The sequence below is a fragment of the Camellia sinensis genome, chromosome 7 (genome assembly GCF_055761805.1).
Source record: "Camellia sinensis isolate YWXY chromosome 7, ASM5576180v1, whole genome shotgun sequence".
NCBI lineage: Eukaryota > Viridiplantae > Streptophyta > Magnoliopsida > Ericales > Theaceae > Camellia > Camellia sinensis.
The window spans coordinates 104,845,880-104,917,968 of record NC_138967.1 but is presented as its reverse complement, the minus strand read 5'-3'; the positions used below and the strand labels follow the sequence as shown (position 1 = coordinate 104,917,968).

The 72,089-nt window shown below is 36.5% G+C and overlaps 2 protein-coding genes and 1 long non-coding RNA gene across 4 annotated transcripts; 2 read left to right on the top strand and 1 right to left on the bottom strand.

Annotated features, from left to right (window-relative positions):
* Nucleotides 1-20,345: 20,345 nt before the first annotated feature.
* Nucleotides 20,346-22,176, bottom strand: LOC145794722 (uncharacterized). 2 transcript variants are annotated; one of them, XR_014334653.1, is made up of 3 exons: nt 21,956-22,176; nt 21,713-21,782; nt 20,346-21,428 (listed from the first exon to the last, which is right to left on the bottom strand). It is a non-coding gene; the product is annotated as an uncharacterized LOC145794722 (long non-coding RNA). The 2 variants fall into 2 exon arrangements; XR_014334651.1 differs by having other exon boundaries at nt 20,346-21,425.
* Nucleotides 22,177-45,002: 22,826 nt separating this feature from the next.
* Nucleotides 45,003-45,398, top strand: LOC145796004 (uncharacterized). The gene has a single exon (XM_082880971.1). It carries the CDS (start codon nt 45,003-45,005, stop codon nt 45,396-45,398), a length of 396 nt encoding a protein of 131 aa, XP_082737097.1.
* Nucleotides 45,399-51,487: 6,089 nt separating this feature from the next.
* On the top strand, nt 51,488-52,276 carry LOC145796003 (uncharacterized). The gene is made up of 2 exons (XM_082880970.1): nt 51,488-51,580; nt 51,719-52,276. Exons 1-2 carry the CDS (start codon nt 51,488-51,490, stop codon nt 52,274-52,276), a joined length of 651 nt encoding a protein of 216 aa, XP_082737096.1.
* The last annotated feature ends 19,813 nt before the right edge of the window (nt 52,277-72,089 follow it).

The window sequence follows — 72,089 nt, the reverse complement described above, 5'->3', positions numbered from 1 at the left end:
AATTGACCTATACTAGCACATCATGGGTGATGTTAAGTCTCTTAAACCACCTTCCATCTTTTTGCATCTCCACGGCTTTCCCCTCAATTCTTGTAGTTAAGGCATGAGGAAAAGGCTACCTCAGAGTCACCAACCAGGCTATCCTTATTGTCTCCATGCTTATCTGGTTCGGTTTTCATACTCATGAGCGTGTCAGCTGCCAATGAGTGTGCAAAAGAAAGAGGAAAAAAAAAATGCACAAACGAAAGAAAAGAAAAAAATGTAAAAAAAAAAGATTCATTGATTGAGGGGGAACTTCCGCTTTTACTCAACAAATTCCCCTTAATTCCTAGTGGTTTGACTTTCCTTAGTTGTGCTTAGATTCTCTTGCCTGAGGTCTAGCTATCTTATCACTACTAGGATTTGAATCTAGTGTTTGTCGAACTCCAAGAGTCACACACATACTTTTATCATGAGATCTATGCTTTTCACATAATGCATCACTTTCTTTCATGAGGAATCTTCTACAAGCTGTGCACATTGTGTTTTCAAGTAATTGTGTTTCTTGGATAATCTTGTGTGTTTTTAAGATACAAATCTGAAATTCCTTACTTGCTTCACCATATCTTGTTTTTGTCTTTTTCTTCTTGTTCATTGTTTTCAGTGTTTGTGGTTGCTTTAGTGAGGGGGAGTTGGGTTCATCTTGGATTGGTTTGGTAAGGAAGTTTGGCATTAGTTGGTTTGTGTGTTGATATCCATTACTTGTTTATTGCTTACTTCTCGTAGGTTATTAATTTTTCCATCATCTTGTTCCTGCTTTTGTGGTTTTTGATCTTGCTTTTGTTGTTTGAGCTTCATTTGTCAATTCGTGACAAAAAATAGGAGAAATGTTGTCGGGTGCATGTGTCTTAGGATTTCATGTATTCATGCCATGTGTTGGGTGCATGTGTCTTAATTTTTATGTTTTCATACTACGTGTTCTTAAAATTTTCAATTTATATCTAATCCATATTTCCATCTCATGCTTCAAGATAATCTTGCTATATGTCTATTGGCTTTTCATATACTTTTGTAGCACTAATAGTTGTTTTGGAGATTGTGGCACTAATAGCTATTTTGTAGATCATGATCTTGAGAAAGAAGTTTGTTTTGTTGGCTGTAACGAATTGGGGTGATTAGGATTTTATTTGTTAAGTGTGTTTTGTCACAGCATTGCCAAAGGGGGAGATTGTTAGGTTTTTATTCTTGACAATCCCGTTTAACAAAACTCTTTTCAGTTATAATTGTATTCGATCTTTTATTTAATTGAGGCTATGAGTTTTAGATGTGAATCCAACTCGAATTGCGCCTTGCAGAGATGTTTCAGAAGTTTATTCTTTCATGTTTGCCATTTCGCTGACTATGTCGGGGATCGAGCTGTGTGCTCGAGCAGAGAATCTTTGGTTCCAGAAATTTGATCGCCTGCAAAAGTACTGGGAGTTGTATTTTTCTACTCGAGCGGCCTTTCTTGTGCTCGAGGGGCCATTCTTGCGCTCAAACAGAGATTGTGGATCAGTTTTCTATAAATATGTGGTTTCATCCATTTTTAGGGTTACAACTTCCAGATCTTCTTGGATATTAGGGTTTATGTCTGGAGCTTCTTTGCTAGTTTCTTTGATGTTTGTTTGAGTTTAATTCATGGTTTGAAAAGTATACATCAAAGGATTGTTTGTTTTGTTCAATACAAAAGAGAGTGTTGTTCTTCAGGGGATTCCGAAGAATTTGGGTCAGAAGCTTTGGTGGATTCTAGAGTGGCTCATCGTCGTGGATTCGACATCGACGTTGTGGATTCAACGTTGGACAAAACAATTCTGAGTTGAAGATGGAGTTGTAAGAGGCACATTGGGGTCGGTTCGATTTGGGCATGGATTTGCTAGGTAATTGAGAGTACACTTGTGTAATTCCTTTATATCTTTTTAGTGGATTGTTTTGTGGTTGTTGCTCGTAGTTTTTTTTTTTATCACAATTGGAGGCGCTCCAATTGTGTTTTTTCCACGTTAAAATCGTTGTGTTGATTTGTTTTAATTGTTTGATTGAAATTGTTATGTACTGCTTAAAATTGATACATAATCACAAATCAATATTTAGGAGATTTCTAGTTTTTCAAAATGCAAAAGAGAAAAATGGACTAGAATTGCATAAAGATACACAAAATTCAATATCACATAAAAATATATAAATCACAAAATTATGTAAATCCATCACCAAAATATCCTCGAAAGATAAATTTTATACAAAAATATCCAAGTTAAATTACTCTGAAATTCTATAATAGGAAAGAGTTTTTTAGTTTGGTTGGAAATTCTTTAGAATGATACACACAAATAATTTTCTTACACATTTTTTTTTGGGTGTAATTTTGGTACATAATATCCAACATTGATGCAATAAAAAGAAATTCAAAAACTCTCTAGCCATCAAGCTTGGTATTATATTTATGATGTCACCTGGAAAAAATAAAATAAAATTTAGAAAACTATTGCAAATGTGTGAAGCATTTCAACCATACGTATAACAATATAAAAATTGTATATATAGAGAAAGAGATAGGAGGAAAGAGAAAGAGCAACATGGAACACCAAGACCATTGAGTTTGAGTTCAAAAAGTAATAAACAATTAATAATTTAGTATTCATGTTGGTGGCCAAACCTTTAGATTTGAATACAAATGGCCTGTTTGATTTCATTAATAATTTTATGTGTTTATAATCAATTGAAATATAAGTGTTTGTTTATATAGGAGGAGAGAGATGTGAAATTGGATAGATAAATATTGATTTTCTTTATGATATATTAGAATTTAAATTTAAGTTGTCTTTATTTTGAATTTTATTGATAGATATAGATTATCTTTATATAAATTTTCAATTCAATTATTTTTAAATTTTCTGATAACTTTGTGTGTGTTTGTGTGTGTGTTTTTTTTTTTTTTTGGTTGATAAGTTTGTATTCGGATAACTATTGTTCTAAGAGCATATTATTGTTAGCTTCCCCTATCTTAAAAAAAGAGAGCATATTATTGTTATTAAATTATTAAAGAAATAATATATATATATATATATATATATATATATATATATATATATATATATGTTAAATGGAAGTGATGGGAGAGGAGTGAGTTTGAAATTAAGTACCATATAATTTTTCAAAATTTTACATTTTATATGAACCCAAATATTCACAAATTTTGCATCTTGAATTTTGCATTTCACCATGTATTTTCTAGTTTTTATTTTATTTATTTTATTTTTTTTAAATCTTACTTTAATCTTACAGAACTTATTTAAAAACCATTATAATGAATAAGAATTTTGCAACATGGAAGCACTGACCCTGGGGATCAAGCGATATAGGCACTACAGGAAATACAGGCTTTGGTGGCATTTTTTTAACAGCACTTTTTTTAAATGCCACTTTTCTTAACATTTAGCGGTGTTTTAAAAACGTCGCATATTTCTTTAATTAAAACGGCACAGTTCTGTAATAGAAGCCGTTTAGAAACACCTCCAAATGCGTTAGGCCTTACGCACCTATTTTGAATTTGTGAATAATTGTTAAAGCCTTTTAAACCCTTTTCATTCTCATGCCTTCAAATCTGGCCTCTCTCTCAACCCTCCCTAAACCCTTATCATTCTCACAAATTCATCTTTGAGATTCAGAATGATTTTGATTTCGAAGCTCCACAGCCACCACTGGCAAGGTAGCAAGCACCATCATCTACTAAGGTGAGCTCCACCGTCTCTCTCTGTCTCTCTCTCTCTCTATCTCTCTCTCGATATCTTTCTCTCTCTGTCAACCTTCTCTAAAACCCTTATCATTCTCACAAATTCATCTTTGAGATTCAGAGATTCAGATCGGTCTTAGTGATTTAATCTTAGAGTGATTTCGATTTTGAAGTTCTCTCTCTCGATTTCGAAGCTCTACCGCCACCCCCATCTGCACTGTCACCTCTACTACCATTTGCACAATTTTTCTCTCTCTCTCTCAAGCTCTTCCTTCCCGCTTCTCTCGATTTGGTTATTGAAATTGAAATTGTAAGCAAGAAACCACGAGTTTAGTTAGGATTTGAACTTGTTATGATTTTTTATTTTATTTTATGACTGTTTTTGAGTGAGTTCTCTGTAAAGATGAGCTTTAGGCTTTTTTTGATTCCATTTAGTTAATTTGTTGTGCCTGTTTTTTGTTACTTGGGGCTTTACAGAGCACAATATTTACATATTTATATTTGACATGTTTTAAGTTTTTCTTCTTGTGCTTGTTTTCTTTGATTATTGTTGTAGACCGCCCGAATTTCCTCCGCGCGCCCCCCTTTCGGAGAGGGCGCGAATTGGGTTCTTGCTACTACAATTTGGACTCTTATTACGATTCTAAATCTAATCTCACAAAGTGCAATGTAAGACTGATAAATCACCAAAGAGTCCAAATCCGGCAAATCGTTTTGGAAAACTAATTTTAATCAAAAAGCACCAAACATGGACTGCTTTGCCAGATTACAGAGTCGCCACCTAAATATTTTATTTTAGAAAATTTAGGAAATCCTGACTCGTGCCATAGGCCATGTGTCTGTCATCACCAAAGTTGCCTCGGCTCGAAAACTTGGGTACAAGAGGGGAAGGTCCTAAAATGAGCATCTCCGTTCTCCCGATCAAAAATCGGCCTCTACTAAACATGATATGTTGTTTTGAAAACACATGTGTTCTTGTTCTAGTTATTAGCTAACTTACTACGTGATGCGTACAACATACAAGTATAGACTATATCGTCTACATTGGAACAAAACAATTCAATGTTTGCTTTCGAAAATGGTTTGAATTTGCCACCCTCAAGTGGGCTTAAAACTCACACTTGATGAATTGTTCCAATTCAAGTAATAAAGCCTTCATCCACAGGCATTCACGTAGTTATAGCAATTAAGCAGATAGCCTCATGGCAAACATGCTATCATGGCAGTCACTTACACACATGCATGGATGCTAAAGCGAAAACACTTACAGTGTACTCTGAGCCAAAACAGAAAACTAGTTAGAAATCAATGCATGATCTTAACTATGTTAAGATGCCTAATGCAACACATGCAAAATGCAACTAAGTAGGCTCAGCTACCTAATCATGACATATGAATGCGACGTTTGATACATGTATTCAAATAGGTATTGAAATACAATGCAGTTTGAATGATGCGCCGAGCCCGGTGCATGCAATATAAATGAATGATGCACGTATGCAAGCATAAGGTATGCTAATCGAAAATATGCCCTAATCTAACCACTGAAAGCGGATAAATAAAAGGGAGAAAGACGTGGGATTGGAAGACATTCACACACATACGCACACTTATTACAACATTTGCCCTCTCAACGGAGGATCCGAATGAAAGCTAAGCTAACCTAAGCTAAGCTACTTATTACAAACCAACTAATTAGCTATTCTAACTACAAATTGAAATAGCTAGAAACAACTAACTAATAAAGCAATAAAGAGAAGATGGCCTCGTAGGCGAGGGAAGCATGCATGCTCGATTGCCGTCCACTCGGAAATCCGTTGCTATGCCATCAATTGTCTCTGTTTTCACTTGTCTTGATCTCTGAAAATTGTGCCAATCTCCAGAATGCCTCTACTTCAACACAGGAAACTGTTGGTGAGCTGCCAGCCAGAAAAAGTGGCTGCCAGCCACTAAAACTAGCTGGTCGGCTAGTTGCTTCTGCAGGTTGTTGGTTTTGTTGCAACAGAGAACAATAGAGGCACAACAATGTGTTTCTAAGACAATGTATGTACTACCACACTTCTTATCATGTCTCAAGCTCAAAGGAGCGTGGCGCTCTGCTCTCAAGCCACCAGCCAAGCACCTCAATGCATGATGGCCGAGGACCAAGCTTACACTATGTTGATGAATGCACATACAACACACAAGAGAGCCTCCACCCTATCATGCTTGATCAAGAGTGTTAGCGACCAAGAAACGCAACACGTTTCATTACTTTGAGTATGAAACGTGCCACATTCCTTGTGTTTGGATTAATGTCCGATCCAAACACATGCAATGCAACACACATATACTTAACTTTCAATGCTAAAGTGGCATGCACAAGACTCTATTATGTAATGCATGCAAGACATGTTAAGGGGTCAAGAGCACTAAAGCAAGTGAAGAACATTACATGTGAGGCATGCACTATCGATCTCAAATGGTCAAACCAACTATGGACAGACCTAATATGCTCCAAAATAGTGGCCAAAACACACTAAAACTTAAGCACAAAAAGCAAGAAATGCATGCTCATGTATTGGTCCATAAACAATGCATAAAGGCACAACTCTCAAAGCCATAAAGGAGTGGAATATGTGAGAGTGTGACTACACTATATGCTCTGAGATTATGTATAAAATGATGCCAACACATGCAAACATCGCATGCACAACATGTTAAAGGCCCCAAAACTCAAAGCTAGTCAAGGGCTTTACACAAGAGGCATGCAATACAATGCACAAATAACCAAACCAGCCCAAAACAGAGCTATATCATGCCAAAAAAATAGCCTAAATATGCTGAAATTAAGGCATAGAACACAAGGAAAGCATGCTCATTTGATGGCCCGCAAACAAGGCATGAAGACTCAACTCTCAAACACAATGAAAGAGTGATATATGTGAGAGTGAGACAATGATATATGCTCTGAATTTACATGCCAAATGATGCCATATCATGCAAATATCACAAATAAGGCATGTTAGGGGCTTCAAAATACAAGACTAGCAAAGCTAACTATACTATAGCTATACAAAGCATGAACCATATGGTCAAAACCATTCAAAATAGCCCTAAAGCATGCTAAATCAAAGCCAAAAACATGTTGGAGTGGAGCATACACATGCTAGAATGAGAGGCATGAAGCATGTTAGGCCGACAAATAGGATTGCACTACAAGTGTAAGATGCAAGAAACCAATGACCAAACCAACCAAAACAGAGTTATGGTAGGTCCAAAAAGTCACAAAAACATGCTTGGACTAAGCTTCAAAAAGGGAGAAAAACATGCTCATGTATTAGGCCACCAATACTAGCAAACAAGAATACAAGGAGAGGGGATCACCCTCTCCTATTTTGGACCACAAGAACAACTTTTTACCACTGAAATTCCTCTGAGTTTTAGTGGTTAAAAGGCCAAGCAAAGAGTGATTCAAAAGCTTAGAGGGGTGGCTCAAAAGGCTTAACAAGCCAAAGAGCAAAAGAGAGGAACCACCCCCTTAACCACACAAGGCTCAAATCGATATTTTAAAGCCTTAAAAACAGAGTTATTAAGAGGCTAAAACCAACCTTAAAGTAGCATGCAAAGGTAACAAAGCTCTTAATCAAAACAAAGCTTAAAAAGGACAAGTGTCTTACCCTTGAAGAACAACAACAAGACAGTAACTTCAGCAACAATTTTGAGCCAAAACCAAGTCTTAGACCTGAAAACAAGCTCCAAGGGACCTCAGCTCCAAAATGAAGGTGTTTGAGTAGGTGTTTGTGTGCAAAAGTGTGAAGAAACAACACTTTAAGGCTCAATATAGCATAATATAGAGAGAGAGGAAGAATTCTAGTGAGAAAGAGGGAGATTTTTTGCTCTGAAAAATATGAACCCTCAAATAGGGGGAGGAAGCTCCCCTTATATAGGCAATGCAAGCCAAAAGGCTTGCTCAAAGGATGAATTCAGTGAGCCACAACTGGCTCAAAAGATCTAAGAATATCTAAAAAGGAGAAAAATTGGCTGCCAGCCAGTTAAATGGCCGGCCGACCACTTCAACTAGCTAACTGACCACTCTAACTAGTTGGCAAGGAGAAAAAGTGGCTGGCAACTGCCAAAAGTGGCCAGCAAGGCCACACTCTCCTTCAGCCAAGAGGCACCAAAGTTTGGCCTAAACACAAGGCCAAAACACAGAGGGTTTAGAGGCTCAAAGACAGGGCATTCAGCCGAGACCTTCGGGTTCTCGAAACAAGTACAAACATGCGCAATCATCGTGTGCACAAACGATGATGTTTGAGTCTTAAGGTCGGTCAAAAATGGCGTGTCTACAATTGTAATTTTACATTATCTCACTACAGGAAATACGGGTTTTGACATGTTTTAGTATTGTTTTCACCTGTTTCTGAGCTTTGTATGTATGACCTGTGAACCTGCTATTGGTATTTATTTGCTTGGAAACCTGTTCAATTTCTTCTTTTGTTTGCTTTGTCATTCTTTCTTAATATGTTGTTTTTTGTTTTGAGAAAATGCTAAATGTGCTTGTGATTATGAAATTTGTTGGATTTATGATCATTTACACTCATGTATGGTTAAAATCTGGCCGATAGCTTAAGCAGACTGTGGGAATTTGTTGCGGAAAGATTAGGGTTGCGTTTGGTAAAGTTTTAGAATTATGATTTGAGAATAAAATTGTATTTTGAGTTTGTAAGTTTGAAATTATGATTTGAGTGTGGAAAATTTGTTTGGTTATGAGTTTTGAAAAGAGTTTTGAATTGAGTTTGGAATAATTTATGTGACATATGATATTTGATTCAAAAACTTACAACTCATAACCAAACACACAATCCAAAATTCTATTCAAAACTCATAAAAAATTTAAAAAAATTCATAAAATATTTTTTATTTAATATATAAAAAAATAATAGGTGCCAATTGCCAAAAAAAAAATTACACTGTTCCGATCAATCAACCGGACGTCTGGGAGGACGACCAAGTAGGCCAAATTTCAAAATTCAAATCTCGCCTGAAACGAGTTTTCAAAAGTAGTGTGGAATTATTTTTTGAAAGTTATGACCAAACATCATACTCAAATGTGGGTGTGGAGTCATGATTTGAACTCCATACCAAACATAACCTAGATTTCTAATAACTAGTTGAATTTCAGTTGTGCAGTTAGCATTATTAAACTGAATTTATCCACTTACTAAGTTAGCATTCTAGAATGGACTTTTTTCTTTTCTTTTTTCAACCCAACAAACATAAGGATGCAAAAAGAAAAAAGAAAAAAGAAAAAAAGGAGATACAATTATTGTTGTACATCATATAATATGGAATGTGGGTCCCATATTCATATAAAACATTTAATAAAAATTTTCATAAATCTTTTGGGGTTTCTAATATTATTCTTGCAATTACCAGATGTGTTACATAAATGTGACCATTGTAACATTATTATTTAGACTAAGTGTTGTGTGGGCCATCCAAAACAAATGTAATTCACAAACTTCATTTGTTAGATTTTTGTAGTACTTAAATTTTCACAATTTTAGATCTATAATTGCACCTGACACGACAAGTTAGGCCATATATAATTGAATATGTGACAAATTAAAAATTAACATCTATCATGTTTTATCACTGTGAGTCTAATGAAAGAAAATGCCACATACACACAATTTCCACCCCCTCCCCCAACCCTTCTAATGATATGTAGGAATGGCAATGGCACAGATAGAGTGGGTTTTACCCTTCCCTTCTCCATCCCCCCTTCCCTCCCAAACCCTTCGAATGACATGTAGTCAATAGGACAGATAGAGTGGGTTTTACCCTTTCCTTCTCCATCCCCAATCCCTAATTTTTATTTTTTTTCCATTCCCATCCCTAACCCCCAAGGGAGACCAATTACATAATAGCACCCCTGCTAATGGGGGTTGGTTTTTCCCACCCGCCACCCCATTTGCTTTGTTTCATTGCTTTGCTTTAGGTATATCTCCATAATGAATAAACAAAACAAAAATAAAAAATTAAGAATAAAAAAAAGTGAGTGAAAAGGACAAATTAATTAAAATTGTGTTTGGTTTATGGATTTAAGGATAGATTTAGACATTTTTTTATACATTTTTTTTTCTCTCTCTAAATCTCTCTTCAAATTCATAAGCCAAACACGATCTAAAAAAATAAAATTTAAAAAAAATCTACCCTGCTTCAGTTTTTTCTTTTTTTCCTGTAGATCAAGTACTGCTTCAGTTTAACAAAAACAAAAATAAAAAAAACAAAATTAACAAGAAGAAAAAAGTAAGAGGAAAGGAAAAATCAATTAAAAGAAAGCAATAACTTTCAAATTATTCAAAGAATTCACACCAAGAAAATATTAAATAAAATTAAGAAAAAATTGTGTAGATCCTATCGGATGATTTTTCTACCTTTACATTGAGAATAAGTTGATTTAGGTTCCATTTGTTTCGATATAAAATATTTTTACACAAAAATATATATCTTTTTTATTTTATTTTTCACCATAGTTCACAATTGAAATGGAAAATTTATATTGCATGAAAGAGTTGGGATACTTATTTGAAAAGTCAAATGCGAGTCTGATGACATAATTTTTAATGTCAAGTTGTTTTTGGGACTATAATGAAAAACATTTGTACTTATATTTTGTTCAAGCAAACCCAAAAAAAAAAAAAAAAAAAATGAATAGAATATTTTTTAAAAAATATTCTACGTCAAAACAAAAAGTAAAATAAAAATAGTTAATAATAATAATAATAATAATAATAATTTACCATGAATGGGTAAAAATTTCACATGAAATTGTTCGTGATTTTCTATATTTATATTTTTAATTTTAAAATTTAATGAATTGGGAAGTGCTTAACATAAAAGAATTATTATTTTTCTATATTTAGTTATAAAATGGATTACATTTTAATTATAAAAGTTGAAAGACATAAATAAAAAAATTAAAAGTATGCCTCCGTTTGGGAAGTGGGTTGGCTTTTTGGCTTTTTGGCTTTTTTGGCTATTTTAGCCTAAAAAGTTTGGTTTGGGAAGGGCTTTTTGGCTTTTTGACTTTTTTTACTTTTTTTGTGAGAGAAGAATATAATGATTATGGGTTGGATAAGATGTTTTGTTTTTTGTGGCTAAAATAGTCTATTTTGTCTTTTGTGGCTAAAATAGTCAAAAAAGTCCCATTTAACTCTTGCCAAACGGAGCCTATGAGATTTACACTTAAAAGTTCGAAAATTAAAAGTTTAATAATCACATTGAAAATATAATTAACTTTAGAAGTATTAATTGATAATTTGTCCCATATATATGTGTGGAGTATGTAGATAACGATAATATATAAAAATTATTTTAGAATAAATTATTAGTAGATAGTTGGTTAGCAGCTTCATCATAAATCCGTTAGGTACGGTGTTGGAGTAACTTAGGTATGGTGTTGGAGCCACCTCGGCGGCGGGGCACAGGATTTACATTGGGTCCATGTCAAATTGTCATCTCTAATGACGTGCCAAAAAAAAGAAAAAAAAGACAAACAAATAAATGATTCACATTTGAGAAATTATTCAATATTAACAAGTTTAAGTGGTGGTCTAAATAAGATGTTATTGGTCTTGTATGGGTTAAAAGTCAATCTCTAAATTGAATAAAGCATTATTTTAGGTGTATTGAATAATTTCTTCCTATACTCCTCTCTTCTTTCAAAAACCTTCCCGTGAGTTATTAGTTTAAATCATGGCATCTACCACTTTTGTATTATAGTTTTAGGGGACAAATGGTTAAGTATCAACTAGCGGTAATCCGTGCTTTGCACGGATAAGTAACAAAAAATAGTAAATAATATTAAACATGTTAAAAATTAACAATTAAATATTATGATATTTATTTAGATGGGTATTGAAATAATATATTTAGTGATCTTACTATATTTAATTAAATAAATTTTAGAAGAAAAAAAAGTTGAACTGAAAATTAAGCGTAAGAGTGGATTTTGTAAATATAAGACATAGATAAAAACAAATTAAGTTTAAATTTGAAGATAAACTATAAATATATATATATATATATATATATATATATATATAAGAAAATTAGACAAATCCTAGAAAAATGAGGTAGAGAGAAATTTAGTAATTGAAAAAAAAAAAAAACAAAGTTGAAATTTAAAATTAAAAAATAAGATAAGACAAACTTGAAAAGAAAAATAAAATCTAATATAACTCTAATAACAGAAGAAATGGAGAGGGTAATAATTAAAAAATTAGATAAGAGTGAAATGCCACTTATAATTTTTTAAAATTTGTAAAAAAAAAACTAAAATAAAATCGAGGTAGTATGTTAAAAATCAGATAAGATTAAAGTGCCAATTATAATTTTTTAAAATTTAAATATTGTGTAGTTAAAAAATAAGCAATTATGTTATCTTATTATACAAATTTTAACTCTATTTTGTGTCTACTACCTATAATTTAATCAAATTTTGTCTTCTAAAGCTACTTAATTGAAATAAGAAAGAATAAAAAATTATAAGAATATAGAAAGTGAAAATCAGATAAAAATAGAATAAACTTAATTAAAAATCAAAAGTAAAAATCGATCCTGTAAATATAAGATAAAAATTTTTAAAAAAAATCAAATGCAAATTTGAAGATAAATTATACGAATATAGAAAGAGAAACTTAGATAAATTGCAAAAGTAAAAGAGAGCAAAAAACACAATATGAGATTTAAAACATGTGCTTCTTTTCACATAAGATGCTAAAAATCTTGCATAATTGGTTAAATTACCCGTTTAATTTCTTTAGAACGTTATTTTTGTTCTCCAATCTTTTTGCCTAATTTCATGTTGTCATAGAAGTTAGGTTTTGAGATTTATAAATTTATTTATTTCAAATATCCTTGGGTAAGAGATAAATTGATGAAGAAATTTGAATTAGAGTCAAACTCATCTTTTATTTTTAAATATTTTGAAAATCTTTTTTCTTTAAATATTTTGAAAATATTTTATATCCATGCCATAAGTAATTAAAAAGTGAAATAAAAAATATAAAAAAGATAAGAAAAAATAGGAAAATAGAATAAGAGAAGAATAAATGTGCCACGTAGGAAAGAGGTTCATGAGATGTTAGGATTGAGAGTTTTGATGAAGAAATTTGAATTAGAGTCAAACTCATCTTCTATTTTTAAATATTTTGAAAATCTTTTATCTTTAAATATTTTGAAAATCTTTTATATCCATGCCATAAGTATTTAAAAAGTGAAATAAAAAATATAAAAAAAGATAAGAAAAAATAGGAAAATAGAATGAGAGAAGAATGGATGTGCCACATAGGAAAGAGGTTCATGAGATGTTAGGATTGAAAGTTTTGAATTTTTTAAGAGATTACTACATTTGCTTATATATATAGTATAGATATGTCGATGAAATAGAGCATTATTCTGAGAGTATTGAATAATTTGTCCCTACACTCCTTTCCTTTTTCAAAATCTTCCATGAAAGAAATTGTATGAATGTAACACTGCTGAATTAAAAATAAATAAAAAATTTATAACTTTCAAACATTTTTCAAAAGAAAATAGTTGAGGAAGTAAATTTGGGAGGATACAAACTGCAAAATGAGGAGCCCAAACATATGGCCAGTGGGCTGGCCCAGAATGAAAAACAACTGACAAAAAATAAAATTCCAAAAGGAATTGCCCTTCATTGCTATTTCATGTGACACATCAATTAATTTCCTTATCTGATTTTTGCAATTTTCTTATTATTATTATTATTATTTTTTTTTTTTGAGAGGTTTAAATTTCCAAAGAGATCAATATATTCTTTGGCATTCTTGGAGCACCAAAAGGCCCAAAACAGTGAGCATATATAAGTTGAGTTCAAGTTGAGAGGTTCTCTAGTTTCAATCTGAATTGTGTCCAGAGTTATCCAAGGCCACCCAAGCCAAACTCTCAGCCAAAATTTGTCTATCCCTGACCAATAAATTAAAATTGGGCTAGATCTTGCCCATAAATTTGAGTTAATTTTTTTATTTTTAATTTTTTCAAACTAGATTGGCTAATTTTTCTAAGTTGGACCTTTTAACATTTAAAAAAAAAAAATTAAAATCACAAGTAGCATAAAGATGTGAGCAAAATTCAATTTATCCTCTTGTAGTTAAGGGCAGGAATACTTTGCCCCATTATGATTCAAATATAGGCAAAATCTCCTTTGTGATTTTGTACCAAAATGCAAATTAACGGAAATTATGTCACACACTCGAGTTTAGAGAGCTGGACCACAAAAAAGTTGAAGTAAAAGTCAATTTTGTAGGTAAATAGACAATCCTACCTTGGAGTTCATCTTCTTCCTTCAACTTAAACACGCTTTAAGGGGCAATTTGGGAAGGTAGTTAAAAACGAGCTCTTAATTCATTTTGGATCACATCACCTCATATTTTTTATACATAGAAGGATAAGAAAGTCAAAAAAAAAAAATCAAAAAATTAGCTTTTAACTAACTTTTCAAATCACTCCTAAATATATACAAATCTAGAGAAGTTGTTCCCCAATCTATTTTGACATCGACGAGATGATGCGTTTGAAGACAACACTCACTAAGTCACCGACACATCACGCTTTACGGCAACGAAATCAATAGAGATCAAAAAAAGAAAAATAACGTAATTATTAATGTGGATATTAAAATTGAGCATAAAGTCTTTCCAAACAAAGAATGGAGTTGGGGCTCCACCAAAATTAAGTTGAAAAATGTTAGATATCTCAACATTTTTACCAAATTGTTTATTAATATGTGTTTGATAAATTTTTTGATAAACTTCTTGGAGTCCTTAACATTGCTCAATTAAGTTTAAGAGTCAAATAAATGATTTTTAATTAATTAAGTAAAGAAGTTAATGAATTTATAAATTCAGTTACGAGGAAGGAAATCAATTTTTCTTCATCAAGTAAAACAAAATTGATTCTAAGACTATGGAAACAAGAATTGAAGGCAAGAATCTGAAAAAAAGAGATAGAAAACAGAAACAAGAACATGATTCAGACTCAAGAAGACAAACAAGAAATCAAAGAACACTGAATAAATCTTGTGCAGGTGTGTAAGGCCAAGAACAATGGCAAAATCAACAAATATGTAAGCAGTTAGTGTGTACTTTGGAAGAGATTGGGCAAAAGTAGAGTCATGAAACAAACATGCTCAATACATGGTGGAATTCAAGTTACAAATTAACAATCAAGGACATGAGCAAGTTCGCAATGGCAGCAAATAAAGCAGTGAAATTTTTTGAAGTAAAACAAGAAATTGAAACAAGGGGAAACAGTGACTTACCGTGGAAAAGTAATGTCGATATGATATACGTCGGAGTCAGACGGTGGCAGTGAGCGGAGAAGAGCAGCAAGAGCTTCGCCGGAGGAACGGTGTAGTTGCAGATAGCTTCGAAAGGACAACAATGGAGGATTTGAGAGGAAAAGTTAGAGAGAGAGAGAGAGAGAGCTTGAGCGAAAATGGTGATGTGAAAGTGAAGCGGCGAAGAGAAGAGAGAAGCGTTTTTGTCAAAACGTGAAAAGGCGGCAAAACACAATTAGTGTGCCTAGGATGACGTGTTTGTCAGGCGGCGCGTGTAGACACGATGCAACTTGATGGCGCGTACTAGGTACGGTCCAATGAGGGATGGACGCGTGGCAGAAACGGTTGAGAAACCGTGCATAACAACTCATACGCGTGAGGAACTCTTGGGGTTCTTGATTTAATGAAACAAAGACCTCGGCAAGGAGGATGATCTTGGTTAAAGAACTTGAAGAACTTGGTTCTTGATTTTGGGCGTTGGTAAAGCAGATTGTAGTCTGGACACATGGAGCCGATGTGATATGACCTCGGTAAAGAATGATAGAACAAGTTTGGCCGACGTTCTATGTGAACGAATGACGTAGGTTCCATCACCTCAGAATGCCGAGGTAATGGAACCTAGGGGGCAGTAGTGGGGACATATTTTTTGAATGACAACACATGACTAAGGTGGCACCAAAGTGCCAGCCGAGGTGCCACGTGTCCTGGTCATGACGCTGAGGTTATCTCGGCTAGGCCGAGGTTACTTGCGAAGATACCGGAATCCAGGATGAACGGATAAGTTATAAGAGTTCTGGAATAAGGAAGGACCTCAGCCTGGATAAGGATAAAACTCTTAGGGAGTTTATCATTATCTATTGAAGAGTCCAGGATAGGCATTAAGCCAGAGTCCAAGAGAAGTTAGGCTTCTACAAGGATCAGGTTAGTGTTGACTACAAAAGTAAAGCACCTTCATGGGTCTAAGGTACGCTTTTTGTATTCTGAATAGTGAGTTAAGCACTTTTGCTATCTTTGAGAGGTAACTGACTTGATCGTCGGAGTGCCCCCCGGGTGGACGAACCACCGCCGGAATCTCATTTTTTTTGTTACAGGTCGTTCGGGCGCAATCTATTCTGCCGGTGTTCTCCAGCTGAGTACCTGTTTGGCACTGTGGTTAGAAATCAACACACACACACATTGCATTTCAAGAAACCACATCCCTCTTCGACATCGACTCAAAAATGTAACAAGCGTCTTCCAATTTCCCGCACTTGGAATGCAAATAAACCAATGCACTCGGCACAAACAAGTTCTTCACAAGCCTACTCTTCTAAATACATCCTTGAATTTGCTTCCCTCTGTCCAAACATGTCATACTCGTACATGCCCTCAAAGCGCTCCCATAAGTGAACTGTTTAGCCTTAACACCAATCCTATGCATTGTTGAAAACACCACAAGAGCTTCCTCTGAGTACCCATTTTGAGAATACCCAGATACCAACGCTGTCCAAGTGACCAAACTCCATGTCACCGAGCTTCGAATAGAATATAACTAAATTTGTGTTTAAATATGCATTTGAATGAAACCCATTGGTTAAAAGATGATCGTGAATCAAACGGCCTTCCATTTTTGCTTTTCTTTGGATGTAGAGCTGCAGAATTTTTGAATGCAGAGAATAATCCGAGTGAGTTGGGTTAGAGAAGATGAGTTTTAGAGCATCTTGTAATCTTCCCATGTGGCAAAGTAAATGGATAGTTAATTTTACGGATGTGGGTTCTAGTATTTTGCCTAGGGGTGTGTATTGTCCGAATTGGTCTGGATTTGATTAAAATTAGGATCAATTTGTTATTTATAAATTCTAGTATTTCGTTATAGTTTTTAAAATTAGGACTAATCCAGACTTACTGAATTAGACTGGATTGAATCGAATTACGAATTCCTTATTCAGTTCTAATTTTGTTGAGATTGTTAATCTTTTCTTGGCAGGTTCTCTTCATGTTTGGACTTCAGTTCTCTTCATGCTCATGTTCAAAGAGTTTTGAAGATGAACTACACATATTAAATTCACCAAATTTTTTTAAAAGATAAAATTCCAATTTAGTGTAATTTTTTTAAAAACAATTTTAAATAAGTAATAAATTTTATGAATATTAATAATAAAAGTTATAATTTTTTTTTATAAATCTATAATTATTTTGTAAAAAAATACTAAAATGTAATTTTCTTATTTTTTAATTTATTACAGTCGCACTGTATTAATTAGGAAATATTAAATTGACGTTACTTGAGGTTGAAAGAAAATATAATATGTTCAATAATTTTGGTATAATTATTCCTATTTTTATTTGGGTTATTTATATCTCCTAAATTATTAAGAAATATCATTTTGATCTCCTAAATTCACTACAACAAAAAACACTATTGGCGACTAAAATGGGAATTTTCGTCGTTGAAAGTCATAGAATTGGCGACTAAAATGGAATTAGTCGCCAAAATTGGTCACTTTTGCCGACTAAAAGAGTTTAGTCGCCGAATGCAATGGTTTTAGCGACTAAAAGGCAGTTTAGTCGCCAAAGGGGGGGTTTTAGCGACTAAAAAATTTTTAGTAGCCAAAGGTTAGGGTTTTTGGCGACTAAAACCATTTGGTAGCCAAAAATTAAGGTTTTGGCGACTAAAAACCACTTTGGTCGTTGATTGTACCTGTTTTGGCGACTAAAAACAGTTTGGTCGCTGAAGGTCAAGCTTTTTAGCTACTAAAAAAAAATTAGTAGCTAAAAACAGGTTTATGGCGACTAAAATTCACTTTAGTAGCCAAAGGGGGAGGTTTTTGGCGACTAAAAACAGGTTTAGTCGCCAAAAGGGTAGGTTTTTAGGCGGAATAGCTTTCTTTAGCGACGGAAAATTAATTAGTAGCCCAAAAATAATAGAATTGGCGACTAAATAATTTTTTTAGTCGCCAAAAGTGATCTAAAATTTTTTTAATAAATAATTTATTTTTTACATAAATCATATTGAATATATATAAATACATTTATATATATAGTTTTGTATTAATACTAGTGAAAGTAATATATAAATAATATAAGTTGCAACTATAATCATGAGATGGTTTAGTGGCATAGTGGGTTGGAGTGTGTGGATAAGGTTTGGAAACTTGGACGTCTCAGGTTCGAAGCGTGTCTGAGGCACAAAGGGAATTTTTTTTTTTTTTTTCAAAAATGCTTTTGGCGACTAAACACTGTGGTCGCCAAAAGATTGAGCATTGCCGACGGAAAAAATAGTCACCAAATGTATAAATAATAAAAAAATTAATTAACTATTGGTGACTAATAGTTTAGTCGCCAAAGGTATAATTTCTAAAAATGGAATTGACTATTGGCGACTAAAATCTTAGTCGCAGAAGACCTGTGTATTGCCGACTAAATGTTTTTTAGTCGCCAAAGGTATTGCCGACTGTCTGTTCACGACAAACCCGGCGACTAAAAGATTTTGTCGGGAAAAGTGGAAATTTGACATTTGGCTACTAAAAAGGGACTTTTGGCGACTAAAAATTTAGTCGCCAAAGGTGTATTTTCTTGTAGTGATTATAAAAGTGTATAAATAGACCATTAAATTATTAAAAAGTATCACTTTATTTTCTAAATTATAAAAAGCATACAAATTAGACCCCCTAATGGAAGGGGTCAAAGTGAAATACGCCAATAATTTAAGAGTCTATTTGTACGGTTTTATATTTTAAGTAATAACGTGATACTTTTCAATAGTTTAAGAATCTATTTGTATGTTTTTATGATTTACGGGGTTCAAGTGATACTTTTTAATAATTTAAGGGGCCGTTGTGCAAAAAATTCTTTTTATTTTAGTAATGTTAAAGGAAAAAATATATATAAATGGTGTGAAAATAAAAGAATAATATATATATATATATATACATTTTAGTCTACAAAGATGACATATATTATTTTTTGAAAAATTAAAAATTAAAAATAAAAAATAAAAAAAGAATTAGGATTTGAATTTTGTAACAAAATAAATCCTGAATTTTTAATTTTATCAATTGAAAAAAAAATCAAAAAATTAGAATTTAAATTGATCAAATTAAATACTTAAGATTTATTTTATTCTAAGACTCAAGCTTTGGGAATTTTTTTTTGTAATTATTTCTATTTTTTTTATCCATATAAAAGTGTTTTATCAATTAAATTTTTATAGATATATAAATAATTATGTTAAAATTGTAAAATTTATTCTAGGAAATTTTTTTATTGTCCATGATATTAAGATTTTATGAAAAAAAGAACATACAATATTTTTATAACAATTGAGGTCCAACATTTTCATAGAGAAAATACAACACAGAGAAATTTCACCCTGATACAAATAAAAATTTCAATTTTTACAAAAAAATTTATCTAGTATAATCATAGAGCAATTTCATTGAAGAGATCTTAACTAATAAAAAAAATATACTTACAGAAAATCACGACACAACAGTTCTTTCTTCAAATTATTACATACTTATGAAAAAGTTTATAAGATTATTTATTAAAGTTAATAAAATTTACAATCCATCTAAAATTGTTTTTCTAACTAAACATTGATTTATTATTCTATCTTTTTTATATTAAGTAGATAAATATATAAAGCAAAAAAAATCATAATATAGGGTAACAAATGAAAAGTGCAATATACAAACAATCAAGATAAAGACAACAAGAAAAAGACCAAGTAAACCATAAGACGCTAGGGGCAATAATGGAAGAAAGTTGTAAAAAACAACTCATGGCACAGTTTTTAAAACAAAAAGTGTTTCTTACTAGGATTTGACATCTTTTCAATTAAACATTCAATTAGATCCAACAATTGAAATTTCTTACTAATAAAAATCATTAAACAATGTTTGTTACTAATAAGAATTTATAAAAATTTGATCTAATTAAATTTTTTCAAAAATTCTTACCGATAAAAGTTTGTTTAATAACTCTTACCAATCAAAATCTTCCATTTAATGACTCTTATGGGTTAAAATCTTCCGTTTAATGATTCTTACCGATTAGAGACCTCAATGATCTGATCTAATTAAAATTTCAACCGGAGACAAGCTATATCCTTCTTATTATATATAGATACTAGTGCATAACCTGTGCTGATGGCACTCCTAACCTACTTGAACAAAATCAAAAAAAATTCCAAGAAAATCTAGAGTAAGCATGAGAGGCTGCCAATTAAAAATTTATTCAAGCCTGATCATGCATATGCGCAAAAAAAAAAAAAAAAAAAAAATGCCCATCATACTGCAAGGCTTTGTGCAGTGGTTGAATGTTTCTAAATTAGAAATGGTTGGTCTTGACTAACTGTTAATAAAGAAGCACAACATTAGAGTATGTTCTTCACCACTCTATATAAATGAGGAAAGGCCACCGCAAAAGAACAGTCACTTGCCCAAATATCCTCCCCAATGCTAACTTTTTCCCCTTACGCATCCTCAAGGAAAGAAACCTACACCAAAGTGGAAAAATATGAGAGAGATTTTCAAGGAGAGCAACTAAATACCACCTCATCAAAGTATCCTCAACTCCCTAAATCTGTAATCACCCCTTCACGATGGCATGCCACCAAATTATGGTTGTCATCTCTTTGCTGTTGCTTCCATTGGACTTCTGGCCAACTCTCTAAATCTCTAGTCACTACAGGACATGGTCACTGTCCGAGGCAGACCGCATTCTTGTAGCTAGAGTAATCATTATCTACAAAGACCATAGATAAAGTTAGTATTATCTATCCAACAACCTGCTTTGGCATGTTCGTACAACTATAGCATGCTCCAATTAATAAATTGGAGTTTGTACCTTTTACTACCAGTCTATAAGTTCATCAACTAAGCAGACTCGTGTAATTTACAGTGAGACATGATTTTTGTTTCTATATATACAAAATCTCAAAAGAAGAAGAGACCAAAAAATAAAAATAAAAATCCGAGGCAAAAATACCTGAAGCAACAAGAAGACAAACTATCTCCAAAAAAAATTTCATTAAAGAGGTTCATTCATATAAATCAAAGCAGCATTATTACAAAGAGAATACAGAATTGAGTACACCAACCCACATCCTCTGAAACATTGCTAACATCCCAAAAGTTGATTAAATAAAATTAACTGCCAAAATATTTTTTTAAACAAAGATTACGACCAAATGCTTGATTAAACATCAAAATAGAACATAAAGATATTTTCTAATTCAACCCATAGATTAGAGAGCGACATAGCAAAAGGCAGAATAAAGGGACAAGAGACATACCATAGTAGATGCAGCCCACCTCTTCCGCAGGCAATTTGTGGTTCAGGCCACTGCTGGCAAAAATCAAAAAACCAAAAGAAAGATAATGAAATTGAATTAAATATAATTAAGTAGAGAAACTGATAGTTAAATAAAGAGTGGGAAAAACAAAATGAAGATGGGATTTTAAAATCATTACATGAAGATTGGCTTTAGAAACAAACCCATTTCATTATAGAAATTTAATAGTTCATACAGAAACCCATGTTAATATTTTTTAAATAAAAAACATTCAAAAACACATTTAAATCTAATCATTTCAGAAAATATTTATATGAAAATCACGGCATTTCCTCACCTTCCACCCAACACTACCTTTGCCTTTGCCAATGGAAGCTCGCCTTCCTCCAACCAATCAGTTGACTCTTCTAGGATTTTTAAAATAAAAAAAAGGCATCAGTTGGTTTGTGCGCTTTGTAATTGATGGATAACATGCTGATTTATTAAATGCAGATAAAAACGTGAAAAATGCAAGGAATAAAAAATGCACGCATGATATCTTGCTATTAGAGAGAAAGGATGTTAACCAAAGAAATATCACCTCTCTTTTGCATTAAGAAAGAGAGAGAGTGGTGAGGCAGGTGAGGCCCTTTTTGCCGGCTGGTGTGGTGGCTGGCAGTGGTGAGGTCAGGACATAGAAGTGACCTCTAATGGTATCACTTTTGATCTGTTGGTTTTCTGCTAAGAGATTTGATTCATTAACATCTATAACTAAACTTGAAATGGTAGCTAAGTCATGCAACCTGAAGAATAATCAGGCCAAGCAACCCTACGAATTTCAAAATGTATCAATCCATTGAGAAAATAAAGAAATGAGAACGTAACTATTACAAATAAATGACTTGATTTGCGGTTTTTTAAAAAGAGAATTAAATGTTCTATAATATATAAGAAATAAGTGGATCTGTTTTCATCAGTTATGATTTTGAATAACTAAGAAACAACATTAAACCTAAAAAAAATCATGCACCTAATTGCTACGGAATGTGTTTCACAATGGATGCCAAACACCTTATTAGAGAAAGAAGGTGATGGAGATTACCAAAAGAAATTGCAAAAAATAAAAAACTAAAAAATTAATCTAAGAAAACATCAAATAGCTTCAACTATTAATAGGTACCAAAAGTATAGTTCAAATCATCACAAATCTAATTAATCAACCTTTCCAGCAACTTTTCCCATGGTTTCAACATCTCTATCATAATTTGATTAACAAAACTAACTAATTAAAATACCTATTTGGGATCTCCTTCAATATTGATGATGACCGAGTACTGATCTTCTATGGTAACTGTGACGTCCAGGTCTTTCCTTTCTTTCTTTTCTTCTCTTTTCTTTCTTTCTTTTCCCCGTCTTTCTTTTATTTTCATTGGGCTTGAAACGTCCGGAAATAATTCTCTATGTAAAGTTCCTGTTTTTATTTTGTTCGGTATTGAATTTCACCTGTTCCGGGGAGTGCAAGGTTATGTCCGGAGTGCTGAGTTTTGGACTAGGAATTTTCTGGGCTGTCTGGGCTTGGCCGCACGTGCGGGGGCCATTGGCTGCACGTGCGGGAGAGGGTCGTACGTGCCGGAGGCCAGGCCGCACGCGCGGAATGCAGGGGAAATTTTTGGAGACAATGAAATAAATGCACGTGCATGGATCAGTGCCGCACGTGTGGGAAGAAGGCTCCGCACATGAGGGACAGGCACAGTTCGAATCTCTACTTTTTTTTGCTCTTTTGGCCGAGTTGTATCTCACTTTGGGGCTCATTTCTCTCACTCTAAAGGTTATATTTGCTCTCCCTCTTCTCTAGAAAACCTCCTCAAACTCTAAAAACCCTTTGATCTTTGCAATCTCTTGGATCAAAACTCATCACCATCATCTCTCCCTCTCAAGCTTTGGAGATCAAAAGCTAGGGTTTCACTTGGTGTGGTAGGAATCAAGCCCTCTTCCACCCTTGAAGTTAGGGTTTCATCTTCATCTCTTCATCAAACATTGAGGTAGGGACTTCTTGAGTCATATATATATGTTTTTCTATATAAATGTTGATTTAAAGAGTCTTCTTGAAGTCCTCATGTTCATCTTTGTTTTGAGATGTAAAATTCTAGAGAGTTTGAAAATGGGTTTAAATCTCAACTCTTTGTTAATCCTAGAGGGCTTTCCTTTCATTTGGATTAAGAAATGTGATTTTGGGTTGGGTTTCACCGTAATGTGGAGAAATGTTGGGTCCTTGATGAAAACCCTAAAATTTTGGGGATTTTGGGAAGGTATGGAAATGTCTTTGGTGTTCTTATTCATCTTGTGATTTAAAAGGAATGGATGAGTGTAGGCTTCATGGTTAGTTTGACAAAATGCCCATCTTATTATATATCCATATATATACATAAATAGAGAATTGTTTTAAAAATTATTGTTAAATACATGATGATATATTGTTGTGAGAATTATGAATGTTGGAGATTAATGTATGAAAAACATCACATGTGACCTTGAAAGGATTAAATTGAGTAGAATTGTACATGAATGAGGAATTGTTGTTGTGTATTGAAGACACATGGTTATTTGCGAAAATAACTTTGAAGGGAGGACATGAGAAATGTTTTTGTTTGTTATTGTTGTTAAGACACTTTGAAAATGGACAAAGTGTTATGAGTTATGGAAAATCATTGCATTGCAAATTCATTCATATTATTATTATTATGCATTGTAAGTATAGATTGAAGATAATTATTTCATGAAAGGAAGTGGCTTGTAACAAGAATATGGAAATGTGGTATGGGGTAAATACGTTGGTAAGTCCAGATAGGGGGTGTAGTTGAACTTGATAAGTTGGCTTGAGTGTCCTTGGTGAAAGACCCGAAACCCGCGCGGATAGGTGTCGAGCCTTCCGGTTAATACCGGTAAAAATGACAATTTGGTAGTACTTGTAGAGTCTACTTGCAGACACCAGCTTAGGGATTACCAGTATCGTATTTACTGCCCTTAATTATGTAAAATTGAAAGTTTTGAAATGTGTTGAGATTGCAAGTTTTTATTGAAAAATGAAATTTCCTTAAAAGAGCATGGCATGGCATTAGCATTTGCATTTGTTTGGGAGTTTGCATAACTGTATATACTTTGTGAGAATTCTCTACTGGGCTTTATGCTCACCCCTATGGAATTTGGTGCAGGTAAAGATGTGATGATCCCGCCGAACTGAGGGCATGGATAATTCTTGTGAAGAGTAAATAGCTCTCTTATTTTTGTTTTAAATTTTGTAAAGCCAAGGACTAAATGTGTATGGGTCCGAAAGACCATTTTGTGTAACCAGGCTATTGCTTGGAAGATGTAAGCCCTTAAGGGCATTTTATTGTTTTGAGACTAGATGTCTCACATGCTATAGATTTATGTGATTCTTTTATCGTTGAATGTATAGCCGCATGTGAAACTTTTGTATAAACTCATTTATTAACTAAGTAAAGATGTAAGGATTATTGTGACTGATGAGTGATTGTTAATTAATGTGGGTAGTTCATGTTGATTTGTTTTGGGGGCATTACAGTAACTCTCCTCCGCCTTTTACAAAACACTGAATAGCCAAACAGGGTCAGCAAGACAAAGACGAATGAATACCCACAACCTTATGTTGCTCTATTGCTGCCGTCGAAGTCCATATAAAGCAAAAACATAATGGTGCTTAAAGATAGAGTAGATAACATATAAAGAGAGTAAAATATGACCAATTGATCAAATAAAATAGTACTCAAGGCCTAAAAAAGGAAAAACATAATAATTGCTCCAATTGATGTGCACATAGTAGCAAATAGAGAAGCTACATTTTGAAAAAACAAAATTACATGAAGATGAGGTTTCTAGGTGCCTTATGCTAGTGAATGTCAAACACAAATGAACAACCAACACCCTCACTGTATTCCCCTCCCCCATCACACAGTCACACACAACTCTCTGTTTTTTCCCTCCCCCATCACACAGTCACACACAACTCTCTGTTTTTTCCCTCCCCCACCACACAATCACACTGTCACATACCAATGGCATAAAAATAAAAATTCAACGAAAGCAAAGCAAAGCACACCAACTAATGTAATTCAAAAAGAGTGCACCAACTTATAAAAACCCAAAAAAATCAAAATTAACAACCAACATAAACAATTAGTCTTAAATGAACTACATTTGAGAAAAAATTAAACCAAAGAACAATTATTATGTTTGACAACTAATATTGAAGCATATGATTCTATTGTTTAGCAAACAAACAAATAAATAAGCAATTTTCAAATTAGTGAATAACCTAAAAAGATTCAACATTAGATGGATCCACTGCCATTGTCACCTTGTTATAAATAAATAAATAAAAAGTTCAAAAATTAGGTTTGGGAATGAAACACCCTACGATGTGAATTGTTTACATGTGATAGAATAAGCTAGAATAAGCAGAGAGAGAAGAAGGGCCAATCCACCTGATTGTGCCACAGCAACCTAAAAAAAGTTAAATCAAAATCACATCAAACCCATCACAACATACAGCAGTGAAATCAAAAAAGGGCAAAAAAATAAAAATAAACATGAGACCAAAATAAAATCAAATTGAAGAAACTTATCTTGATTTGTAAAACTAATGATGCCTAAGCTCATCTTAATGCCAGACCAGAGCCATTAAAAGTCTTTCTAAAACTAATGATGCCTAAGCTCTCCTACAATTACCAAATCATTTAATAATAGTGTTTAGACGAAAATTGGAATAAAAAAGACCCAATATGAAACAAATTGCTAAGAAAATAAAGCTAAACAAATTGCTCAAAAGAAAGAAGGTTTGAAATATATAAAGCTAAACAAATTGCTTAATGTCTGTTATGGAATCCAATTGTTATGGAATTCAATTGTGACAAATCAATTCAAAATGATAATATTATTTCAATTTATAACTTCACACATAAGAAGCTGAAATTGTTTCTACACATTTAACTAATAAAAATATTCATAAATCTCAAATAGCAAACTTCAAAAATAATGTCCAAATAATGAATTTTATATTTCAATGTAGCATAAGCAAAGAATATTATAAAAAGATTTGCTAAAATGTAAGTCCAAATAGCAAATTTTATAATTTGATCCATGTTAAAATGACACATGTATAACAAACCTTCAGAAAAAGAATATTACTGAATTAGTATCATAACTAGTAACCGTTTTGCCTTATCAGATTTCAATACCGTTTTTGAGTGAGAGACAACCAACGATACACATAGAGTGTATTAACATCTCATATGTTCTTAAACTCATTGTCAAATAAAATCAAATAATAAAAGGATCTCTACTGAATCACAAAAAAAAAAAAAAGAGACCTCATGTCTTGAACAATTTGATTACATGCCTAATACTTATTTTCTATATTTAAGCAAGCATTGCAAAAAATTAAAATAATAATAATAATAATAATAAAAGTGGCACAATAAAAGTTAAAATTTGAACTTGATGACAAAATAGTGCCGCATTAGATAACATTTAACCAACAATTCTTTTTTTTTTTTTTCAAATAAAATGTTAGAGATGAGTCAAACAACTCTGACATGTCACCAAAATGTTTTACAAAATTGACTCAACTTGAGAGATTGTAGGTTGCAACACTTAATTGAACAGTGCTAGCAAAACTAATTAATGGTGCCTACTTAATTAATAGCACAGCTAAATATGCCATAAATAATTTCTTGCAATACATCCAAACTCTCTAATAAAACTATGTGAACAAAGTTGAGAACTGCCTAAAACTGCCAAGTGAACCTTGAAAGATAAATAACTCAAGTACTGAAATAACCTATTATCTCATACTCTTAGCACTTGTAGCATATTCAAGCTCACTGTGTCAAAATAGAGATCTCATGTCGCGAGCAATTTGATTACATGGTTGACCCTTATTTTCTATATTTAAGCAAGCACCTCAAAAAATAAATGAAAAAAAAGGCAAAATAAAAGCAAAAATTTAAAAATTTGAACTTCATCACAAAATAGTGCTGCATTAGATAACATTTACTTAACTATTCCCTTTATTCAAATAAATGTTAGAGAGGAGTCAAAGAAACAATTCATTCTTTTTGAATAAAATGTTAGAGAGGAGTCAAACAACTCAGACATGTCACCAAAATATTTTACAAAATTGACTAAACTTGAGAGATTGTAGGTTGCAAAACTTGCTCTCTAATCTTACCCTTCTAGCGGACGACTCGTGCCTAAAAATACTTGCATACATTTTGATTTCTTCCAAAACCAACTATCTTTCCAATAACATATAAACAATCCAATGATTTAGTAATTCTATATATTTCAATATTCTAATATGAAGTTTATAACCATAAAAATTACCACCTAGTGAAATTGTCCATGCACAATAGTGATCTAGAGTAAAAAAATTCCTTTAGCCTTCTAACAATTTGACAAATTAAAATGACAAAATCAAAGTCCAAAAATCTAAAGTACCACACAACAATTAAAATAGAAAATTACTCATGCCTACGATACTCTTAAATTGAACATTGCTAGCAAAACTAACTAACAGTGCCTACTTAGTTAATAGCACAGCTAAATACGCCATAAATAACTTCTTGTAATACATCCAAGCTCTCTAATAAAACTTTGTGAACAAAGTGGAGAACTGTCTGAAACTATCGAGTGAACCTTGAAAGACAAATAACTCAAGCACTGAAATAACACATTATCTCATTCTCTTAACACTTGTAGCACATTCAAACTCATTATGTTATAAAAGAAAGGGCACAAAGTAAGACAAAAAATAAACCCAACAAAAAGTAACATAATAACCAAATTTTTTAGATTGATGTAATTGAGAGTTAATTAACATTGAAAAGAGACAACCAATTCAAAACCATATTCTATATGCGACCAATAGACATTTTAGCTTAAGTGACATTGTCATATAAAGCTCCCTTGTTTTAAAACTATGTTCACCAACACTCCCTCCGTGGACTTGACGCATACTCCATCTTAGTTATGTCCATTGTCATGTGAGAAAACAAACAATAAGCTCCACTACTCTAACTGCAAAAAGGCCAACAAATTAGATTGAAATAAATTTTCTAGTAATTAAGAAATCACCAAACAATAAATTATATAATCTAGTGTGTTTCTTAACAAAAACAAACCCATAGAATAAACCAATCCAAACAAAACCAAGGATAAAGTAATGCAAAATTTCTTTCATGAATGGTCAAGAACAAATAAATAAAAAATCTATACCTCCCAACTTGCATTATTAGAGGAAAAAACAAAAGGTCTAATTTAATTTTTGAATAGGAATATCTCCAAGAAAACATCACAACCATAGATAATTAATGAAATTATAATTATCTAAAAAAAAAAATCTTCGGTGTCTCATCTTTTTTTCCAGCTTTGCAAAATGCATGAAACTCAGTAAGTCATTTTGTTGGTGGCAATTAAGAGCTGAAATGGGTCTAAACTCATCTCATATGAAACTCGCCTTTTACTCGTCTCATCGCATTACGGTTTCGTTTGCTCTCCAAGCAAAATTTTTATTCTATCTGAACAACCTTCCACTCCATTTTCAATCCTGAAATAATTCTCAAAGATTCTATTTTTTCAAGAAAATCAAAATTAGGGTGCATGCTAATCTAAGCAGCAAACATTTGTTGATGTTTCGAAATCAAATTCGAAGTTACATATAAATAACCCACACAATGTGTAGGAGCTGTAAGTTTAAACATTGCAAATTTCAAATCAAATTGTATTCTCCTAGAAGATTAATTAATGCCTTTTGTCACTGATACACAACATAGACCGTATAGTGATAACCCATGCCTAAAGACACTCCTCAACAAAACCTAAGCATTCGGTAGTATATACAACTCAACATTAAATGAGGAAACTTAAAAAATATAGACTAACCAAGAATAAGACAATTGGTGAATGAAATATATTTTCAAAACTTAGTAGTGTATATGTAAAAATTTTAAAAACTTAAAACTCCGTAGATTAAAAAATATACTCATTCTTTCAACACCAAAAAAATTCAAAACCTTTAAGAGTAATTCAGCCATAAATATTCCATTAGCATCATTCTTTTAACACCAAAAAAATTTAAATCAATCCATTAAAGTTTATTCACCTGGGTTCTTTTCCCCTAACTCTCCCATATTCATATTCCACTCTTTCTATGTAGACTAACCAAGAATAACACAATTGGTGAATGAAATATTGAATTGCCTTTTTTTTGGCATTCTAGAAGTTGTTTCTAGTGCAAAAGTTGCTTCAATATTGTTGCCTCAAATGCAAGAGAAGTAACCAAATAGGTAGTTTGAGCATTCTCATGGCATCATTAATAAATCATTTGCTAATTTAATATTCCTTTCATAATCAATTACGAAAAGCTTCACAATTAGAATACAAAAGAAATTTTGTATAGAATATCAAAAAAATCTTGCATATAATATCAAATGAAATCCTATATGAAATATCAAGACAAAGAACAATGAAGAAAATTGGTTCAGAGGTGAAAATTTACTGTATTCCATAAAAATATTATTCAAAGGATGTGATCAATTTAAAAAAAGGGAAAAAAAAAAATCATAAACTCAAAACCAAGATCATTTGAGAGTATCCAAACTATTTAGAAGGAATGAAAGTAAAAAGTTATAAGCTGCCAATGTTTTCTTACATCCTTTGAAGATTACACCCCATAGTAAGCTTCAAATTTTCATGGTGTTCTCCCTCTATCCAATCAGATAGATATCTTTCCCTCCACATGATTCCAATCAACTAATAAACATCACAGGTCGCTAAGAGAACATGGTAGGAAGCTCAGCCAAGGGAAATAAATCTAAAATTCAAAATTTTGATTAATTTACTTTCACCTTCCATTCCAAATCAATCAAAAAACTCAGTGATTAAACCCCAAAGAGAAATTAGACCCATCAATATACGGACATGTAAATTGAAATGAGTAGTTTCCTAGTTTTGGATAACTAATATGCATGTTTTGGCTTGTAACTAAGTTCCATTTACATGCCCACTACTACAGTGTAAAAGAGCAAAATAAAAACATGGAAAACAAAAGAAACCATATACTCATTTGTCATAGTACTTATAGTTTATCTTGTTGTCTTATTAGCAAAGAAGCAAAAGTTGGTTATAGTATACTTTTAAATGGGCACATGTCGTAAATATCCACCCTCTATATTAAACTATTTTTTTTTTTATTTCACTCTTTCAACCCTTCAAATTGAGTGAATTTTTGAACATAAAAGACCCAATTAGTCTTTTAAGTAAAATTTATTATATTATCCCAATTAGAAAACAATGTTATAGAAAAAATAGAAAACTCTCAAAGATTCACAACAAAGTTCCAAAAAAAAAAAAACCCCCATAAAAACATTAATGGGTTTTAGAGGGAGGGAGCACAAAGGGTAAATTTCTCTATAGTACAACCTTAGCTACCAAATGTAGCATCAAAATTTCAATGAATCAAAATGAAAGAACAGAATCCACAAATACAAAATACTATTTGACATACCAAATCAAATACACTGTAAATGAGAAACAAATCATTCAATATAAATGAGAAACAAAATCCACCTACAATCAAACTATAGACACCCCATTTTTGACCGTCCTCAAGACTTAGACGTCATCGTTTGAATACTCGATGATCATCCATGTTTGCGTTCGTTTTGAATGCCTGAAGTTCTTGGCGGAGTGCCTTGCCTTTGATCCTTTGAAACCTATCTGTTTTGTGCTTGGTTGTGGACCAAACACTTGTTTTTTCATGCATGGAGGAGAGGGAGGCTTGTCGGCCATCCCTACTCCTCATCGGCCAGAGTTGGATCCCATCAGCCATCAGTGGTGGCCGGTCGGCTACACGGATGGCCGGTCGGCCACATTGATGGCCGATGGCCATTTTTCTCATTTTTTAGATATTTTCTTGCCAGTTGGTCCAGCTGTCGACCACTGATGCTCATCACCCTACACGTGTGTGGAGGGATGAATACAAGCTTGTAGCTTGTATTTCTATATAAGGGGGGGGGTCTATCCCCCATTTTTGAGGTTACAAATTTTTAGAGCAAAATTTCCTCTCTCTCTCTCTCTCTTTAGAATTTTCTCTCTCTACCTATTTTGTGCCTAGAATTGAGTTTTCTCTACATATTTACATTGAGACGCTTAGTCAAATACCTTCATCTTGGAGCTGAGGTCCTTGGAGGTCCTATTTGAGGTCTAAAGCTTTGTTTTAGCTCAGAATCATACCTGTTTTGCTGCTGTGCTTCAAGGGTAAGGACTTGTCCCTTTTAAGCTTTGTTTTGGTTAAGTGCTTGGCCATCTTTTTACACTATTTTGAGACTGGTTCTAACCTTTGAAAACTCTATCTTTTAAGGTTCTAAAATAGTGGTTTGAGCCTTGTTTGGTTAGGGGGTGGTTTCCTCCATTTGCTCTTTGGCTTGTAAAGCCTTTTGGGCCTTTTTTAAAAGCTTTTGAAACCCCCTTTTCTTGGCCTTTTAACCACTGAATTCTTGAGTAATTTCAGTGGTAGAAAGTTAGTTTTGAGGACCAAAATAGGAGGGGGTGGTCCCCCCCTCTCATATCTTGTTTGCCCGTGTAGATGGCCTAAGAAGTGAGCATGTTTTTCTACCCTTTTGGGACTCTATCTCAACATGTTCTTGCTACTAATTTAGCATGCTTTAACTCTATTTTGAGTGGTCTTGGTCATATGACTCATGCTTTGTGTGGTTGTAGTGTTAATGGCCTTTACTAGCTTTGAGTTTTAGGCCCTCTAGCATGCTTTGCTTGTGATGTTTGCATGATATAGCATCATTTTACATGTGATTTTAGAGCATACTGTCAAACTCTCACATATTCCACTCCTTAATTGCTTTTGAGAGTTGTGCCTTATGTCTTCTTTGTGAACCAACATGCGAGCATGTTTTTCTTGCCTTTTGTGCTTTAGTTTCAGCATGTTTAGGTCACTGTTTTGGCATAATTAAGCTCTGTTTTGAGCTGGTTTGATCACATGAGCTTTGCTTTATATGCTTGTAGTGCAATTGTGCTAAATTGCCTAGCATGTGCTATTGTTTTGGCCTCTTAATATAGCTATTCTTAGCTTATTTCAAGCATGTCTTAGAACTCTATTTAGGGTGTTTTAGGACTGTTTTGGACTGTTGGTCCCTTTTGAGCTTTGTATTGCATGCTCAAAGTGTTGTGCTCTTTACTAGCTTTAATGATTTCGGCCCTTAACATGTTGTGCATGTGTTGCTTGCATGTTGTTGTATTATTTCTTATGCCATTTCAGCATTCAAATGTCTGTCATCTCCCTCATTTCTTCACTTTTGATTTGTTTTGAGGGTTGGTTGGCCTTAGGGTTGTGTTTAAGTTTGAGATAGAGCTTGTGCTCAATGGCTTTAACTCTCTTTTGAGGGTTCCTCCTAGCCAAAGGCATGATCTCTCTCATGTCTTAAATCATCTTTTGGTTGATCCCTCTCGCATTAGAGGACACTCACATTGGACTTAATCGGTTAAAGGATTAATCGGTAATGTAATGTGTAAACAAAATGAATCAAGTAAAATATGAACAAGATAAGCATTTGTATTGCATTGCATACATTTGGATTAGACGTTAATCCAAACACAAGAAATGAGGGACGTTTCATACTCAAAGTGATGAAACATGCGTCGTTTCTTGGTCGCCGTCATCCTTGATCATACATGATAAGGTGGTGGCCATTTGAGTCTTATGTGTGCATTCACCAAGCTTGTACAAGCTTGGCTCTTTGGCCATCATGCATTGAAAATGCTTGATTGGTGGTTTAGGGGCCAAGTGCCACACCCCTTTGAGCTTGAGAAATGATAAGGAGGGTGGAAGTACACACATTTCTTGGAAATACACTGCCTTGCCTTTGTTTGTGCTCTGTTACAGCAAAAGGAGGGAGTTCAGGAGATTAGTAGCCGATCGGCCACATGTACCAACCGACCGGCCACCCAAGGTAGCCGACTGGCCACCAGTGATGGCCGATGACCATCAATTATAGCCGATCAACCATTAGTGTGTTCCTGTGATAGGGTATAAGTGTTCTGGAGGTTGGCACAATTTTCAGAGGATCAAAGAAGTGCAAGCAGAGGCTGCAAATGGCAAGGCGGTGGACTTTCGAGAGGAAAGCAACTGAGCATGCATGTCTCCCTCGCGCGCGAGGCCGTCTTTTATTGCTTTATTAGCTAGTTGTAGTTGATTATTACATGTGTTGTAATTAATTAGTTTAAATCTGTTTTAATTAGCTTAGCATAGCTAGTTATTCCATTGTGTTGTAATAATTAATTAGCTAGAATAGTTAATTAATCGATTTGTAATAATTAGTCTAATTAGCGTAATTAGATTAGTTGGCTTAAATAGCGTAGCTAGTTAGCTTATTCATTCGGACCCTCCTTCGAGAGGGCGCAATGTTGTAATAAGTGTGCGTGTGTGTGTGAATGTCTTCCAACCCCACGTCTTTCTCCCTTTTATTTAACCGCTTTCGATGGTTAGTTTAGGGCATATTTCAATTAGCATACCTTATGCTTGCATGTTTGCATCATTCATTTGTCTTGCATGCACCGAGGCTCAGTACATCATTCAAACTGCATCGTATTTCAATATTTATTTGAATACGTGTTTCAAAGCATGCTATCAAATTGTTGTAAATCATATGCCACTTAAGTAGCCGAGCCTATTTAATTGCATAATCGCATGTGTTGCATTAGCCATTTAACATAGTTAGGATCATGCATTTTTTCTAACTTTTGTTTTCTTAGCTTGGAGTACTAGGTGAGTTTTACGCTTTAGCATACTTGCATGTGTGTAAATGATGCCATGTTTAGCATGCTTGCCATAAGGCTATGTGCTTACTTGATAAAACGGCATGAATGCCTGTGGATGAAGGCTTTGTTGCTTGAATTGGAACAATTCAACGAGTGTGAGTTTTAAGTCCACTTCGTGAAGTGGAAAAATCATGTTTTAAAGCCCATCATGTGTGTTGGCAAATCCATATTTTAGCCAACTTGCGGGTGGCAATTCCAAACCATTTTCAAAAAACAAACATGAGTTGATTTGTTCCAAGTCTCGCGACTTAGTCTATACTTGCTTTGTGTGCATCACATAGTAATGTTAGTCTAATAACCGAATAAGAACACATAATGTTTATAAAACAACATATCATGTTTAGTAAAGGCCGATCCTTTGATCGGGTGAGCGGAGGTACTCATTTCATGACCTTCCCCCCTCGTACCTAAGTCCTCGAGCCGAGGCAACTTTGGTGATGACGGACACGTGGCCTTTGGCACGAGTCAGGGTTTCCTAAATTTTTCAAAAATAAAATATTTAGGTGGCGACTCTGTAATCTGGCAAAGCAGTCCAATTTTGGTATTATTTGATTGAAAATCGATTTTCCAAAATGATTTGCCAGATTGGACTCTTTGGTGATTTATCAGTCTTAAATTGCACTTTGTGAGATTAGATTCAGAACCGTGACAGGAGTCCAAACTGTAGAACCAATTCGAGCCTCTCCAAGAAGGGGGGCGAAAAAGTCGAGCTACACAAACCTTTCTTGGTTATCACAACGAACCATTTCAGAGCTCACTATATCTAATCCAAACACTTAATTCATGGAAGGCCATTTGATTACCCCCCCAAAACTTACTCCCTCATCTTGCATATATTAGACACCCAACGGAAACCCAATTTCAGAGACCCATTTTAGAAATATATTTCAGAAACCTATGTGAGGTACAAAGACTACTACAATACCCTTTGCTAAACTCAATAAGAAAGAAATAAAGATTAAGAAAAAAAGATTCAAGAAAACTAATCTAGTGGAGAAAGCAAAAAGTTTCAGCGATACTATTTTTCATCATGGTTTACGTTGTCTACTGCTCATCATTTCTTTTATGCAAATGGGAATGGAGCACTGTCTGAAACCCAATAAGTAACAGACCAAAAAATTTAACTTTGATCAAAACTATATGAGTAATGAAACAAATGTAATAAAGAAAAACATAGCACAACATGAAAACAACAAAAGCTAAAAAACTAAAACTTGGGAGAAAACTAATGATTAGAGAGAGAAAGGGAATGGCATATTTATCAAAACTTTTATGAAAAATATTATCAAAGAGATCTCAAAATTGAATACCTATCATTATAGAAATTGATGAACTTCAGAACGAGGAAATTAGATATTAGAAACTGATTTAATACAAATCTAGCAATCAAAACAAAGGAAAGAAAATAATTAATCAAAGTAGCATTAATAGTGTAAGGGAAAATATACATGGATGTCCATTATCCACCGAGTAACTAAAGAAAATAATGGAACCTTACGTGACTTTGTCACAGATCGAATCACTTTCATAGTTCATTATCATTAACATGGATGTTCATACTTTATAGAGTAGAGCATTTTCAAAAACAAAAAATACACTGAAACACAAACAAACAAACAAACAAACAATTAATATCATTTCGTTACAAAGATGAATAAAGTGATTGATAGCCAAAAAATAAATCATTCAAATGTAAATCATTACCCAAATCAAATTGATTCATTAAAACCCCAATTCTTCTGCTTGAGTTGAGTTATCAAGTCTAAAGAAGAAGAAGACGAAAGAAAAACTAATAAACAAAGCTCAAAGTATATTTTCTATCATAGCATACCAATAAACATTCCCAAATATTAATAAAAAGTGAGGCTGCTTGTTACATATTTGTACTATAATTAACATTTTAAAACTCGTCATGCATTTGGTAGTGGGTCTAATTTGTGGTTAATTCTTTATTTGTTCCCTAGGTCTTATTAAATCCCAAGGGAAATAAAGAAGAAAAAAAAAAGTAAACTAAACCAATTGGAGTAAAAAATAATGAAAACAAAAAGAAAACTAATTCATATAAATGAGAGACAAAAGTAACATAGATACATCAAAAGACACTCAACAACAAAAAAAAAAGCCGATAAAAGAGGAAATAACATAAGTTAATATTATAATTATGCTAATGAATATTGTATCCATTTAAAATAGTTATGCACCGCTGTCGATTGAGAGAAAGAGAGAGAGTCACCGGAAAACAACTCCATTGAGAATATAATGATCTTCAAAATAACATAAGTTACTTGGCAAAACAAAATCAATTATTTTTTGAAATGAAATGGGATATCACACTGTGTTAACAAAATCAAATTGATAACTCATAATAGGGAAAAAAAGGAAAAAACCAATATGATAGTGTTTTTTTTTGTATTATTTGAAGCTCGCAATATTCTCAAGACACAGAAAAAGGGGGGGTGGACATCACACACAATTATTATTGTCAACTCGAATGCTATGGAATTAATTTGTTTCCCAATAGAAGCCAAGCACCCTATTACCAACAAATATTGCAAAATAATAATAATAAGCAAACATCAAATAAAAACTTCAACTATTAATAGGTACCAAAAGGTATAGTTGAAATCTATCACAATTTTAGCAACAAAAATAACTAATTAATCAACAAAACTAATTAATTAAAGTTTCCAATAGCTTTTCCCATGGTTTCAACATCTCCACCATAGCTAAATAATTAAAATACTTGTTTGGGATATCCTTAAACAAAGCCAACAAGACCAAGACACTAAAATAGAGCCAGCAAGATGAAGACAAATACCCACAACCTTAGTCTGCTCCACTGTTGCCGTTGAAGTCACTACATCATATGAATCAGAAAACATAATGGTGCTTAGAGATAGAGTAGAAAAAATATAAAGAGATAGATTAATGGTGCTTGAACAAATAACCTAAGTCAATTAAGAAAAATAACAATTAAGAACATCAACACTTCACTTTCTTTTCTTTTCCCTCACTTTCTTAGCAACTTAACACAATAACCAATGATTAGCCAAAGGAAACCCTTGTTCTTGAGTACAAAACCCAATAAAAAAAATTAATTTTGATAAAAATACAATCATAATAGACCTTTCAGCAGACCCCAGAAATGAGAGTAACCAAAATTGAACTTTCTTTACTCTTTTCGCCACTTTCTCAACAACCAAACAAGACAGAAATATTTTTGTAGAAACTACATCTAATAAAAATAATAGTTTATGTGCTAATAACAAAAAAAGAAAAAAGAAAAACAAACCCAAATAAAAGAGGGAGAAAAAAGTGAGAGAGAGGAGGCAAAGATTGATTATCATATCAAAATCCAAAACCCAAATAAAAACCTTAGATTCACACGCACTCTTCCCCCCCCCCCCCAAAAAAAAAAACAAAAAAACAAAACAGGGAGCTAGAATATATTTTTGCACATTTGCTCATTTGTCTCATTTGTCTATGAGAGTACGACAAATGAGAGTAAGACAAATGAGAAACATATGCATCTGAGAAACATGTGCAAATAGGGAGCTAGAAAATGTCTTGCTCATTTGCTTATTTGAGCAAACAGGGAGCTGTCATTTTGCTCATTTGTCTCATTTGTCCATGTCTTACTCTCATTTGTCTTAGATTGAAAATATGTTTTTTAGGGGAGCAAACAGAGAGCTGTCATTTTGAGCAAATAGGGAGCTGACAAAATGAGCAAATGAACAAGACAAATGAGAAACAAAATCTCCAATGCAGGGAGCTAGAAAATGTCTTACTCACAAAATGACAATTGAAAAAAGGAAACAAAATTTCCAATGCAAAAATTAAAACCTAGGATTATGAAGAGAAACATGTGCATCTGAGAAAGGGAAGAAGACGATGGAAACATAATTGAAGGTCTTTGACACTCCTGATTTCATAATTAAAATAAACACAACAGAAAAACACAATAACCAAGCCAGTTATCAACAATACATCATGACTAGAAAAAATAGTTATTATAAACTGTGGGGACATAAATTTTGAATGAAAACACGTGGCCGAGGTGTCACCGAAGTGCCAGCCGAGGTGCCACGTGTCCTGGTCATGACGCCGAGATCATCTCGGCTAGGCCGAGGTTATCTGCGAAGATAGCAAAATCCGGGATAAAGCGGATAAGGGACAAGAGTCCTAGAATGGGAGAAGACTTCAGTTTGGGTAAAGATAAGACTCTTAGAGAGTTTATCCTAATCCTACTGGGAGTCCAATATTAGCAGTAATCCTAAGTCCATTAGGGCTAGGCTCCTATTGGGACTAGGATTGTGTTGGCTATAAAAAGGAGGCACATCCATGGGTCTAAGGTATGTCTTTTATGCTCTGTCTTGTGAATTAAGCACTATTGATTATCTTTGAGAGATATTTTACTGACTTGATCGTCGGAGTGCCCCTGGGTGGACGAGCCACCGCCGGAATCTCTTCTTTCTAATGGAGGTTGTTCGGGCTTAACCTATTCTGCCGGTATTCTCCAGTTGAGTACTAAGTTGGCAATGTAGTCGAAAATTGACACACACAATTTGGCGCCGTTTGTGGGAACGAAAGGAGAATAGATAGCCAACGACGAACAAAAAGAGAAGGTTGGGGACAACACCCCTACTGAGAGTGGGAAACATATTGACCTTGACGTCAAAGAAGACAACTGCAACGAAGAGACTCGTGATAAGAATCACGAAGGAAAGAATGTCAGCCAGGAAGGCGGCGCACCAAAGAAATCAGACCGGAGCGGGTATTATAATGAGGACGACCTCCAGGTATGGAAAGATAAATGCCTACGGAGGGATGACGAGATGAAAGGAATGGCGAACAAATTGGCGGACCTGCAAACGGTCGTCAATTTCCTGATGCAGAACAACGTCATGCAGCTACCGTTCCCGCTACAAGATACGTCGATTCCAACGGCCAAGAAAAGTGCCTAGAAAGGGGGGACAAAAAAACAGTCCCTACAGTCCCCTAGCACACCAGGACCGAAAAACACTGTCACCAGCCTTCAAGGGAGGTCGAGTGAGGAGAGTCAAGAAGGGAAGAATTGAGAAGAACGCCTCACACCAAGGAAGCTGACCCCAAAGAACACCGACATGTTCAAAGGCAGGAGTTGTACTTCGACGCAACCAATGGAGGGAAGTCCAAAAGGACCCATAATGAAATTGGGAGTAGTGCACCGAAAAGGCTGAAGTCAGGAGATAGCCGAGCTCCTGGATAGACCAAAGAGGATTTGGGGGATCACCTACAGAGGAAGCAACAAGATGCCAAGGTAACCTCCCCGGTCAAGCCGAGAACGCCGTTCTTGGTTGAATTAGACAAATTCGAAGCCCCGAAGAGGTTTAGTATGCCAAGATTCCTGATCTACGACGGTAAGTCGGACCCCAACTTTCACGTCGGCTTGTACCTGAACTCAATGGCATTGTACACCGGGAACGAGCCGTTGCTTTGCAAGGTGTTCCCCTCATCCTTCGGAGAAATTGCATCGGCCTGGTTTCACAAGTTGCCGAAAGGAACTGTGAAAACCTGAAAAGGCCTGGCCGAGATGTTTGTGGCCAGGTTCGTGACAAACAAGCTACAACCATTGAGGGTGGACGCCCTAATGGTCCTGAAGATCGGCGAGGATGAAAGCCTTAGGGCCTATGCCAAAAGGTATTATGAGGTATTCAACCGAATACCAGGATGCAACCAAGAGATGGCGGTTGTGTCGTTTAAAAATGGCTTGAAGGATGACTGCCTGCTTCGAAAATCACTGGCAAAGACATTGCCGAAAAGCATGGAGGAGCTGATGGCCAGGATAGAAAAGTATGCCAGAGCCGAGGAGGACACGTTGGGGACAAAGGCGTCCAAACAAGAGAAGAGAAATGGTTCGCCGAAGCGAAGCCGAGATAACACTAGATACGAGAAGACAAGAGCTCAGCCCAAGTGAGTAGATCCCGGATTCCAGATCTCTGATCCTAGATCCCAGAAGACAAGATCTCGGCTTAGATGATTAAGTCTGAGAAGAGAAGAGCTTGGCATAAGTTAAAGTTGAACTAAGTTAGGTTAACCTGGACTTGTTGTATCGGCAAAATCAGACACAGATTGGAGTTGAGTACCTTAGTAAAGAGACCAAGGTTGATAACCTCGGCCAGTCTTTGTTCGAATCTTACATCGGCGACAAGGTCAAAGCCACGTGCCTAATGAGAACCCAAGTGGAACTTAAGTTCACATTAGAGGGCAAAGGGTTGAAGAATGATGCTTGGGAATTGGAATTTCATAAGCTAAGATTGGTTTAACACTTGTTGAAATTGAAATTTACAAGTTGAAGTTAAACTGATGATGTGTTTAACACTTGTTGAAATTGAAATTTACAAGTTGAAGTTAAACCGATGATATGTTTAACACTTGTTGAAATTGAAATTTACAAGTTGAAGTTAAACTGATGATGTGTTTAACACTTGTTAATATTGAAATTTACAAGTTGAAGTTAAACCGATGATATGTTTAACACTTGTTGAAATTGAAATTTACAAGTTGAAGTTAAACTAATGATGTGTTTAACACTTGTTGAAATTGAAATTTACAAGTTGAAAGTTAAACCGAGGATATGTTTAACACTTGTTGAAATTGAAATTTACAAGTTGAAGTTAAACCGAGGTCACATTTAACGCTTGTTGAAATTTAAGCTTACAAGTTGAAGTTAAGCCGAGGTCATCTTGAAGGAAGATTGGTTTAAACACTTGTTGAAATTTTTGAAAAAAATTTACAAGTTAAGCCAAGGTTATGTTGAAAGAAGTATCTACATACTTGTCGAGATTACCATGTTGCCAATACTTGGAAGAAATTTGAAGACAGAAGTCTTGCTAAGAGTGAAGTATCGAGTTGTAAATAACACTTGTGAAAATATTGTAAAAAATATTTTCAAGTGTTAAGCCGAGGCTGAGATAAACCGGTTAGTGGGTACAACCAAGGTGTTACAAGCCGAGGAGATTGCACAGTTAAGGTGTATTCTGAAGACATGCAAATTATTTTAAGTATAGAATTATACAAGAGAAAAAAAAGACACATACAACCACGTTGAAAGAAGAAATTAGAGAATGCATTCAGAAAAGGAAAGAAGGCACTTCGGCCTAACATTGAAGAGTGATTGTTTAGATTACAAAAAGGCCGGTGTGAGGTACGTCGGTGTCAGATGGTGGTAGTAAGCAAAGAAGTGCAACGAAAGCCTCACCGGAGGGAGAGAGTGAAACTGGTTGCAGAAAGTTTCGCAAAAGCAGCAATGGAGGATTTAAGAGAGAAAGTTTGAACAAGAACGAAGATGCAGAAGTGAAAAAGAGTTGATGGCAGCAAAATGGCAATTATGGTGCCTTGGATGACGTGCTTGTCAGACAGTGCATGCAAAAATGATGCGACTTGATGGCGCATATCAGGTACGGTCCAGTAGGAAAAAGGCGCGTGGTAAAAACGGTTGAAATACTGTGCATGCCAGCTCATACGCGTGCTGGAACTCTTGGAGTTCTTGATTCAATGAAGCAAATACCTCGGTTAGGAGGACGGTTTCGACTGAGAAACTTAAACGAACTAGGTCGTTGGTTCTAAGGCATTGATGAAAGTAGACTATAGGTCTCGGTCATATTGAGCCGACGAGTTCTGACTTCGGCAATAGATGATGAAGCAAGCTTAGCTGACGTGCTAACTGGAAAAACTGATATAGGTTCCATCACCTCAGGATGTCGAGGTAATAGAACCTAGGGGGCAGTTGTGGGGACATAAATTTTGAATGACAGCACGTGGCCGAGGTGCCATCGAAGTGCCAGCCGAGGTGCCACGTGTCCTGGTCATGACGCCAAGATCATCTCACTAGGCCGAGGTTATCTGCGAAGATACCAGAATCCGGTATAAAACGGATAAGGGACAAGAGTCCTAGAATGGGAGAAGACTTCAGTTTGGGTAAAGATAAGACTCTTAGAGAGTTTATCCTAATCCTACTGGGAGTCCAAGATTAGCAGTAATCCTAAGTCCATTAGGGCTAGGCTCCTATTGGGACTAGGATTGTGTTGGCTATAAAAAGGAGGCACATCCATGGGTCTAAGGTATGTCTTTTATGCTCTGTCTAGTGAGTTAAGCACTATTGATTATCTTTGAGAGATATTTTACTGACTTGATCGTCAGAGTGCCCCCGGGTGGACGAGTCATCGCTAGAATCTCTTCTTTCTGTTGCAGGTTGTTCGGACTTAACCTATTCTGCCAGTGTTCTCCAGTTGAGTACTAAGTTAGCAGTGTGGTCGGAAATTGACACACACATAAACTCAAGGATACATCAATAGCTCTACAACAATCTCCAAAATCCCAAACTGCAAGTTAGGTTAACAATAGACGTAAAACAATATATATATACACATTGCTGATAATAAATGTAAAAAAAATAAAATAAAAATAGAAACACACAGGGCAAACACATTATGTGGAACCACAACTCATAACCAAAACACAAAATTTCAATGGAACTCAATAAATCATATTCTAACAAAGATTGTTGCCTCTATAGCGTAGTGGGTTCTCCAGCGTGATCTGCAAAACATAGAGTGGTGAAGAGATTTGTACAGTAGATTGAGTCCGAAAGTTTCAAATTTTGAAACAGAAGAGGAATAGTTGACCCTCATATCTAACTAAGGGGAGAAAGGGAGTGTTTTGCTAAAATTGAAATCAATCTCACCTATTGTAATAAGTTGACTTGGTCGAAGACGACTCACAAAGCACACCATTTGACCGATGACAACTAGCTCGACTTTGAACGATTGAATGGAGTGGTCGGGGTTGCAATGGGCAAAATCGAGAATGAATAGGGAGTTGGGGTTGGGGTTGGGGTTGGGTATCCCGCATAGGATGTGCTCCAATAGGGGGAGAGCGGAGAGAGAGAGAGAGAGAGAGAGAGAGAGAGAGAGAGAGAGCCAAAGAGTGTGTCCTCCGTTTGGGAAGACGATTTTGGGCTAAATTAGCCACTACTATCCAAAAAAGACTAATTTAGCCACTACTGTCTAAGTGGGTGTTTGGGAAGTTGCTATTTTAGTAGGCTATTTTAGTTTTTGACTATTTTAAGAGGCTAAAATTTTTATGTTTGGGAAGATAGTTGGATTTTTTTGTAGTTGGATGTGATGTTTGTGAGAGAAAAAGTAAAATGATTATGAGTTTGATGTGACATTTTGTCTTATTGGCTATTTTATCATATTTTGTCTTTTAGTGCTATTTTATCCCTAAGTGAAATTACTATTATGGACATCACACAAAATTCAAATAAACACACCTTCTCATTCCACGTCCACATCTACTTCCACGTTGAAGCTGTTGAAGCTCACTTCCATACTCATTTGGCTAAACCTCCACATTTCATCCTCATCATTTCAAACCCTTCATTGTTAACTTTCATTTATTAGTTTACACACACTAAACACCCTCATTCTTAATTCATAACTTTTAATTAGTGTACACACTAAACCTTATCTTCATTCATCATTGTTACGGAAGATTTCCCTTTTGAAAATTCAGATTTTTTGAAGCAGATAAATGTTTATGAGATAGATAGCCAAGGAAATGTGAGTTTTGCTATGTGAAAGTATTGTTTTTTTTTTTTTAGTGTCTTTCGAATATCCAGGGTCGAAGTATATCAATTTATTCGGTAGTCTACTACCAAAATAATTATGTAATTTCAGAAGTTGTCGTCCGAAATAATTTAAATTTTTCGACATTCAACTTCCGAATCGGTAAAAATAATTCGGACAACTACATTCAAACATTATCATTTTGTTCAACATTGTACTTCCGAATGAAGTAAATTTTTTTTTCCTATTTTATATTCCAAATTCTTAAATTGCATAATAAATTTGCAGTTTCAAATTGTAAATTTGTCTTTATAATACCATTTCAAATTTGTAATGTTATACAAAACATCCAGGAATATGTCTTAACTCAAGGAAGTCAGGTTTGCGCAGATAGTGTATTGGATTACACTACTCAATTCACAATTGAACAGGTTCACTCTACGAAATTATAGGTTACGTTTTTGCGTTTTCTAGAGTTTTGCAAATATGATTTGAGAGTATGAGTTGTATTTTGAGTTTGTGAGTTTTAGAATTATGATTTGAGTGTGGAAAATTTGTTTGGTGAAGAGTTTTGAAAAGTGTTTTGAATTGAGTGGGGAATTTTTGATATGACATATGATGTTTGATACAAAAACTTACAACTCATAACCAAACATACAACTCAAAATTCTATGAAAACACATAAAAAAAATTTAAAAATTTAGAAAATATTTTTTTTGAATATATAAAAATTAACATATGTAAATTGTAAGAAAATTTTTTTTTTTGCACTGTTCCGGTCAACCGATGGGACGACCGGTTAGGTGAAATTTGAAAAAAAATTCCGAAAACCGTGCCTGAGATTGAGTGTTTTGTGCAGAGTTTTGGAAACATCATTTGGGAACTCTAACCAAACATCATACTTGAATTAAGGTGTGGGATCATGATTTGAAATCACAACCAAACAGAGCCATAATGATTGTGTTTTGAATTGCTCAACAAATGTAAATGTTTTATAATATTTATTTGGCTTTGTAGGTATTCAAAAATAAGGATGAATTACTTAACTAGGTACGTGAAGTTGGAAATAGAAATGGTTTGGTCATTGTAATCAAAACATCAGACTATGGTGGAAGGAAAAAAAGACCTAGGATGTATCTTGTTTGTGAGAGGAGTGGCCAATATAGAGCGGCAAAGAAGCTAAAACATGATCGCAACAATATATCAAGAATAACCAATATGAAGAAGTGTGGTTGTCCTTTTGATATGAGGGCTCACAGGTTTACCACAAATGATGAATGGACATTGACCGTAGTATGCGGATTGCATAACCATCCACCTGCAGAGCACCTTGAGGGACATTCATATGCGGGGAGGCTGTCAAAGGATGAGAAAGCATTGTTAATGAATATGTCAAAGAGCATGGTTAGGCCAAAAGAGATCCTAGTAACCTTGAAACAACGAGATGCCCTCAATGTAAGCACACTTAAAACCATTTACAATGTACGCCATCGAAACAGGGTGGTACAGAGAGCTGGAAGATCATAAATGCAACATTTATTGGGTGAATTGGCCAAGTATAATTACATTGAGCGCCATCGATGTGAAGAGTCCACGATGACTGTGACAGACTTGTTTTGGCACATCCTACCAGTTTGGACTTATTTCGGTCTTTCCCACGTATATTGATTATGGATTGCACATATAAAACCAACAAATATCGTCTTCCTCTTCATGAAATTGTAGGAGTGACATCAACTGAAATTACTTTCTCAGTAGCTTTCGCATACTTACAGTCTGAGAGGGCTAATAGCTATGCATGGGTGTTAGCTACATTGTGTGATGTCATGGATGGTTTTGTTTTGCCAGCGATTATTGTCACTAATAGAGAGCTAGACTTAATGAATGCCATACAAAAGATATTCCGAAGTGGCTAGCATACCCCAACTATTAAAATTATCTCAGGATGAGTAAACTTACATCAGTCGCTACCAAATTGTCAAGCTCTGCTCAAAATGATTTCAAATGATCAATGGAGGAACCCGCTTCTCTCCTAGATGTCCAATGGTACACGTATGGCATGTTTTCATTGTAGCCCATGTTCTAGTGAGGTCTGAATGCTCGGAAGTGCTCATAAATCCACGCCTCTAGAAAAGTCATAGAACCACCCATCTGCTTAACACCGACCGACTAGCATACCCCAACTGTCTGTATAAATATTCTAATGCCGTAGCACCCTAAGCGTAAGTATGAATGGATCCCAAATCCATCAATAAGCCAAGGTAAACAACAGGAACCCTGCTGCCACTCTTGTCACTGAAGAGTGTACATCCTAACAAAAACAACAAATAAGCTCTAGCAGTGCACTGTATAGCCTCATCTGGGTTCGAATCTGTGACACCAGCAAATTGACATCGCAACCACTCAAGCTTGACAAAATTCCCATCGACAATAGAAACCTCGTCATGTGCTACACGTTCAGTAATCCCTAAGCTAGAAACCAATAGTGTAACTCCATGAAGATCCGTCACATCTGGTACACTAACTGATCTGCCTACAATGTGAAGGCTAAGAATAGTGCCAACATCATCCAAGGTCAAGGTCATCTCACCAACTATCATATGAAATGTGTTCGTCTCAGGTTGCCATCTCTCAACAAAACTGGAGATTAGAAGCTTGTTGACGAACCGATAAGTGCAATGAGCTAACTATGACAACCCAGACCGCTCAATAATGGCTTTGAATCTGGTGTTGTCGTCTACTGACCACTATGGCCATGCAAGGATCTTCGAATAGTGATTATGACACTTTAGGGGCCCTCGTTCCTATAAAACAAATGAATATCTCATTAGAAACTACCATATAACACAAAAAAAAAAAAATCATATACAAATGAATTTCACTTTTACTCAAAAATGTTTACCTCCTTGTGCCAAACAGCTACAGCGACATGACTATTGAAACTTTGCAGTATTGATGGATCAGTTGGTCCACCTGGAAAAGCATAACAAGGTCCTTTTCCTGGACACTAGAAGAATTGGGTAAAGAGGCATCATCCATGGCAATGTCAGGCATATCATCACTTTCAACTCGTCTTTGGCTTCGACTCCGACTTTGACTGGCACTGGGGATATCATATTCTACCGAAACTGGATCACGACCTCGACCATGACCCTGACCTTGTCCTTGCCCATGCCCTCATCCCCGTTCATGGTCAACATCCAATTCACGACGTCGTCTATTTGAAGCAGTAGGTGGGACACATTGTTGACATTCAGAATCCATATTATCAGCAAAAATTAATATATTTAATGAGTATACAATTGTAAAAAGAATATACAAAAGAGGGGGGAAAAAAAAAGACAAAACCGTTCAGAAGTTGAAAACCAAAAATATTTATTCTGTTCGGAAGTTGAAATCCGAAAAACCAAATTCATTTCGAAAGTTGAACGTTGTCCGAATTAAACATATTCGGAAGTTGAATGTTGAAAGAATGAAAAAATATCAAAATTCTACTGTTGAAATAAATGATAATTTTCGGAATGCTACTTCTGAACAAGTTGTTTATTTTCGAAAAACCAGTTCCGAATGAGGAACATATTGCTCATTTCCGTGGGCTATGCATTCGTTCGTTTCGAAAATGGTAAAAACAAACCCTACATTACAAATGAAATATGAATGAGGATTAAAATAAGTAAACTAACCTAAGTTCTCCAAATGTGAAGAATTCCTTCAATGGTTCAATAAGATTCTTTAATGCTTCAATGAGATGTTTTCAATAAGCTTTTGGGGACGAAAGGTGTGAGAGATGGATTTGTGTGAGAGACGTGTGTGAGAGATGAAGCTTCAATAGGTGTGTATTTGCACCATTCGGAGAGTTGGGTTTGGGGGTCTGGGTGTGTGTGTGTATGAGGTTAGATGTGGAATAAAAGGTGTGTGCAATGAGTAAAATAATTTGGGATTAATTTTTTAGGTGTGTGTAGTGAGAAGGATCTGCAAAGAGTGAAAATGGTGTGTGCAAATAGAAGCTCCCAAATGTTGAACCCATGGCAGGTTGAATTTACCAAAGTGCCCCCTCACACTCTGATGTACATGTCTCACTGCCTCACCACACAAACACTCTAGGGAACAGCACACGCTGAAGCGACAAACGCAAATCGTCGATGGTGAAAGGCAAATCGCCGACGCTGAGACTGGAAGCCATCTCGCGAAGCTTGCCAAAGCTGATCGCCACCGTGGTACACATCATCGACGTCGCATCATACTTGCGAAGATCTGAACTGAGCCGAACACCGCCAAGATGCACATATGAGGCGTCGAAGAAGAAATCATTATCCTAAACACCACCGATCGTCAGGTAGTGGCTGGTTTTCTGTATTACCATTGTTTTTTTTGTGTGTAAATCCGTCTCCTTCAACCATTATCTGTGAAAGCCATTGTTATATGTTAGCTTAAACATTTTCCTCAATTTTTTTATTTTTTATGTTTATTTTGTGTGTGGCATGTAGGAAACCCACTGATCTGTCATGAATTACGGCCAAAACCTTTCTCTCTCTCTCTTTTTTTTTTTTTTTTTTTTTTTTTTTTTTTTTTTGTAAACTACAAATTCTGATATTCGACATATAACTTCAACAAATGTATTGGTTGTGAATCTGAGGATTATGTTTTGTTTTGTTTTGTTTTGTTTTTTTTTTTTGAAACTGAAGATCTGATATCTCTTTTGTTCGGATGGTCAATTTTTTCATTTTTAGGTTCTGTAAATTTTGATTTTTTTTGATTTTTTTTTTTGTTTTTAAACTGAGCTTTTGATAACCCTTTCACAAATTTTGATGTGCTGAAGTTCATGTTTTTTGTTTTTGTTTTTTTTTTATTGTTGTGAAATTGGTATAATTTCTATTTCTATCTTGCGAAATTGATGAAGCAGATGAACCCCTTGCCAAAGTTATATATTTAATTTTAAACTTTTTGTTGGGATTGAAAAATTAACTTTGTCAACATTAAGGAATGAATTTTTTAAGGAACAACACTAAACATGAATGAATTTTTTGCCAAAATTCATTTTTTTGGGATTGTAAATGACACCATAAATTAATTTTATTTTTGCTAACATGAATTAATTTTTTTTGGCCTTCGAAATCTGTTTTTTGTGAACATGAATTAAAATTTTTTTTTGGCCTTTTGAATTGTTTTTGAGTTATGCCAACATAAATTAAAAAAAATTTGTAGCTGAGGTTCTGTTTCTGTTTGTTGCCAACATGAATTAAATTAAATTTTCTGTAATTTTATTCTATTACTTTTTTTTTCTTCACCATATCGCGAAATTTTCTTTTTATTTAACCCTTTAACCATGGCAATCTGACTTTTTTCTTAACCCTTGTGAATTTTCCTTTTTGTATTGTGCTTCTGTTTTTGTAATGTCTTTTTTTTTTTTGTTGCACCATGTCACAAAATTCAATTAATTCACCATGGCCTTCTGAATTGTTTGTAACTAAGGCTCTAATAACCCTTTCACAAAGTCTGATAATGTTTGTGCAACTGAGGTTCATGTTTTTGTTTTATTTATTTTTCTGAACTGCTCGAATTCGTTGTTCTATCTTGCCACATTGATGAAACAATGACAACACAGAAGCATATCAGAAGTTAGATTTCAATTTGAATTTTTATTTGGGATTTATAAATTAACCCTTTGAGTATGAACGAACAACACTTACCATGAATTAATTGTGTGGCCAAATATTTTATTTTATTTTATTTTTTTTGGATTATAAGGAACAACATGAATGAATTTTATTTTTGCCAAAATGAATTAAATGTTTTTTCCCTCTATCTCTGCTCCATGGAAATGTTGGGTTGGCTTTTCGATTTTCTCTTTTGCTTTTGGTGAAATGTGTATTTTTATCTATTAATATAGTCATGGTTTGGATTAGAGTTTTTACATTGCAAATGTTGGGTTAGGGTTTTTATTACATATTTCTCTTGGAACTTTTGGATTACGTTATTTGTGACTCTGCTCCATGGAAATGTTGGGTTAGCTTTTCGATTGGCAAATTATTTATTTATCTCTTCACTAAAACTGTCATGGTTTCGACATGGGTTTTAAATTATGTGCAATTTATGTTTTCTGAAATACAAATTTTAGGACCCCTCAATTAATAGGACAAATTTTAGCGCAAGAGGAACAGTACACCTATGATATAACACATGGAATTTAGTTTCTAAAATATATAAATTAAAATGTTACTTTGATTATTTCTATCTTTCTTTAGAAGGATAGAACGAATGTAATGAGTTGTACTAATTGAAAAATAGAAATGGAGACGAATTCCAGCTAAGATTTATGTTATTTGTGTTTTATAGGAAAATGCTCAAATTTCACATACGGAGAAATTTATAATTGAAAATGTACATTTTCCTTGTTGTAAAACCCCATTTTCAATAACAAATGTGGAAATTCCTCAATTTTTAACAATCTGACACTTTCCTGAACTGTTAATAATGTGCCACCTACATGTTAGTCTTTTGCCCAGTCAGCAAACATAGCATGGCTTCGTTTACCTCTACTGCAACTTCTAGTATATGGCCACATCGGATGTGTGCCTGTGGCTATGGCCAATGTATTGTTAAGATATCCAAGTCGACCAAAAATCCAAGGCGTCCCTACTTTGCATGTCCGCACCCTGTGGTGAGTGCCTAATTCATTAATGGTCATAACTGCATTTGATTATGAACTAATTGACTAAGAGCTTTGTCATTTGCACTCGTCAGCCCTGTGTCAATTAGATTGGTTGGTGCGAAGAACCTAGGTGACAGAGCACAGACTATGTGTCATCCAGAAATGACATTGTCATTCAATTGAGGAATGATGTCATACAAATTCAACAGTCATTATATCTCCTTAAAACCATTGTCTACGTGCTATGCATTGTCATTGTCATTTTGTTGTTACATATGTAAGGAATATTGTAGGAGGTCGTACAGATGTTGCCTGTTATGTAAATAAGTTTGACTTGCATTGCATGACTAGTTTGGCGTACACATTAATGACTAGTCTTATGTACTGTTTCACTTTCGATGTTTAAATTCGTTCTGCATGAATGTTATGTGTCTGTACTACTATGTTAATTAATGTGCAATGGTTATATACTGTCCAACATAGCATCCAGTTATTGTTTTTAATGTGCAATCGTCATACACTTTTCATGTGGCAACCATTTCAAATTAGTGTGCTATGGTCTTACATGTACATCTGTAACAAGTAACGTTGGTGATGATGATTATTTTCACCCATAAATTAGTTTCCTTTGCTGCGTGGTTAATGCAAATGGCTCTGATACGTACTTCACCTCGTATGCAATCAAAAAACAAAGGCATTTGTCTAGAGAAGTCAAGCAGTGTGGAAGAGATATACAAGCAGTTAAACCACAAGGCATCGTAGGACAGTGACTCAATCTGAATTTTCCTTCAGCTTATTGCCAATGAGATTAAAAAAGGAAATCGGCCATTCCTAGTCCTAAGCCAAGCTGGGTACAAGTCGTTGGCACGAAAATTTGAGTAAAAAGGAAAGAAAACATGGTCTGAAATAGTTAAAGAATAAATACATGGCACTGAAAAAAGAGTGAAATGCTTGAAGGAAGTTGATGGATTCCAACAGAGGGTTGTCAGGGATTGGCTTTGACAGCGAAACTGGTATGTTTCAGGCGTCTGATGAATGGTGGGACAAGATGGAATCGGCAAGTACAATGTAATTTGCTTATGTTTTTTTCGTTACATTTTTGCCTGTTAACAATAAATTTTCACGTTTTTTGTTTAGTAAAAATTTTCCATATTACATGTAACGTTTTATTTTTCTACACTGTCCAATTTTGCAGACAAACAAGGTGTGTGCCAAGTTCAGGAAAAAAACATTGGAATATCGAGAGTTAATGGAGACTGTATTTACAGAGGCATCAGCTACTGGTAAGCACCATTGGACCCCGGGAGAGAAAGTTGCTGAAGTGGCCGACGTCTCATCCGATTCTATGGATAGTCTCGGAGCACAGCCATTTGTTGATTCGATACCTGCACGAGCAGAGGATGTCGATTTAGATTCTTTAATCAAACTTGTTTTGACTGGTAACGAGAAAAGGAAACGGACTCTGTTAACAAGCTGTGGAAAGTCGAAAAGGGCCACAAGTGGGGTGTCAGTTATTGCGGAAAGCATGAACAATCTAACAAATGTGGTTCGTACCCAAAACCAGCAAGTTACGGTCAGGCGCCTCACAGGTAACGAATCACTGTACACTATTTCGAAGTGCATGCATCGGCTGAGGAACATTCCTGCCCTTCTCTGTATGTCGCTATTCCATTTTGCCTCGACATTGATGGATAACGCAGATTATCGGGAGGTGATGATGTGCCAGCCTGATGACGACCAAATTGTCGGCTAGCTAACACAGAAGCAGCTATTGTGTAATACGGCGGCGTCGTTTGCAAACGTGTTCGGGGCTCGCTGGATTTGATATAGCGGTGTCTTGCTGAAGATGTGTTCCCATAATCTTGGTTTTAAAAACTTTTACTTGTTTTTGTGTTGGACTTGTAATAAATAGGATGTTTGTGCGTGTTTTTTTCTTTTTTTTTCCCCTGGGTTTGGTGAAAAAATAGTTGCATGTTTGTGCCCGTTTTTGGACGCTTACGTAGGATGCTTGTGTGTTTTTTCGGATGGAACAGAATTGTTATGTTGTTTTTTTTTATGGGAATTACATGCGCACCGGCGGCCTGCCATGTGTTGGTTGTTTATGGACTTTTTTCTATGTTTATTGTTATGTTATTTTTCTGTTGATATGGTTGTGTTGGTAATGCAATGTTTCGTTTTATTGGTTTGTGTATTACCACTTACCACTAGGTTCACTGTTTGTTTATTTGGGACATTTTGAATGTAATTGTACGTTACTGTTATGCGTCATATATTCCACGGTGATTTAATAGTGGCAATGATGTTTTCAATATGTAATTACAAGCTTTTATTTCCTTCAACCCACTACATCACGTGTAAACTGATTCAAACCGTCCTACTGTTGTAGGTTACGCTTGAACCGACGTGATGAATCTGGGGAATGGAAGCAACAATCAGGATTTAAGGGAAATGCTTAACCAAAATGGCCATACAGCTACAACAACAAAACAATTGGACAATTGTAGAAGCATGCCAGTATGTGTAAGAGTGGTACGAAAAACAAATGTCTAAAACGTCATGTCACACTTCAATTTTGATCGGGTATGTGTGGATAACCGAATTATATGCGGGCAATGTGGGTCGATTTAAGAAAAATGTGAGCATGCCGAAGGAAGTTTTTTCGGTTTTGTGTCGCACATTAGTAACTGATTTTGGGTTACAAGTATCGCAACGTCCACATGGCACTGTTGAAGAAAGCATTACAATGTTTATCGACGTGTTGCACGGGTCGCAAAATTGGCAAATCCAAGAATGGTTCCAACATTCGGGGGAGACTGAGTCCCAACATGTGCATAATGTATTAACGGTGATGAAAGAGTTCACTGTTGCACATTGTAGGCCCACATATAGTCAACATCATATACATCTATACGTGCGGTGTAAACAGAAATACCTACCGTTCAAGGTACTAGTTAAAAACCTCATTTTGTACATTTTATTGGTTGGTTTTGTATGAAAACTAAAGATTACATGTACCCCTATAAGTAACAATACAATTGGGTTGTTGGCAGGATTGTATCAGAGCCATAGACGGAACACATGTTAGTGCATGGGTTACGGGGCTAAATGCCACAACATATTTCGGTAAGAAATACTATCACACGGAAAATATCATGGCCGCGTGCGATTTTGACATGTGCTTCATCTTCGTTTCGCTTGGATGGGAATGAAGTTTGCACGATAGTCGCATCTTCCAGGAGATACTAACAAATGACAATGTCCCATTTTCACCTCCTGAAGAAGGTAACACATTGCATTGAAAATATTTGGGTACATAATATTTGAGAAAACATTATTAATTAAAAATTAAACATAATTTGGTGGTGTGGGGGCCGAATATTGGAAGTCGTAGAGATTCCGGAGAGTCGAACATTGAAGAATCAAGATTCTAAACATTCGGCCATTGCCACGGAAACTCGGACCCAACCTTATTCGGCTAGATAGTCAATTAAGCAAGGGGCCGAGTGAAGATCGATTTATTACAAAATATGCCGAATAGGAGGTTGGATTTGGAACTAATCCCGAGGCCCAAAGAAGAAAAGATATAAATAAAAGAGACATCAGCCAGAAAGAGGTATGTGATAATTGTAGTGTTTAACTTAGAATACAAATAATCTAGAACGAGAGACTGACTTATCCGTCGGAGTGCTAATTCCGGCACCCCCGACCGGAGTGTTTACTTCCTTCAGGTGCCTATCGGTGGATCACGAGCGTCCCCCAGGATCAGAAGACTATTTCCAAAAATCACTTCCCCACAACTGGCGCTGTCTGTGGAAATACTCAACCATATCCATGGCGGACGTGATGGAGGATCCTCTAATAGTCACTGATGAAAACACGCAGGTAGACGTTTTCACTCCAACAAACACGCACGGACCGGAGCTTCTCCCAGCAAGACGCGTTTTGAACTTCGCCTCACCTTCGACTCCAGAACATGAGGCAATGCAAGCGATCATGGAGCAGGCAAAGCAAAATGAGCAGAGGTTGGAAAACTTGATCGATGAGAACGAGCACCTCCGTCAGGATTTGGCTTTGGAGGTAGCAAAATTCAAACAAGCCATGCCCCAAAATCCCGAGCGACCTCTGAAAGCAGGTGATCGACGACCTCGAGCCTGGCTTCAAGACATTGATAGCAGCTCTGACTTATTATCCCCGGATCCCAAGAAGAATGGACGATATGAAGTTTCCAGTTCCTCCGGAGAAAGTCCGCATATAAAGTGGGCCCCCTCGTTCTACACCAGGCCATCAGAAGCGGTGGCACCTCCCGACGCGACAAGAAGGGATAGGCGGTGTGAATATCGCGAAGATCACGGTCGTGACAGTAGCTGTGCCATGAAAGACCTTCAGGAGTTGGTCGGAGATGTTCAGCCCCAACACCATGCCCAATCGTGCGCAACCAGACCAATTGTACTTCGGCGGGAATCACCTCTGCTTGCAGTCATCCATATGATATATAGCTTGCCAACGCCCTCAGCCATGCATACAATTCAAACACTCCCTGCATCTCAGAAGCAACTCACGTCGGCGAAACGGCCGCATGAAGCTCTGAGTATCACCTTCGACGATTCTAATCTTATCGGCATAACAGTCCCCCACATTAATCCACTGGTCATTGAACTACGTGTCAACCGATTTACTATCGAGCGTGTTCTCATAGACCAGGGAAGTACTTCTGAGGTTATGTATTACAAGACCTTCATTAAACTTGGCTTAAACGAATTAGACTTGTCTCCAGCTCCTTATCCATTATTCGGCTTCAACGCAAATCCAGAATATCCGTTGGGGAAAATCATACTACCCGTCCGACCAAGCTCCCGAACAGTGGATGTGGAATTCTTGGTCGTCAGGCTGCCTTCGCCGTACAATCTCATCATGGGGTGAACTTGGTTGCATACTATGCAGGCTGTCTCGAGCACCTATCATCAGCTTCTGCGCTTCCCGACAGAATACGGCATCGAACAGATCCGTTGTCCCAACAATCGGCACAAGTATGCTATCTCCTCTCCGAAAAGATGCCAAAGGATTTACAAGTTAATTCCATTGAGGTGTCGGATCGTGAAAGCCTCGACGATGTCGGGTGACTCCTGAATAAGAAAGCCACGGAAGACTTAGACCGAATTGAGATTGACGGCAATCCAGAGAGATTCTTCATAGTCGGTGCCTCCCTGAATCAAGCCGATAGACAGCAGCTAGTATCCTTCCTGCTCGATAATCTTGATGTATTTGCATGGACTCCATATGAAATGCTGGGCGTTGACCCAACGGTTTCTGAGCATCGTTTGAATGTAGACCCTAAGTGCAAGCCGATCGTTCAGAAAAGCCGACGATCTGCCGCAGAGCACACTACCGCTGTGATTGAAGAGGTTGACCGGCTGCTTGATACAGGGGCAATCAAGGAAGTTACCTACCCCACATGGCTCTCTAATACTGTAGTTGTAAAGAAAAAGAACGGTACATGGTGAGTCTGTGTTGATTTCACGGACCTAAACAAAGCCTGCCCCAAAGACTATTTTCCTCTCCCAAGGATAGACCAATTGGTAGATGCTACAACACGCCATCAGCACATGAGTTTCCTCGATGCTTACAGAGGCTACCATCAAATTGCCATGCATCTGGAGGACCAGGAGAAAACTGCATTTCTCACCCCAAGAGGAACCTACTGCTATAAAGTTATGCCTTTTGGGCCGAAGAACGCCGGGGCAACCTACCAGAGACTAGTCACCACCATGTTTAAAAAGTAACTCAGTCGCACAATGGAAGTGTACATTGACGATATGGTGGTTAAGTCAAAGGTAAAGCAGAATCATATAGCCGATCTTGAAGAAACATTCGGCATCCTACGCCGGCTTATCCCCAAAGCAATGGTCAGGCCGAAGCTTCGAACAAATCCATCCTGGACGGCATCAAGAAAAGGCTGGAGAAAGCCAAAGGCAACTGGGTCGAAGAATTGCCGAGTGTATTGTGGACTCATTGGACAATGCTGAGGAGATCAACTGGAGAAACTCCGTTTGCCCTATGCTTTGGCAACCAGGTGATCTTACCCCTGGAGATCGGCCTTTCGACCTCAAGTCGCAAGTTTTTGATACAGGCCAAAACGACATGATGCTGGCTTTGGATTTGATTCTAATCGAGGAACGAAGAGACCGCGCCCTTGCGTCCATGGCACGGTATCAACAGCAGTTGGCAAAATCATACAATCAATGAGTTCAGCTGCGCCGCTACACACCAGGAGAATTGGTCCTGAAGAAGGTGTTTCCAGCCGACAGGAGGTCGGCTGATGGAAAACTTGGTCCAAATTGGGACGGCCCCTATCAAATAGATTCCATCGCAGGAACATGGGCATATTGGCTGAAAGATATGACAGGAAGGTGTCTTCCAAGGCCTTGGAACTCGACTCACTTGCGAAAGTTTTATAATTAAACCCGACCTGTGGGGAATGATTTTAGTGTTAAACGATTCGCCATGTACAAATTCCACTTTTGTAATACGAGGATTCTAGTCCAAAATTGTTCTAAAAGTGTTCCGAAAAAGCCTCCGGATTTGGAGCGCTCTTCGTGGATATCACGATCAACCAATCAAAGTCTCTGCATTCGGAGCCCCTTCGGCGTATGACGCCGTTGGGCCGTCAAAGCCTCCGGATTCGGAGCGCCCTTCGTGGATATCACGATCAGCCAATCAAAGTCTCCGGATTCGGAGCCCCTTCGGCGCATGACGCCGTTGGGGCGGAAAAGCCTCCGGATTCGGAGCGCCTTTCGTGGATTTCATGATCGGCCAATCAAATTCTCCGGATTCGGAGCGCCCTTCGTGGATATCACGATCGGCCACTCAAAGTCTCTGGATTCGGAGCCCCTTCGGCGCATGACGCCGTTAGGCCGGAAAAGTCTCTGGATTCAGAGCGCCCTTCGTGGATATCACGATCGGCCACTCAAAGTCTCCGGATTCGGAGCCCCTTCGGCGCATGATGCCGTTGGGCCGAAAAAGCCTCTGGATTCGGAGTGCCCTTCGTGGATATGACGATCGGCCAATCAAAGTCTTCGGATTCGGAGTGCCCTTCGTGGATATCACGATCGGCCACTCAAAGTCTCCGGATTCGGAGCCCCTTCAACGCATGATGCTGTTGGGCCGAAAAAGCCTCCAGATTCGGAGCGCCCTTCATGGATATCACGATCGGCCACTCCAAGTCTCTGGATTTGGAGCACCTTTTGTGGATATCACGATTGGCCACTCAAAGTCTCCGGATTCGAAGCCCCTTCGGCGCATGACGCCGTTGGGCCGAAAAGCCTCCAGATTCGGAGCGCTCTTCGTGGATATCACGATCGGCCACTCAAAGTCTCCGAATTCAGAGCGCCCTTTGTGGATATCACGATCGGCCACTCAAAGTCTCCAGATTCGGAGCCCCTTCGACGCATGACGTCATCCAAGCTTGAGCCTGGAGACGAATAAATACCTAAAGAAAATGCCGGATTCAGAGTCTTATCAACACCATTTTTGGGCAATGTAACGAGCATACTGAATAAATATTTAGTGACGTGCTCTATTAGGACGAGTCGGCTGAAACCGTTCGAACAATCTCTGTCCAGCAAAGCAAAAAACATGCAAACATATATATGCCAAAGAATTACATAATTACGCAATTTGACAAGTAATTATAAGGCAACAGGAATATTAACAACATAGCATCTTATTCATCTGACAAGTAATTACATAATTTTTGACGCAATCTGCGCCTGAACATTACAACGAATATTTTTATGCGGCCTCTCCTTCATAGTCGCTCTTTTTGACCTCAAAGGCAGAAAAGGAAAAATGATTGCGTCGGTACCGCGGCAACGCCGAATCAACACCCTTTGCTTGAAGAGCCTCTGCGGCCTGAAGTGCCACGATCCAACCGTGCTTAAATCCCCGATTCTCGCATCAGCAGACCTCCTCTACAAGCTTCTCCTTCATTTTGTCGATCCCAACCTTCCTGCCCGCATGAAAACCTTGCTCATAACCTTTGGATCTCGCATTTTCTACGGAAAACATGCTAGCCGTGTCTCGATTGGCAATGGCATGACTCAATAGCCATTGGGTCACCCTTTCATCCACGATTGGATTAGATCGACCCGCCACGTGCAGCTCGACGGCTTTAGCCATCCTAAGCTCATTAAGTTCGCGCTCGGCTTTCTCCGCCCGAACCTCCGAACTGCAGACCCTTTCGTCCATCTTCTCTATCTCCCGCCACGCGGCGCGCAGGGGCATGCCAACTTCATAAGCAGTGTACAGCCCCTTCACTGCCCCGTGGATTCCCTCTCAAAAGATGTCAAAATCTTGTCGGCCTACCATCGACTGCTGCACCTCCGGTGGAAAAATCTGTCGAACAAATTTGACCGCCACCACTGGGTCCCTGATAATGGAGTCCGCCTCCGTCATCGGTCTGTTCCCCATGAAAACTGCGAAACTCAATGGTTGTGGTCACGGAGAGCTTTCCTGTTGCTGTTTCTCCTTTTGGGGTGATCTGCTTCGATGACTTGGAGGCTGACGTTTTTCCCGTTCTTTGGACGCCCCACTTCCCGCACGGGTGGCTTCTCTGCCGCGATTCATTGCAGTATCAAGCTCAGCCAAAGTTTGACCTTCGCCTCTGCTGTTGAAGAAAACCCTATTTGCCATTCGCGATAAGTTGCCTTGAAAACACAGTAAGCGAAGTTACTGGCGCAAATAGCCACCCCCCATTTATTTCTAATACTTGTAGCGCCCCCGAGGCAATTTCATTAACGTTACTCTCCAAACGAACTATCTAAATGACAATTTTTGATCAATGCCTTCGACGTTCATGCACTGGCTAGGACAAGGGCAGATTTATTAATCTAGCCAGCCGCGTACCTTAGCCTCATGACGATCGATATGTGCCGCAGCCAGTTCATTCAATTTTTGGCTTTTAAAACGACCTAACTATCTAAACGGTAATTTTTGATCAATGCCTTTGAAGTTCATGCACTGGCGGGGCAAGGGAAGATTTATTAATCTAGCCGGCCGCGTACCCTAGCCTCATGCCGATTGATATGTGCCGCAGCCAGTTCATTCAATTTTTGGCTTTTAAAACGGCCTAACTATCTAAACGGCAATTTTTGATCAATGCCTTCGACGTTCATGCACTGGCTGGGGCAAGGGCAGATTTATTAATCTAGCCGGCCGCATACCCTGGCCTCATGCTGATCGATATGTGCCACAGCCAGTTCATTCAATTTTTGGCTTTTAAAATGGCCTAACTATCTAAACAACAATTTTTTATCAATGCCTTTGAAGTTCATGCCCTGGCTGGGGCAAGGGCAGATTTATTAATCTAGCCGGCCGTGTACCCTGGCCTCATGCCGATCGATATGTGCCGCAGCCAGTTCATTCAATTTTTGGCTTTTAAAACGGCCTAACTATCTAAACGGCAATTTTTGATCAATGCCTTCGACGTTCATGCACTGGCTGGGGCAAGGGTAGATTTATTAATCTAGCCGGCCACGTACCCTGGCCTCATACCGATCGATATGTGCCGCAGCCAGTTCATTCAATTTTTGGCTTTTAAAACGGCCTAACTATCTAAATGGAAATTTTTGATCAATGCTTTTGAAGTTCATGCACTGGCTGCGGGAAGGGCAGATTTATTAATCTAGCCGGCCGCGTACCCTGGCCTCATGCCGATCGATATGTGCCGCAGCCAGTTCATTCAATTTTTGGCTTTTAAAACGGCCTAACTATCTAAACGACAATTTTTGATCAATGCCTTCGACGTTCATGCACTGGCTGGGGCAAGGGTAGATTTATTAATGTAGCCGGCCGCGTACCCTGGCCTCATGCCGATCGATATGTGCTGCAGCCAGTTCATTCAATTTTTGGCTTTTAAAACGGCCTAACTATCTAAACGGCAATTTTTGATCAATGCCATTGAAGTTCATGCACTGGCTGGGATAAGGGCAGATTTATTAATCTAGCCGGCCGCGTACCCTGGCCTCATGCCGATCAATATGTGCCGCAGCCAGTTCATTCAATTTTTGGCTTTTAAAACGGCCTAACTATCTAAACGGCAATTTTTGATCAATGCCTTCGATGTTCATGCACTGGCTGGGGCAAGGGCAGATTTATTAATCTAGCTGGCCGCGTACCCTGGCCTCATGACGATCGATATGTGCCGCAGCTAGTTCAGTCACCAATTTTTGGCTTTTAAAACGTCCTAATCATTTAGTCGGCAATTATACAACATTTGACCCAAAGCAATTCCATTCATCAGTAACAGCGGGGTACAAAATGAATTTTCATTAAGTAAATTGGGTTTGTAACCATTTTACATATGAAAATTACTAAGCAAAAAACTGTAAAAAGCTGTAAAATACACGCAAATCCTAAAACAAAAAACAAGCGCCTTTGAATCAGCCATCGGAATCAGACTCAAGCGGCTCAACATCCACTTGCTCATATGAAATTGGCCCAGCCAAAGACACATTAGCGGCAGCAAGGGCTTTGAGCCAGCCGTGTTTAAAGCCCCGATTCTCAAACTTGGGAACTTCGTCTACGTATTCATCATAAGCAGATTTTTTCCCGGCATCAAATGCACTGGAAGCCTTCAGGTCAACTGTTTCCTACGCCGCCTTCATCTCTTCCAACTTTGCCTTCAATTTAGAATTCGCCTCCTGGGCCAATTTAAGCGCGGCGTCGCTCGCATTCGCCCTCTCCTCGGCGACTGATCTCAAATTTTTAACATTACAAGCTCTCTCCAACTCAGCCTCGGCATGAGTGCCCTCGATCTGCGCCCTACTCCTTTGGCCCTCAACCTTCGCTTGTAAACGGCCAATCTGCTCCACGGCATCATGATAGCGATGGCCCATGTCGGCTATCCTTTCGACGGTCTGCAAAACAGGAAGTTAAAACCAAAATAATGTGTAAGGAGAAAAGACAGAGTCAATATATGTACCAAAAGAGCCGATTGCGCAGCCAACGCGATTGCAACCAGATCCGGCTCCACCCAAAAAGTCGCCTTATCAGCAGGCAGTGAAACGGACGTCGCCAAACTAAGTGCAACCGCTGGATCTTTGATTACCGAAGCATCGGAGAAGATCGGCGTATTTTTCATCTTCGGCTGAATAACAAAAGATACAATCACATCCGATTCCTCCAAACGAGGCCGTTTTTCGGCGTGATCTTTTTCTGACCCGGCCTCGACATCGGCAGGGCACTTCTTCACCCTTTGCTTAGCTTCTACACTGGCCTGCACCAAGGGTTCCGTTTTGGTGCTTCCTCCTTTTGCAGTCACTTCGTTAATAACGAGCAGGGAGGACTGAGACTGAGACTGAGATTCGGCAGCCCGAATCTCCTCTGCCCTCCGCCGTGCAGCTAGCCTTTCTGCGTTCACTTTCTTGGCAAGCTTAGTGAGGCTCAGCCCAGCTATATCTTCTGGGTACGCGCTGGGAAGATCCTCCAGACCCTGAAAAATATCGTCAAGTGGACGGCCCTTTTGACCCGAAGTGGACGGATTATCAGCCGAATTGAGGCCAGGTTCCTCAAATGCTAATTTCAAAGCCTCGTCAACCTCTGTTTCGGCTTCGTCTAATTCGGCGGCCTCAGCTACTTCCGGTCGCTCCAAATCTGATTCCTCGCAGCGGACTTGCCTCAATTTTTTGAAGTCAGTCGAGATACGGGCGACAAGAAACTCCTCACCGATCAGAATTGGGATATTTTCTGCCGCCGAAAAGGTCGTATAAGTCGGCTCGTAGCGGAGCAGAACGTGGGCCGCCCTCCCCTGCTTCTGAAGACTCTGTCGGCCGAAGTACTTGAGCGTAGTCTTGATTTCTGAAAGGACGGCGTCGTCAGTTGAGGTCAAAATTTTCTTCAAATCGTTCCCTGCAAAAGCAAAATCATAAGGGCCCAAAAATGAAGCTTTATAAATTTAACAAATGAATAAAAGATGATACTCGGCCACCTGGTTCACCCCTCCGTCTAGGAATACGATCAAGGCGATCCTCGCCTTCGTCGAATTCCCAGTTTCCTTAGACGACGACCATAACATCATCGACTCGTTTTCCAGAGCTGGAAAGCAGTCACTAGTTGATGGTCGGTGTCTTTAGCTCTAAGGAAATAACGCCCGTGCCGACCAGAAGATTTGGCCAAGGCGTAGCAATGCCGAATGGCGGAGATGCCAAGGTTAAGCCCAAGGAGGTGGTTTAGTGCGACAATCCCCATCAAAACCCTAAAGAAATTGACGTTAGGCTGTGAAGGGATTAACTCCCAATGGCAAAGCACGGCCCTAAGGAGTGGGTGAAAGGGGGAAACGGACCCCGCCCTCTGCGATTGATAGAAGAGGGAAGACGATGGTGTTTTCATCAACCCTCTCCATATCAAGGGTGTCGTCTGCCACACAAGACAGACGGACGTCATCGGGGATGGAAAAATGGTGTCGGAAGCCAGAAATTCGATCCAATGAGAGAAGATCTTTTAAATGTTTTGCCATTCTCCCCAGCCAATATGATTATGCTAAGCCAAAAAACAAAGCAAAGAAGGAGAGAACTTACAAGTGGCGAAGGAGGTAGAGAAGAGTAGGGGGTTGCAGAGGTAGTTCGGAAGGCAATCCAGCGACGGGCGTCTAAAAGCGTGTATCTATTTGAAAAGACGTCAAAATTTTAAATCACAATAAATGAGAGTGTACGAAGAGGCGGGAAGTTAAAATGATAACCGAGAAGCGTGTGGACAAACATTCGTGTTGGAATACGATCAGCTGCCGAATTTCGGCTTTGACTCTTTGAGTTCAAAGCCAAACACTCCAGCCAACTGCCGCTAGTGGAGTGCTTGGGGGGCAATTGTGGAGGCCGAATATTGGAAGTCGTAGAGATTCTGGAGAGTCGAACATTGAAGAATCAAGATTCTAAACATTCAGCCATTGCCACGGAAACTCGGACCCAACCTTATTCGACTAGATAGTCGATTAAGCAAGGGGCCGAGTGAAGATCGGTTTATTACAAAATATGCCGAATAGGAGGTTGGATTTGGAACTAATCTCGAGGTCCAAAGAAGAAAAGATATAAATAGAAGAGACATCAGCCAGAAAGAGGTATGTGATAATTGTGGTGTTTAACTTAGAATACAAGTAATCTAGAACGAGAGACTGACTTGTCCGTCGGAGTGCTAATTCCGGCACCCCCGACCGGAGTGTTTACTTCCTTTCAGGTGCCTATCGGTGGATCACGAGCGTCCCCCAAGATCAGAAGAGTATTTCCAAAAATCACTTCCCCACAGGTGGTTTTTTTTAAATTCTGGTACTGTCTGCAGGCAAATATTATCTTGTCGATGCTAGCTATCCGAACCGAGTAGGTTACCTAGCACCTTTCAAAGGCAGCTGTTACCACCAACAACAATTCCGCATTACTGAAGGACAAAGGCCAGCAAACACCCCGAGGGAATTATTTAACAAGGTTCATTTGTTGTTACACAGTGTGGTGGAACGCACTTTTGGTGCCTGAAAAAATCGATGGGGGTTTATCAGAGACATGCCTCGGTGTGATTTTGCAAATGTGCAAGTTCAATTAGTAGGTGCGTCAATGGCGATATATAATTATATAAGTCAAAATACAAGCAATCCAACAACTGTTAACCCCATCTTCAACAAGGAAGAGGCTATGGCTTTTGTAAATGCCACACCAGAAGTTGAACATGACGAGGATGGTTTAATGGCTGGGGATGAGGACCCGCATATGGCATTGGTGCAACTTTGCATACGCGACAAGTTAGTGTACATGTGTAATAACGGAATGTTAGGAAATATATAATAGCCGACTTAATATTCGTAGGCTTATAACATTGGTAGCACACGCAAAAGAGGTTGTATGTAAGTATGTGATCATGTACAATATGTACGTCTGTACACGGTAAATAAAAACAAAATTAGCATAGTCTACGTAATTTACAAAAAAAAAAAAAAAAGAACAAAAAGCCTTAACGAAAAAAAAATATAACAAAAAAAAAATCGAAATTATCATTTTCTATATCATTTGAAAAAACAAAACATCAAAAAGCCCTTTCGAACCAAAAAAAAACAAATAAAAAACAACAAAAGCGCAAAGACATTAATGAAACTGAAATTAGCATTTTTTGTGCGTGAAATAAAAAACATGAAAATCCAACAACAAAAAAAAAAAGAAAATAAAAAACAAAACAAAAAAAAGACATTTATGAAACCAAAATAAATATTTTTGTGTGTGAAAAAAAACATGAAAACGCCTTTTTGGGAAAAAAAACAAACATTTGAAAAAAAAAGAAAGACAATTAAATAAACACGAATATTTGCATTTTCCACGTCATTTACAAAAATAAAAATTTGGAAACAAAGCCTTTGCCAAAACCAAAAATCAAATTAGTAAAAAAAAAAAAAAAAAAAACACAAAAACACAACAAAATGGAGGGTTCCGTTTGGTAGAGTTTTCTAAATATGATTTGAAAATAGAGTTGTATTTTGAATTTGTGAATTTTGGAATTATAATTTGAGTGTGGAAAATTTGTTTGGTAAATAAGTTTTGAATTGAGTAGGAAATTTTTGATTTGGCATATAATATTTGATACAAAAACTTATAACTCATAACCAAACAAACAACCCAAAATTCTATTTAAAACTCATAAATTTTTTTAAAAAATTCAAAAAATATTTTTTATTGAATATATAAAAATTACATGTATCAATTGTAATAAAATAAAATAATAATAATAATAATAATGCACTATTCTGGTCAATCAACTGAACGACTAGTGAAACGTCCGGTTAACCTAAATTTTTCTGCCTTAGACAGAGTTTTCAAAAGTGAGTATGAAATTAATTTTTAAAAATCGTAAACAAACACGGTGTGTAAATCAAAGTCTGAAACTAATGTTCCAAAACTCTATCAAACAGAGTCAAGAATTTTTTTTTTCATTTTCCATGTGATTTTCAAAAAAAAAAAAAACATAAAAAGCCATTTGCAAAAAAAAAACAAAAAACAAAAAACAAAAAACAAAAACAAAATCAAAACAATAAATAAATAAATAAATAACGTCCCAAACACTAGGATGACGTGTGTGTCAGCCGCCCAGCAGGATGGTACGTAGGGCATTTGGGTCATTTAACATGAGCCAACCTTACAAAAAAATTTAAAAAGAGTCAAAAAAAAAAAAAAAAAAATTCAAATCAGACTTTTTAATTCTAAATTAAAAAAATTAAAAAATGAAAAAATCAATCTACTTTCTAACCGAATCAGTGAACGCCTGTTAGAGAGAGAATGGCATCAGACCCAACAAAGCCTAAGGAAGAAAAAAAAAAAAAAAGATGCGTAATGTCAGCTCTTACGCCCCGTTTGTTTTGGGTGGACAAGAAGAGATGAGATTAAGATAGATGCGGGGCCAATTAATCTTCTGTTTGTTTATAGATTTGAACAACAGATTGAGAAGCCGAACGACTTCAGATAGGCCTTGCTAACAGGTTTCATAGTCTGCTCCAAGGTGTGGTATTAAAAATTTAGTCCGTTGGTATTAAGATTGTAATTACTTATTTACCCATCGTTGCCCTAGCCCATCCTTGGAAGAAGTAGCAACATAAGGAAACAGAGGCAAAAAGAAGCTCTCATCTGTGCCCTAGCTCTGTGTCATCGTCAGATTCTACGTCGGTAATTTTTTATTTTTTATTTGTTAAAGCAGATTATTGGACTTGTTTAGTTTGTATTTGAGAAACATGTTTTGCGATAAAAAGTACGAAAATTTGTTTAGTTTGGTTTTTTTTCAAAAGATGTTTTGAAAAATTATTTTGAGAGAGAGTTTTAGAAAAAGTGATTGATTTGATGTGTATGAGAGAAAGATTTGTTTAGAAAACTTATAAACCAAACAAGTTTTGAAAAAAAAATTAAAAAAAATTTGTTTAATTTGATTACTTTTAAAAACTTATTTATAAAAAATTTTTTCCAAAATTTTTTAAGAAACATAAACCAAACAAGGCCATTTTTTTTTATCACAAACCTGGGGATGTGAATACAATTTGCTGGAGATGCTCCCTCATCATTCGTTCGCTAAAACACTTCTCAATCTCCAAAAACCAAAATCATATTTTCAATTCCACTCCAAAGATTTTTGTCTGCCTCCAATTCGCCATTGTTAGCTCCCTCTCTATCTCTCTGTAGTTCTCTAGTTCTATTCTTTTTTTACTTGGCCCATCAAATGATTTCTTTTTTTATTAACAGGGTTCTCTGTTTTTTAGGAATTACTATTTTGGGATTTTAGTTTTGGTGTTGTGTGATTTGTGATTTAGTTTCGGCAATTGCTTGTGTTGTGATGCATATTCTGCTTTTTACAGTGCTCTAGAAATTATATTGCATTTTTCTTAATGTTAATGGAATTATGGAACCCAAACTTCAAATATTTCCAAAATGGGTTGATTTGTTTTACATTTCTTTTCATGGGTCTCGTTTTTAGTTGTTTGCTTTAAATGTCTTGGATGATGTGTGGTTTGGATTGGAATTCCTTGTTAAGAGGTTCAAGTTCCAAATATCAGATTACAAAATCTTGATTACATCAAGATCTGTATTTCCAAGATTTTCTTCAACATATACATTGAACTTTTTGTTAAAAGATGAACAAGCCATGGCTCTTTTCTGTCATTTAGCATTTCAACATAAAAAAAAGGTGGTGTGCATGGGGGAGGGGGATGAGAACAGAGCAGAAATTCGAACCGGTGGCTCCGCCGGCCCGAGTCGGCCGGAAGCAGCGGAAGCAGAAGGGGCCCGAGGCCGCCGCCCGGCTTCCGATGGTGACGCCGCTGACGAAGTGCAAGCTGACGCTGTTGAAGCTGGAGCGAATCAAGGATTATCTTTTGATGGAAGAAGAGTTCGTGACCAATCAAGAGAGATTGAAGCCCCAAGAGGAGAAGACTGAGGAGGATCGATCTAAGGTCGACGATCTGCGAGGCTCGCCGATGAGCGTTGGCAATCTCGAGGAGCTGATCGATGAGAATCATGCCATCGTGTCGTCGTCGGTGGGGCCGGAATACTATGTCGGAATTTTGTCGTTCGTTGACAAGGATCAGCTCGAGCCTGGTTGCGCGATTTTGATGCATAATAAGGTTCTTTCTGTTGTTGGGCTTCTTCAAGATGAAGTCGATCCCATGGTGTCTGTCATGAAGGTTGAAAAGGCTCCTTTGGAATCGTATGCTGATATAGGTAGGTTGGATGCTCAGATACAGGAAATCAAAGAAGCAGTTGAACTCCCTCTGACACACCCTGAACTATCTGAGAAAGTGAAGTTAGTATCGTTGGGTTTGTCCGGCGGACGGTTAAGGTGAGGTTGCCGCCCGCCGGTGAAGCAAAAATATTAGGTTCTAAACCTGCTCTGATACCATGTTAAAATTGATGTATAGAAAAATAGAGAATTGTATTATTGATTGATATTTGTTGTTATGTTTACAATCCTATATATAGAAGATTAGAGGAGGTAGGTATGTAGTAGGTGGAGTAGGTGATGGTAGGTTTGGTGGTAGGTGTAGTAGGTGATAGGTTTTAACATTTCCAAAATGGGTTGATTTGTTTTACATTTCTTTTCATGGGTCTGATTTTTAGTTGTTTGCTTTAAATGTCTTGGATGATGTGTGGTTTGGATTGGAATTCCTTGTTAAGAGGTTCAAGTTCCAAATATCAGATTACAAAATCTTGATTACATCAAGATCTGTATTTCCAAGATTTTCTTCAACATATACATTGAACTTTTTGTTGAAAGATGAACAAGCCATGGCTCTTTTCTGTCATTTAGCATTTCCACAAGGTGAGAGCTCCTCCTACATACCAGATGATCTTGTTAACAAGGTCAGAAACAAATATTCACTTCTGACCTATTGATTTAATAGAAAATCATATTGTGAGGTGTGTATTTTCATATTAAATAAAATTAAAAATATAGAAACACAAAGATCACATAACATCTTGTAATTGTATATATAGTATAAGATATGGTTGTGATATAATATAAGTATAGATGGTTGTGAAAACTTATTTACAAATATTAATTTGCATGATGATGAGTTTCAATATCACCCCTTTACAACTACAGATGTTAAATTCATCATGCTAAAACACTCGCAAGTAGAGCATCTCTTTGCTGACTTGTTTGGCAGCATTGAACTACAGATAGTGAGAGGCTGTGTAGGGTTCCCGTTAGGATTAGGAAGCATATATATGGGGCACCCAAGATTCCCAGTAGGGTGCATTTTGGGTTTGAGTTATTTGCAAGAATGGTCTCTTGCCTAGTTTGGATTTTAGTGTGACATTGAACAGTAGGCATCGATAAAACATGAAGCAATGGGGCTTGAGAAAGGTAGCCCTCAATAGATGGATTTTTATGTACTCCATTATCTCATCATAATAACAGATCTGAAAAGTACCCCATTATCTCAACAAAAAAGAGGGTACTCCATTATCTCAACAAAAAAGAGGGTCATATTAAACAAAATTTTAAAATTATAGTGTTTTCTAGGTGCCCTGAACTTCAATGATCACACCCACAGGAAGTCAATTCACTTGGAGGAAAAGAGATGCCCCCCAGGGCATCCCAACTGGCTCAAAACCAAATATCAAACTATGGACCAATGACTTGAAGACTTCTAGCATGTTTTGTGTGTGGGATTTTCTATTATAGATCATAGTTAAATTGTGTTCTCATTGAATTTTCTTTGATGGGTTTTTGGTTTAATGATTGTTAGGTCTTATATTTAATTATTGTTTGAAACCAAATTTTGTTTTTTTTCTTAATTTTTTTTTCGATTCTTCTTTTCTTATAGGATATAAATGAATTGATATTTTCAATTATGCTTTTCTTATAGGATACAAATCTCCAATCATCAAAAAGAATTTCTAAATTAAATACAACAATACTATTAATTATACGTCTTTTATTGTGGTTATTTGTTGCAACTGGTTATTTATTGTGTTTATTCATTTTTTGTAGATGGATAATAATTATGCCACTAAGAAAGGGAGAAAGGACCTGATAGAGGAATTTGTAGCCCTCCAACATGTTGTTTCATCCATTAATTATGCATGTGCTATGTATATAGTGATTTTACATGCTGCATTCAAGAAGAAAGAAATTAGGTTGCAACTACCTAGATCACCTCACTGCTATGGAAAACAGATTGACCATTTGAATAGATTGGTCAATGATAGTGACATAAATTGTCATCACTAACTTCGGATTGATAGGCATACTTTTATGCTTTTATGTGGGTTGGTGCGAAGTGTTGGATTGTCTGATTCAAAGTATGTCGTTTTAGAAGAGCAAGTAGCTATGTTTTTGAATGTGCTTGCACATCACACTAAGAACCGCAAAATTAAATTTAATTTCATGTGGAGTGGTCAAACAGTTAGTAAGCACTTTAATAATGTTCTCAAGGCTGTGTTGCGCCTCCATGGTCTCCTCCTTAAGAAGCCTGAACCAATAGCTGATAATTGTACAGATGATAGGTGGAGTTGTTTTCAGGTACAATATATTTACAACTTCACTTAATTAGCATATTATATTTTTGTATTATCTATATTAATTTTATAATACTGTTTTAGTTTTAGAATTGTGTTGGTGCTTTAGATGGAACCTATGTTAAGGTTCTTGCCCCTGCAATAGACAAACCAAGGTATAGAACAAGAAAGGGAGAAATTGCCACAAATGTATTGGGTGTGTGTTCCCAAGACATGCAATTCATATATGTCTTGCTTGGATGGGAAGGATCTGCTTCTGACTCTAGGGGTACTTTGAGATGCTGTCAGTAAACCCAATGGGTTGAAAGTCCCTACTGGTATGATAATTATATATTGGTATATATATAAGTACACTATATACATATTAAACAATTATTTTGTTAGATACATAGTAAAACTATCTTATATAATTACATGCCACTACTATCTCGTAGATGCGAGTTACACAAATGGGGAGGGTTTTCTTGCACCATATAGAGGACAACGTTATCATCTTTCCACATGGAGAGATGAGAGTGCCCCAACAACTCCATAAAAGTTTTTTAACATGAGGCACTCTTCTGCTCGTAACGTCATTGAGAGGTGTTTTGGGCTACTTAAAATGAGGTGGGCAATATTGAGAACTTATTCTTACTTTCCAATCAAGACTCAATTTTGTATTATCACTGGATGTTGCCTTCTCTACAATCTCATACAACGTGAAATGCCTATGGATCTTGATGATGATGAGAACCAGGAAATGAATCCTCCTCCTCCAACTACTGAATTAGGAGATAAAATGATTAATGTTGTTGAAGCATCTGATCAATGGAGTGAATGGAGAACTGTCTTGGCAACCCAAATGTTTAATGAATGGCAAGCAAGCAGAGGTCAATAAATTAGTGTTGTATGATGATTTTTATGTAATAGTGAGAGTTTATTATGGTATGTAATCCGAACCATATTTGTTTAGTTTTTGTGTGGTATTTGTAACAAATATTTTGTAAGTTGATTTCTTATTTATGATTGACATATGCGTTATGATTTAAACTTATGATATACATATATATATATATATATATATAGGTATGGATGACACAGGTACCACTAGTTCTCATAAGAAAGGGAAACCTCGAAGGTCTTGGAATCACCGTGAGGAACTCTTCCTCATTACACCCATGAAGGATGTAACTGCAAGTAATCCCAGGTGGAAGTTTGATAATAATCAGTTTAGGACAGGCTTCTACAATGAATGTGAAAAGAAGATCTTAAGTACATTTCCTGGAACTGATCTTCGAGCCACTCCTCACATCGACTCGAAGATTAAGTTGTGGAGGAAACAATATAACATTCTTCAAGATATGTTAAAGATAAGTGGTTTTGGTTGGGATGATGAACAAAAGATGGTGCTTGTTGATAGTGACGACGTATGGTAGAATTATGTCAGGGTAAATCTCATTTTTATGTTGTTATTTGCATGTCTCTGTACTTATAAATCAATCTATTCTTTTTAATAATTGGATAATCACTTGTGTAGAGGGTGTCAGATGCAAAAGGGGTAGCCATTCCCGTTCTATGAAGATTGGCTTCTTCTATTTGGGAAGGATAGGGCGACTGGTGAACTAGCTAAGGATCTTGCTGATGCAGTTACAGCAATGGAAAAGGAGGATGCAAATGCAATTACAGAAGGAGAACAGTCTCCTGTTGAACAGTTTAGTATGAACATGGGTGATACGGACTACTCAATGTCTACTACAGGTAATGTTCCCAACCGTGCTAACTCTACTAAAACTGGGAAAAAACGAGCTCGACCTGCTGAGGGGATTCCCATTGAACTATCAGAGATGGCAAAAAATCTTGGATCATTCATTGAGAATACTAATATTACGATGGTGGAGATTGCTTATAGGATAGGATATTCACATGACCTATCCCAACAAAGGAGGTTGGTTAATGCAGAACTTCTAAAGTTGCCAATGAGTAATACCTAAAGATTGATGGCAGCATCTATGATAGTGAAAGATGAAGACAAAATTGACTTGTTCTTCAGTTTAG

Bases quoted from the DNA above. Each gene is read 5' to 3' on its own strand.
- LOC145796004 (XM_082880971.1), top strand. From the start codon at position 45,003: ATGTATCTTGTTTGTGAGAGGAGTGGCCAATATAGAGCGGCAAAGAAG.
- LOC145796003 (XM_082880970.1), top strand. From the start codon at position 51,488: ATGGATTCCAACAGAGGGTTGTCAGGGATTGGCTTTGACAGCGAAACT. The intron at 51,581-51,718 runs GCAAGTACAATG...CCAATTTTGCAG, and splicing joins GGTGGGACAAGATGGAATCG to ACAAACAAGGTGTGTGCCAA.